This window comes from Betta splendens, chromosome 1 (genome assembly GCF_900634795.4).
Source record: "Betta splendens chromosome 1, fBetSpl5.4, whole genome shotgun sequence".
Classification (NCBI taxonomy): domain Eukaryota; kingdom Metazoa; phylum Chordata; class Actinopteri; order Anabantiformes; family Osphronemidae; genus Betta; species Betta splendens.
Window position 1 is genome coordinate 12,234,890 of NC_040881.3, and position 71,423 is coordinate 12,306,312.

At 48.0% G+C, this 71,423-nt stretch overlaps 2 protein-coding genes across 10 annotated transcripts in view; one reads left to right on the plus strand and one right to left on the minus strand.

Moving 5' to 3' along the window:
• The window catches only part of cusr (Copper-only SOD repeat protein), a 7,213-nt gene extending 5,113 nt beyond the window's left edge, over positions 1-2,100 (minus strand). The window contains exons 1-2 of the mRNA XM_029147413.3: positions 1,859-2,100; positions 1-1,103 (exon numbers count right to left, since the gene is read on the minus strand). The exon at positions 1-1,103 is cut by the window's left edge and continues 968 nt beyond it. Coding sequence (XP_029003246.1) covers positions 1-1,103; positions 1,859-1,898 — 1,143 coding nt within the window. The 5' untranslated portion in view covers positions 1,899-2,100. The remainder of the gene's footprint in view (positions 1,104-1,858) is intronic.
• Positions 2,101-3,906: 1,806 nt separating this feature from the next.
• On the plus strand, positions 3,907-58,121 carry add3a (adducin 3 (gamma) a). Of its 9 annotated transcripts, XM_029147464.3 has the most exons (17): positions 34,636-35,085; positions 37,581-37,783; positions 38,604-38,845; positions 45,295-45,433; positions 45,832-45,983; positions 46,121-46,201; positions 49,018-49,167; positions 49,310-49,453; positions 49,896-49,994; positions 50,537-50,713; positions 51,225-51,482; positions 51,752-51,856; positions 52,111-52,197; positions 52,675-52,692; positions 53,444-53,567; positions 54,723-54,815; positions 55,611-58,121. In XM_029147464.3, exons 3-17 carry the CDS (start codon positions 38,651-38,653, stop codon positions 55,853-55,855), a joined length of 2,067 nt encoding a protein of 688 aa, XP_029003297.1. In that variant the 5' UTR covers positions 34,636-35,085; positions 37,581-37,783; positions 38,604-38,650; the 3' UTR covers positions 55,856-58,121. The 9 variants fall into 9 exon arrangements, with proteins under 9 accessions (XP_029003306.1, XP_029003335.2, XP_029003344.2 ...); XM_029147473.3 differs by lacking the exons at positions 34,636-35,085; positions 37,581-37,783 and adding an exon at positions 3,907-4,067; XM_041073706.2 differs by lacking the exons at positions 34,636-35,085; positions 37,581-37,783 and adding an exon at positions 7,440-8,341.
• The last annotated feature ends 13,302 nt before the right edge of the window (positions 58,122-71,423 follow it).

Consider the following 71,423-nt stretch of genomic DNA (forward strand, 5'->3'; position numbering starts at 1 on the left):
AGAGCGGCCTACGATGCTGTTCGCCCCAAACAGAGGAAGGTTGAAGTCTTCAAACACCATGTTAGAATTATTTTTACCCGCAAGGGACATGTGCTTGGCACTTAGGTCACCGAGCTCATACTTGTCGTGTGTTGAGCCAGGCACTTTTGGATAAGATGGGTTGCTTGCGTTGATACCAAAGGGATTCCAGTGACCGCCCACATTATTGTTTGAGCACATGCTAGGTATTGGTGACCGGACAGAGGGCACGGGGAAGTTGTGGACGTGGTAGGGGCCAACGATGCCCTGCAGATTAGACAGGCTCACTGTCATCACTGTGACATCAAATGGGGAAGCTTGATAAAAGCCGAGGTGTCCTCTGATTCCTCTCATGTTCACAACAGCCCTGACCCCTTTTTCTGGAACATCATAAAGCTGAGCACACCTTAAACCTGAGCCCACGGATAAAAGAAGAAAGCCATTGTTAATGTTGAAACTGGTGAGGTCCAGATAGGATTTCATGGGCTGTGAAGGGGTTCCCACCTTTACCACACCCAGAATGGCCAAACTGGACTCATTTAGGTTTTCAAGAAGAGTGTCACAACTTGTTGCCTGACTCACATGTCCAAAGAGAGTGACGTTGGTTTGTGAGGTATTTACTTGTCCGGTTGCTATAAGGTCTGCAAGAAGTCTGGGTTTTGTCTGCTCCTGGTTATGGCGGATGTACACATTACCTGCAACTGGTTCATAGAACCTGGCCTGACGGGTCAAGAATGTTTGACCTTGGTGTACAGCCGTGCAAACTAAGGTGCCCTTACACGTCCGCAAAGTTAAGGAGAAGTCATCCAGGCCCGACCTCTGTTTGAACACGTGGGACACATTGACCTTGGATACGGACGCAGCTCTGAAGGTAAAGACACTGGCGCCGATGTTCGCTTCTGAGCACGGTTGTGCAAAATGGCCGAACATCACAGGAAAGCCGGTGAGGGAAAAGTTAAGTGAGCCGCAGGATCCGGCACCAGATACGTTGACAGTGGCTGTGTGATAGATGTTGTCAAACTGCACCTGTCCTGTGACTCCCCCCATGTTGAAAGAAGCCAGAAACCGAAGACAAGATACAGAATCTGAAAAAGGTGACAAAGAGGAGATGATAGTAATCGTGGTTACTTCACTTGTTAGTGATACTGGATGATCCTGCAAGGATGCCTTCTAAAGTTTAGTATTGTTTAAAGTAATCTGTGCCTTTAATTGAATGATTGGTGGAATAGATAGAATCTACTGTGAAACGGGACTCCAGCGCAGTTAAACACACTCTGTTGTGTAGGTTGTAGGTCTTCAAGCACATTACTGGCGCCAACCCAAGCAGTTCATTTCAGCCTCGGTTTGCATTGAAACAGACCTGGATTCTTTTGTCCCATTTTTTTTGGTGGGGGGTCTGCATTTAGAATGTAACAGATCCCATCAGCTGGGTAATGCCTTTCACTTGGATACTAGCCCGTTGGATTCCAGTCCAGCCAGTTGCAGATAATCACTGAGAACAAGCAAGCACTGGACCGCTGCTGTTAGTTGGTTATAGTTAGACTGTACTTTTATATTTTACCTATTTAACAATTTTACTTTTTTTTTCCCACAGCAGTCGGTATCAGTCACACTGGTTCATGCAGTTTATGCTAACAAGCTGAAATACAACAGTCTTTACTCCAACGGTATTGAGTAACAGAGTCTACAGAGCAAAGAGCAACTGATGTAATGTATAAAGGCAACAATAACAGTGCGAAATTAAATAAAAAACCTCCATGGTTCAGCAATTAATGCGAGACAGAGAAACCTTCAGTACAGCACACACAGAAAGGCCAATGTCAAATATTCAAATACTCACCAAGTAAATAGAAGAGCAGAGCAGTTGTCAGAAGGCACATGTTGGCAGATGTGTGCGAGACGAAGCGAGGAGGAAAAGCAGCGTGTCACAGTATGAAACGCTCGGCAACAGCAACGTGGAGTGTGTGAGTGTGTGTCCCAGTGCGTTCTCCAAGAATGTGTCATACGTGACTGCTCTCGGATGGGCTGCCTCTCTTACGCTTCTGTTTTTCAGCTTCAGCCTGTGATTGGACAACAGGGAGACAGCCTCATGCGTGGAGGTGGAGGAGGGTGGGGTGAGGTGGAGTGGGGTGGGGGAGGCGACTGGATCGGCCCATCCCTGCTGCGGTCGAGGCTTGAAATAAACCCAAGCAGAAAGAACTTGTTGATTATAGTGGTCAAAGTAAAGTTTCTCAGAGGACTGAGTGGAAACTGAGTCTATTCAGTTCAGTCCGTGGATTAATATTATGAAGGATAAGACTGCAAATACACATTTTTTAGATCATCTGCCGGCAGTTTGCTGTGACACTCCCGTGTCGTGTGCTCCCACGCTTCACTCAGCTCCACCCTCAGAAGTGCACTCCTCCTGCAAATGTTTTCTCCTGCTGTGTCTATTTATCACATTATTATGCATATGAAATATATATGAATGTTAATATGTGGTGAGTTGGAGAGATTTTTACCAGTTCACAGCATTAGTTATCTTCTTATCTTCTAACATTATGGGTTTATGTGCATAATGAGGCCTCTTGTTCTTGTGATCCAAAATGACCTGCAACAGAAGCAGACTCATGGTGTCAATGTCTCATTGTTTTAACTCGCCGCCGAGGTTTCACCTCAAGCACCAGAGACAAGACAAGTTTTACATCATATAATTTGTTTACACATTGGTTTGGATTTTATTTAAAAGCAGGTAGAAACTTTTTTCTTTTCACTAACTACATTGAAAGCTGCTTTACAGCGAGCAGCTGTTTTGCTCCACACCTGTTCTGTTAAAGCATAAAATTCAAGAGTGTTCAAAACAAAACACACTGTTTTGTTGAGTCCAGTCAGAACTGAGTGTCTACTTACTGTAGTTCCTCAACATGAGGACAGAACGTGAAGTGGTTCTTCACATTCACTTTCACTTCTTCACACTTCGTGCACCTACTTGTGACCTCATCCCTCCGCATTTCACTGGGTTGCTTATGAGCTGTGTCTCACCACATGGCTGCTTCTGCTCCGTCAACTGAACTGGTGTCAACTGGTGGACTTGTGTCATGACTTAAGTCACTATAGAACACTGCGTTCAGTTTTTATTTACAAAAGAGCTTCTCTCATGCCAGACTCTTTAATTCATCTCTGATTAAAGTTGTATTATTGGGGCAGCTGTCCACATCCATATCTCATGAAATAACATCACTCACTCACTCACTCACTCACTCACTCACTCACTCACTCACTCACTCACTCACTCACTCACTCACTCATTTCATAAAAGCTTGGATCCTATCTCAGCTGTCAATCAACCGCCATTAAAATAACAGTGAAATATTTAAACTCTTCGCTAAACACCAGTCGATCTGCACTGGCAGACTATGACCAGCAGAACCACTAGATGGCGTCAGTGCGTCATTTACCAAGCACTTTGCTCCTCTTGCAAAGATATGTAGCATAACTCTAAACATAACATTGTGAGATGATAATGATAAAGGCAACAACTGAAAAAATAACTATATTTACAACTCTAAAATGTATATTTACACATGGGGCTTTACATGACTGAGCGGAAAGGGACCGCTACAATCACCATGCAAGAGGTTATTCGACATTGTGTAGTTTGTGTCGTTTTGGTTCGATTAAAATCAAATACGACCAGGTGACTGTGTTAAAGCAGACATCAGAAAGGCCATGTCTAAACTGGGACAACCATGAATAAAACACGATCAGCTGTCGTCTGGGTCACGTGGGCTTCCGAGCGAGGGTTTTGCGAAATAATGCGTCGCTTTCAGTGGATGAGTGTGTACTTCCTGCCACATTGTGGGCGAGCGCTTCCGTCGCAGCCGGCACACTAGATCTCCACAACATGCGTGGATCCCGCGCCGTCCGCGGGGAGCGGCCTGACGTCATCACACCGCTTGGACGTCGGCGAAAGTGAGCGAGCGCCTCGTGTTTGAACGGAACCACCGGATTCAAACGAGTTCGAGTTCTGCGTGCGTATCATCCACTGAGCCAGGACCTTCTCCCAGCAGGTAAACCGACGCTTCTGTGGCTCCTAGTGCTTTTTATGAAGGCGTTTAGTGCAGCAGCATGTGATCACGCAGAGCTGTGCGGGGCATTGAACAGAGCCACGCATTGTTTACTTTCAGCAGCAACACTGATGCCGAGTCCTGTTATGAAACAGCAGCGGCGCGTGTGTTTTAATTAATCTAATTCAAAGAATCTTTGCTGAAATCTAAAATCAATCATATTTTGGCTTAGTGATTTATTCACTTACAGTGTAAAATCTCCTGTAATGAGTTTTCATTTATTCACCACGACACGTGAAATGCAGGTACATTTATTGTCTATATTTACTGTACATTTTTTATAATTCATTTTTATTTTATTATTATAATAATAAAATAAAAAAGTAAACGTGTGGTTCTGTGACGCCACCACTATGAGACGCCAGAGTGGGAGATCCTATTATTTTTGTAAGGCACATGTCGCGCTCTCAGTCCTCTTATTTTTCAGTCTTTTCATTTTTTTCCTTTCCTGATTCCTCTCGTCTGGCCGTAGGCTTGTGCAGGTCCCTCTTCCCTTTCTCCCTCCCACCACCTCTGGGTATTTCTCTGCGTGTAACGCGTCTCCGTTTTTCTTTCTCCCCTCTTTGTTTATCTTCACCTGCACTGGCCTCCAACACATTGGGACTGTGCAACGGCTAAATTGGCGTTCAGTTCGTGTAACTGAAATGTGAAATTCCAAATCTGTCCCACATGTAAAAATACCTCATTCGTATGTTTGGGTCCACCTCGTGTCTCCTCCACTTTCTCCCTAAAGTGTTTTCTACGTTCTCATAAATATTGCACTTGCTTGCGTCTGTAAGGAGGCCAGACACGGAGGGTTTAGGCTCCTGCTGTCTGTGAGGAAGAGACACCTTTCTCATAGGAAGCTGCTGCTCTCCGTAATCTCAGCCCTTCGCCGCTACTAAACACTCATTACAGGTTGATCGAGTTTTAAAGAGCAGTCTCTGCTCTTTAACTGACTGATTGCGTTTAAAGCACCAAGCTCCGCTCTCTCACACACTTCATTTAAAGCCAGTCTCCAACTCAAACGGAGACAAATGCTTCACTGTCATGAAGTTTTACTGCCAACGTTGAGCCTGAATCACTTTAGGCCCATGTGGAGACACCGGACAACTGACGGCCTCTTAGATTGAGTGAGTCTAATAACAGCGGCTGAGGGCTTGAGTGGGTCGAGTCTGCAGAGGCTCTTGATGAGGCGTGACCGTAGTAACACCGGATTGCTTGGGAATGTTTTGGGCAAACATTCACTGAGCATCAGGAGCGAAATCAAAGCAGACTATATCAGCTGGATTGTTTTGTGCCCAGAAGAGGAGCTTGCTGATCGTCATGCGAGAAGAAGAGCTGCTGCCTGCTGATTCGTTATCCAGTCTTATCACCTACAACTGTGTGTGTGTGTGTGTGTGTGTGTGTGTGTGTGTGTGTGTGTGTGTGTGTGTGTGTGTGTGTGTGTGTGTGTGTGTGTGTGTGTGTGTGTGTGTGTGTGTGTGTGTGTGTGTGTGTGTGTGTGTGGCAGCTCAGAGTGCACACGGGCCAGTGAATTTGAACCTGTCCAGAGGACAGAGATGACTTCATCATTACCTCACCAGGCTCTGCTAGAGGACTTATCAAAAACATGTGGCTCCACTCTCTGCACACGGCAAATTGGAGACTTGGACTCCAGTGTTTTTCTTTGTTGGATGATGTGTGTGTTTTGCGCATAAGCAGGCTTCGTTTTATTATGTTGCATTTTTTTGACTCCCTCTGGGTTTTGACTTCATCTGTCATTTGTTTGGCGCGTTCCGCCTGTAGCTCAGGGCTGGGACAGAGAGGGATGAGGCCTTTGGAGCTGGACGGGTGGTGCTCCTTGTGCTAAGTCAATTTATAATGTAACTTTTTTCCCCTCCTACCTGTTACACTGTTCACCTTCCAGCTGATTGATGGATGAGAAGTCTGACATCACTCTGACTGACATTGAAAGGTCCTGTCTGCATCAGGATTTGTCAGACACCACCTTTCCTTTAGCTGAGTTGCCTAAAAACAGCTGATGGAGAGTCACATTAGTATCTTTTTAAAGGATTGGCATCCAGTCATTATGACTGGATGCATTATTGAAATGTTTTCACATTTTCTAATCTTTGTTATTTGGCTTTTGATTCTTCCACCGGAGCAGTTTAACGTCTGACTAAGATGATGCAGCACAATTTGTTAAATGCTCCGACTCCTCTCGTTTCATGCTGTCGTGCATCCCGTCTGATCTAACGCGTGTGGGCTAAGTGTTTGGATTCCACAGTTTGTTTGGAGGGGCGGACGTCCCAGCGGGGTGGGGTTAGAATAACCTTATTATACACGTGTGGGTGGATGAATTGCTGCAGAGAACAGCTGACTTCTGTCCACCAACGTGCATCCGTGCCATCACTCTGAATGTGTTTGCATGTGTGTCTGTTTTGCATTAGGGTGTGTGTGTGTGTGTGTGTGTGTGTGTGTGTGTGTGTGTGTGTGTTTACACAGGCTTCTCTGTGTGTGTGTGTGAGAGGGCAGCCTCCTGGCACCGCCTCAGCATGGCTCTTCCCATGCGCTGAGAAGAATTTTTTCGCAGATATTGGAGTGAAGTAACCGTGGCAACGAGGTCAGCCTCCTGCCACGGGAGGAGGAGAGGTGCCAAGTTTGTGGCGAAATGAGCTTTTGAGGCAGACAGCGCTCCTTTTGATCACCGTGGTCATCGCCCCTCCAAACTGTGTCAGTGAGGGTCAGCCGGTCGTGGTCGTGGCTTTTCAGACAGAGCAGACCGTCGGCCTCAGCAGACAATTTTAATCTAGGCTTTCAATCACTTTGCGAGCTCATGAGTTATGAGGCTGAATGCGCTGTCGTTAGCCAGTGGGTTTGTGAACTTGGGCAGATCTGAATCAACAGCTCTGTCATCTCATGAAATACAATCATCTGCTTAAGATTACACTACCAGTCGAAATTTGTTTTCTGTATTGTCATTAATTTAATTGGCCGTTTTCCTGACGACGGAACACATGGAATCATGTAGGAAGGTTGCACCACCCAGCGTGTGATTTATGCTTTCGATTCTTCGCAGCAGCCCTTGATGGCAGCCTTGCACACTCAGCCTCATGAATGCGTCGCTGCAAAGTGCAGCAGAATCCCTTAGTGCCCTGGTGGTATGAACCAGCGAGACGCAGCGTCTGCGTGTGATGTAACAGACTTGGACGGGAACGCGCCTGTGATAGAGGCTTGGATCAGTTTCACGATCGCAGCTCCACAGTGGTAACGAGATTTGGATTCATGACGGCAAAGGACAGTAATTCAAAGATTTAATGGTTATTCCTTAAAGCGCTTCTCTCCTGTTTGTTGTTCTTACAGGGCTTTAATCAGAGGCTGTGATTCTAACAAACCTGTCCTCAGCGACAGTTCATCATACTGTTTACACAGGAACACGTTCCGGTGAACTTGGCCGGCGTGAGCAGAGATTTGCGGTTTACTGGTAATGAGTGTGGGTACGCAGCCGCTGCTTTGTTGAAGTAGGAGGGGCCCCGTCTTTGTTTCCTGGAGGGTGGGCATTAGTATGTAGATTAAATTAGAAATCTTCCAGGTCACCAGATCGCCTGATTTAACCCAGTGTCTCAGTGCAGCGATCAGCCACTGGGGACGGCATTCGTCAGCTGATGTTGTTTTTATTACCTGTTAAACAGGGAGAAATGCTAAAAGGACGTTCACGCGTTGTTTAATTAGATGGTTTTCATGATCTGCTGCTGTTTGCAGAGCTGGGCTGAGCTGGCTGCCGGAGCATGGCGTCGGCGTGCTCGTTTCCATCCCCATCAGCTGGAGAAGTGGAAGCTGTGTCAGCACCCGACACTGATTTGTTGTCCTTAGTCACGGTGGCCGGTCATAAGACGTGACTTGGAACTAAAGCGTGCTGACGTTTACACGGCTGCAGTTTTACTGACAGATAAATGTTGGCAGTGGCTGCTTTATATGTGTTTACTCAGCTACATTTGCTAATACAGACACCTCAGCTGTACCTGTTGGAAGAGGTGAAGTCATTATGCTCTGTTTGACTCTGTTTGTCAGAGCTGCCCTCAATCATGACCTGTTTTCAAGTGCATATAGAATCCTGTGTTGTGCTGTGTAATTAATCTGACGCGTATTGTGATTATGGTGAAACTCTGCACTGTTTAACCTCAGAGCCAGTTACAAGCTCCTCTTCTTTGCAGTGATGCCCACAGCTGTGACCTCACCTCCACACATGTATCCAGGTCAGTGTCTCTGCAGGAACAGCGTGGCGTCCCTCAGAGCTGTTGTTAATGACACGTCATTAGTGTCGCATGTTGCGTTCTGTTCACTTTGTCCCGTCAGTGTTTTTATGTCCTTGTCGAGACATTGAAATGTGTAAATACAAATCTAGTTTCTTTGATGCGTTGAAAATGTGATTGTGCAGTAATAACCAACAGTGATCCTGATGCGCTTTTTAGGATCATCACGACTGTGCAGCGTTCATAGCTGCATACGCAGGTGTAGTGTTGCAGCAGCTCCGGCCCTGTTTATCTTCCCGTAAAGCGTTTCATTGTAAAGAAGCACCCGCGAGGCCGAGGCGACACAGATGAGCCGATTGTTGGACGGCACACTGTGTCCTGTCACACCCAGCTTTTCTTGGCGGTTACAAGTTTCACTTGCTTAAGGAGCAATGTTGCATTACATCCTGTGCGTTCAGATGGCAACACAAGCCTAGTGTTGAAGGAGCGACCCACCCTAAACGCATTCAGCACCATGAGAACAACGGTATAAAAGATGCTGTGAATACGATGTGTGGCTTCCAGGAATGCAAACATGCACATGTGACTGTGTTCCAATAGGATGAGTTTCACCTCATTGAGGTTGTGGAATCTGAGCTGCAGTGGCTTTGTTCCTTTTACTTTTTACTTTTGACAGTCATTCTGAATCCTGTAGTAAGTCGATTGTGTCCCCACTGCTAACTGTCGGTAAAATAGGCAAATATCAGTAACTTGATATTATAGATATGAAAATAGAATCTTTGAATTGTTTTTTTTTTTTTTAAAAAGGGTTTTCCAACATCAATCTCAGTATAGACACAAGAAATCCACATTTCGCCTGGTCATTTAACTCCACTGGTGGATGACACACACACACACACACACTGCTCAGACTTTCCATTGAGGATGTATCTGGTCAGAGCCAGGGACAGATACTCTATCAGATGTGTGTGGTGACCTATCGCATGCCTTGTCCTCTTGTTGCAGGATGGAAAACATGTAAAGAGGCCGTGTTTCCTCTACCTCGGCAGAGGAAATCAGTGGATTTGCTCTGACGCTTGGAGTTAAACAAACAGAATGTAGCACAGCGCCATGTGATATTCCCACATAACTGGTTTGTGGGCCCTTTATGGGCCGATGACGCAGGCGAGCGATCGTTTACAGCGCGGATGAGCGATATCGTCCATGTTTTGGATCAGGTGCCGCCCTGGAGGTGATGTCATCAGTTTGAACAGTTTTATGCCCCTGTGGGATGGGACAGTTGGGACAAGAATGACAAATAGGTGCGTGTAGCGTGTCAACCTGGAACCCTCACCTCAGGGACCGGTTGCTGGTTTAGGGTTGTGTAAAATATCTCCAGGAATTAAATGTAAGTAAGTGTGAAGGCATGCCAGCAAACCAGCATGTCTGTTACAAAGAAGCTTGTGTTATTCCTTAAGGAGCTCCTTCTATTTGTGTTTAAACATGGTATTTAATTATTAATGCATCTACACTGGACTTAACTCCAGCGTCGAGTGTGATCAAAACTTTCTTTTTCTGTGCTAGTAATTAGATGGAGAGCTGCTTGGCTATTATAAATAAATATTGCATCCAGTAATAATCTCCTTTTTGCTAAAGTGAAGCGGGAACTTGGCAGGAGAACTTATTCTGACACATTATTCTAGAGGCTTATCTTCAGCAAAGATTTTCATAGCGATCATCTGAATGTGTATCTAGAGGTGCTGATGTGCGGTGGAGCCTGACCTCTGACCTCCGACAACAACCAGTGTTTTCTTGGTGGGATTAGCCTATCAAATTTTCATGTTGTTATTAATAAAAACAAGTGTTTAATGGGACGTCATCCGGGCTCGTTGTGTTTTGCACTGTGCCTGAACTCCGTCTTCAGCGAGCCTGGCTTCCTGTTAATACAGCTGTGTGGGTGATCTCTTCAGAACGGCTTTGTAGAGCGTGGCCGACTGCCAGCACCGAACAAAGATCGACGCCAGGGAAGGAGCAGCAGGAGACAGCAATTAACATGGGATGGCTTTAATGGTCTGCTTGTATTTGAATGTAAAGAAATGCAGGAGATCTTCATTTATCCCTGCATTCCACATTAATGCTAAGTCAGTCACTTGAACAAAGTGCTGACTGTTCACTGCTGATGTTTCCTTAAGACCACTGGCTCATTTGTTGGTGACATTAAAATTTATGATATATGCCTTATACCAAACCGGAGCGATAAAGGTCCTGCTTCTCAGTTTGCACTTTGAACGCTCCTCTTCGCTTTTCCTTGCCCTCGATCCTATTGCTCATCTCATTCTGTTATCCTCAAATGTAAAAACTGTCTGGACGGCAGCTGCAGTGGCCCCGTGTGCCTCCAACCAGCAGGCCATGGGAGACGGCCTGAACACACTGGACACTGTGGCTCTCGGGGCGTCTCCCTAAAGCCATCTGACGGAATCAGATTAATGAGACTGTGGCGTGATTGTGTAACTGAGGCAAAACGAACAAGACGGTGAGCAAAGTCGACTCTCATCTCGTCCGCTCTTAAAAAAGCAGCCCTGTAGAGGCCACAACTAAAGGCTCTGACGGGCTTTGTATGAGCTGAACAGGGCTTCACCTGCTCCAATGTGCCTAAAGCAGTAATTATTCAGAAATAACTTGGACTTGTCTCTAATGAGGCCGCGGGGGTCAGGCTGACTGACATGACAGCCACAACCAACAAATTGCTGAGGTCAGCAGAAATGGTTCTTATGTAACGGTGTTGTTTTCCTTGTCTCTCTGCATGTGGCCTAGATTTAAAATGATTAGTGTATCAAGCGCAGCTCCCAGCGGACCTGACTGTAGACTAGCTGCTCCAGTCGCTGCTCCGATCATGTCCTGACTGTAGGTGAGGCGATACTTCACCGCTGAAAAGCAAGTTGTGTTATAAATATTTTACATTTCATCAGCAAAAACAACATTTAACATTGATGGTTTATGTCCAGAGAAAACAGGGAAGACGGAAGTAATGTGGCTGAAAGTAGTCATATCCTACAACACCCAGAATGCATTACAATCTGACGAATCACCTGAGCTGCAGTGATTGGACGTACCTGTCGTTTAGCTCCGCCCCATCGCAGCCCAGCCGTTGCTGGAGCCGGTTTAGAAAAAAACAGAAGCAGTCGTTGTAGTCTGTGAGCACATGGCAATCAGTCCCCTGAGATAAATGATAACATCTCAGCATAGAAAATATGGAGGAACCTGAGCCTTTATTCTTAAATACTACCAGGGGGGTGTGCTACACTTCAGTAAACATGGTGAGAGATTATCGTCATGAGTTAGACCTAGTCCTGAATGAGTGTGACCAAACTATATTGCTCTTTCCATTGCTCATGGAATAAGCACTTGTATTTTCGTGCATTATTCTAGGCTAGTCCAAAAGTTTCCAGTAGCCGACAATAACATGACAACACACCTCATAAGATACGGGCGTCCCGTGTTGTCTTCCACGGCGAGCGGCGCTTCCTGTTGTTGACGTGGTTGGTGTTTGTGCAGATGACATAGATGGTATCGGTGGCAGAGGCCGCCTGCTGCGCGCTGTCGCTGGGAATCGCTGTGACACAGAGCAGATGATTACGCTAATAACGAAGCGCAATGAAAGCAAATGCTACTTTGTGTGGTTTGTCCCTGCAAAGTCTCCAATCAAATGATTCCTGACCGAGGAAGAACGGTTGAACATTTCCTGCAAAAGGAAACCAGAGCTAGATTCAATTTCTTTCAAATGTAAAAAAAGCATAAATAATATTCCATATCCAATAAAGCTGAGGGAAAAGATATGTTTCAAAAATGTGACTTTTTATATTGGTGTGTGTTGTCTCAAATGGAAAGTGGAAAGTTGAGTCTGTTGCCTTTTGGTTTTCTCAGGGAAACAGGAGGTGAATAGTAGAGTAATAGTCAGGGAGCTTTGGTGTGTGTGATTTTATTTTGGAAATTAATTGGTTCATGTTTTGTTGCCTACTTGTGGTCAGGAAGTCCGACCGCAGCCTTGCTTGACAACCAATAACAGTCACTCTAAATACTGTTTGGCCTATTAGGTCTTATCAACTCTCCATGATAATGGGCCTGTGACAGATTTAAGCACCGCGACCACAATGAGTCAACACTGCGGCTGATGAACTGCCGGTTGGAGGCGATTCACGTCAAAGCGCCTGTGCACGACATCCTGACGGTCACTGTGGTTTCACAAAAGTCCCCCTCAACACCTCCGGCGGCGCATTCCCACATCTCCGGGCCGTCATTGGGCCCGTGTGAAGCCGGCTGTGCCAGCTCCGCGGGGGGCGAGCGCAGCCCTGCAGGATTCCACTGTTTAATAGCTGTTGCTGCACTCGGCTGTGCAGGTAAAAAAAATAAACAGTGCTATTTAACTATTATAACTATTTTGATCATTGATAATTTAATCACACTGAATGATGTCAGCTGTGTTTTAGAGGAATCCTGTGTGTCTGTGGCAGTTTTTCTTTCATTCAAGGCTGTTCGGGTTTATGTCGCAACATTTTAGAATGGTTGGCTTTTTGCATAAAAATTCAATGAGAAAAACGTAAATTCAGATGTGTTATTATTGTGTATTGTGCTTAATTTCTTCAATAGGCCAATAGGGATCTTGACCTTTTTAATGGGAGCTTTGTCCCATGTTAGAAACAAGACAGGAACAACATTATCTGGTCCTGGTCCCGTGTTTCTGCCTGCCGTGTCTCGTCTCCTCATCTTATCTTCCTCTCCCACTTTGTCCGTCGGCTGGATTTAGTCTCTCAGGTCCGGGGCCCGTGGGGTCAGAGGCAGAAACGCTGCCCCGCTCGCCGACGTGTCTCGTACCGTCTGATACCTTGGAGCACAGCTATGCGTCGGACCTCTGCCTCCACACAGATTGTTTGTGTTCCCACAGATTTAGCTGCTGAGAGCCGCATGTATTTAGATCCGTTTTCGAATGGCGTCGGAGCTGATAGAGACATTTAGCTGCATGCGTGTCCTTCTCCTTCTTCCGTGCAGAGCAGTAGACTGCACATGTACATGTAGTAGCAGCTGTAGGAGTTGTTTCCTCTGACTTTCTAACTTTTGGTTTAAACCTTGTTTTTTCTGCCCTCCTCACTTGACGCCTTTGAAGCAGTTGCTGTTCACAGTCTCCATATTCTGACTGAGCTGCTGTTATTCCATTTAGAAATTACTGCACAATAGAAAGTGGATTAACATCTGTCGGTGTAATCCCTTAATGGGGTTTTGTGCTTGGTGATTCGGGTTGTTGTGCACTGAATATGATGCACTGAAGTTTTATTTGCGTTATGCTTTGCTGTGTTTACTGTGTTTTACCTGAGTTCAAACGTATTTACTAGCTACTAAATGATCTGCAAATCCTTCTTTTTCCTTCTGTCACTCTCTCCCTGACTATTAGTGCCATGACTCAAGTTTGTGAGTAAGAGTGAAAGTGAAACGGCACCATAGGATCAGGCTGAAGGTTGTCCAGACAAGCTGAGAACCACAACACACATTAAACCCTTTATTAGACGTAGGGAGCTAAAATTAAACCTTTATTCCCGTTACCATCTGCTTTCTATGCGTCCTCTGCTTTTATTTTGAAGCAACCATGCGTCTCCTGGACTCATTAAATCGATCAAGTGGCCGGCGGATCGCTTTTCCAGAATCCCCACATGCCACAGTCTGAGCTGGCAGCTCTTCAGACCTCCGTGCTGCCGTCTTCACATGTCTGCGTATCTATTGCCTGGTGCTGCTGATGGGCTCTGACCCGAGACAGCGGCTCAGCTTGGCACCGGCTCCTCTCCACTCATCTGGACGGCATCTCGGCTGCTCTTATCTGCGTCGGTGCAAACCGCACATGCCAGCTCTCCGCATAATTGCCTCTGTATTCATCAGGGATCAAAACCATTAAAATATTTGTTCTTGATTATCGTTGGCTGTGCGGTTTCTACCTGTTCAGAGGACTTTCTCCTACTTTGTGCTTCATGTAGAAGCAGAATCCTCTGCATGTGTGATCGTCTTTACGGGTTTACAGGAACAACCACAGTTCGCTGTGATAAATGTGTGTAGCTCTTAAATTGGTGTAAATCATTAAATGTCGTCTAACATAGTATAATGTAGTATAATGACATTCCAACTTAGCCCTCCAGCACAACAGAGGCTGAGCATGCTATTTACCTGCGTGGTAGATTGTATTGAGAAATTCTACATTATTTATTTTAAGTAAAGCAGTTCCCAGAGTCAATGGTGAGATTTGTTTTGTTTTAAAATGTTTGATTGACTCAGTCGATACAAAGAAACAAACTTTATCTGTAGAACACACACACACACACACACACACACACACACACACACACACACACACACACACACACACACACACACACACACACACACACACAGTTTGACTGTGCATACTAATGATTAACCAAAACAGGTCTTTCCAAGCGTTGAGACACACACACACACACACACACACACACACACACACACACACACACCACTGTGTTGTTAGCAACTGTTTTAAACTATAATGGGTGTTCACTTGATAAATAACATCTGTCTGTCCTGTGAGTCATCCATCAGCAGCCAAAGGAGTTTGAATTGTGCGCATTCATGTGCAGTTCAGATAGAGCAGCTCTGGTCGTGTTGCAGCGCTCATGTGTTTTACAGCTCTCTGATTGTCTGCCATCGGCTTGTGGGTTAGTTTGTGTGTTTTGCGTCACATGGTTTGCACTCGTTACGCACAAACCAGTAGAATGGGCGTGTGCAGTCTGAGCACATATTCAAAGGCCCACACACAAATGAAGACATACTGGACGCTAGTGGCCACTTCGTTTCAACACGGACACCTGCTCGCTGGGGCGCAGCAGTCGGATCGGCTCGTACAGGTGTAATAATAAACGGTGAGTGGAGCAGCGGTACGTGTGCAGCCGAAGGCGCTCAGACGTCCACTCAGCTCCGGTGGCCTGTGGCGCTTTTGGAGCTGTCAGAGGCCACAAATGACAGCTTTGTGTCTCGACAGGCTGGGAAACTGACCGCAACACACACACACACACACACACACACACACACACACACACACACACACACACACACACACACACACACACACACACACACACACACTTTGGCAGTGTCAAAGCCTGTGCACAGATCTGCTTTTCTCAATAGGCTGATTCATTAGAGGCTCCTCCTGACATTAAAAGAGAAAATGGACTTGCTTTAAAGGGAGGACGAGGAGGGAGGAGTGTTACAGCTCAGGCCTCTGCAGCTGGAGGCTGACATGACCTGACAGCGATCTGGTCAGTCTCTAGAATGCAAGGAAAGAATGATTGTAATCGTCCTAAATATGGATTTTGTTCTCGACTCTAATGTCCCACACAGGGAAAGGCAAACACTGTGGCCCAGTTGAAGTTTGACTTAATTTCTGCTGTGTCATTATATAGCTGCGCTGAATGTGCACTAGTTCTACTTCACCCTGTTGTGTTTGATTTTCTTTTTGTTTATTTTTTTTACTTGGATGGTTCATCTAAAACCACAACTTTCACATGGTACTGACCAACACCATTAAGCCTTAATATTCCCAGTGGAGCCACTCGTGCTCTCTCTCTCTCTCTCTCTCGACCATCCCAAATTAATTTAGTTTGCTCTGCTGGAGAGTTGCTTTTAATCTAACCTCATCATTTCTGCGTTTGGCAGCCAGCGGTGGAAACGCGCCGTGGAGTGGGCTGAGTAACGGCGCTTGGCAGCGAGCCGTGTTTGTCTGGATCTCTCGTCCGCCGCCTCCGCTGGAGGCGAGTGGACTCCGAGCCCCGGCCTCCTGTCAGCGAGCGCTCCTCACGGCCCAGCAACTGTCTCACATTCACCCCGTGGCTTAACTGCTCCCCCCGGGCCGATCCGCAACATTAGGCCGAATTCTCCCATTTTCACGGCCTGTTGTGTGAAGATGACGTTTATGTTCTTTCTAAAACCCACTCCAAGTGATGTAAACAGGACCCAGTAAAAAGTCCAGGTCTCTACATGCTTCTTGACCCTAACGGGCTCCTCCTGACCCGGTGTGGGACGCAGGCCCATTAGCTGCAGCGCCATGTTTGTCTCCGTCACATGTTATTACCGTCAACATGCAGCATTTAGACCCCCCCCCCCCCCCCCCGAGCCTCCACGCCCCTCACTGTGAGCAGAATGGGCCCCAGGGCACGAGGCCACTGGATTCATAAATAAACAGGGGAAAACTAAACGTGGGTGATTAATAAGCCCGAGTGCCCGAGTGCTGGAGGACAAATTGTCGGCTTTAATTATCAGCAAATATGTCCAGCATTTGGCCTGTGCATAAATTATTCATTCAACAAACTCAACTGCTATGAAATATGAAACCAGAGGAGTTCGATAAACATCATCTGCTTGTAGTCGCACTGTTTTAGTAGAACAGTTCATTTTGTGTTGTAAGATCTTTCAAAGTCAGAACCACTGTGTCTGCGATTATTATTTACCTCAACACTGTCTTCATTCTCCTCCCAGTGTCCTCATCTGAGGACACAGCTTTGCCTCGTGTAATGTGCATATTCCATCTGCACCGCTCCGTCTTCCTCTCTCAAAGGGAATATCGCAGCACGTTACATCTGGCTCATGAACGCTGAGCACGTGCCTCCCCATCGATGTGTTAGTCATTCGGCTTCAGCCGCGGACCGGCAGGGACCCGGTCTGGTCCGAGCCAGGCGTTCGCCGACAGGGAGAGCCAGAGTTGATATCCCGTTGAATAAGTGATGCGTGAGGCCCAGTGAGGTCTCTGCAGGTGTGCAATGCAGGTTAACAGTGACCGTGTCCCGCGTTCTAGTTCACCTTTCAACCGCAGACGAGCAGAGAAAGCAGGGAATCTCTTCTCCTTAGAGACAGACAGTTGTAAACAGAAGCCAGGCTGGAGCGTCTCTCCCCATAATCCCACTCTCTTGGCTCCAGTTATTGATTCTGATGGATTCAGGCTCAGCTGCTTGACGTGTTTGGACACTAACATGTATTCTTGCCGTGGGCCTCGCTGAATTTGCTAGTCAGCAATAATCCCAGAATTTTCAAGGAAACAGACATTAACAATTAATTCAAGCTTCGTTTGTCACTTTGAGTAACCATAAATTGCACACAAGGAAAGTTATGTGGCAGCTGATGCCCTTTGTAATTCTTCTGAGCGGTTCCTAGAGATCTGAGGCCTCTCCCTGTTGAAAACGCATTAATGCAATGATGTCCATAAAAGTCTTTTATTGTGCCGCACTGGCTTTGTTGGGCTAAAGTGAAAGCACACACGCTTATAGCAAAAAGTATTATTAGCAGCATGGATGGAGGGAGACTGGGTAATTTTTGTGCGGTGCCAATCTGTCCCGCGCCAGAATTATGGTAACATATACATCATGTTTCCAAAGATGCAGTCGGTGGTTGTTTAGATTTTGATGATTCCAACAGACTGAACTGCCAGGTTAGTAAATGACAGCATAAATTCAGCAACTCAATGCTCAATGCGGACTCCACATTTTTGAAATCCCGGCTCCTCCCTGCGTCTTTGTTTGGCTCCACTAAACACTCTTTTGTGTGGAGGAGATTCCACACATGAAGAGGTTGTTAAGCTGCTATCAGGGGAGAGTGCTGCGTGTTTGTTGGAGAAGTAATGGGGTGGGAGAAACTCTGGAGTGGAGGGGAAAGTAAGAAAGGGCTCTCGACAGACACTGTTGAAAGGCACTGTGGCATTCTTGTCCTCTGTTAAGTACTTTGGAACGTTTGCAACAATAGTAGAGCGAAGGGGAGAGATTTAAATTAAAGGTTCAGCCCGTAGCGACGGTGGTGGCGATTAGGGAAGATAATCTCTAGAATGGGAAAACTCTAAACCTTCCCAGTTTAGGAAGAATTAGAAGGTTGGTTTTTTTTGTACCCCGTCATCCCTCTGCTCCGTGTGTGCATTTACCCCTCCCCACCCTCTGAATCCACCCCCCCTCCCACTCCCTGCATGCCGCCGAGTCCTCCGCAGCAGATAAGTAGTTTTCTATCTCCGCTCGGGAGCAGATAAAGGCCGGCAGCTCCTGCTGCGGTGAGGACAGAGGCCACGCCGTAGGAGGAGCGTGATGGAGGGGGGGCAGCGGCTGTTTTAGGTGGAGGCTGACGACTTGCTGCAGTGCAGGTGGACCCCGGCGGACGGACGGCTCCGACTGCGGTTTTGGCTCCGATTGGAGGTGCAGCAGGTTTGCTCTGCAGTTTCTTTGCGGGACCGTCTGATTGTTGCCTGGTTTTGTGCCTCAGTGAGGGCATATAATGGCTGCAGTGTCCTCCACTGTCTCACTGCCCTCTACTCGCGTTGCCCCGGATTGTTCTGATTGGGTTTCGACTTACGCCGAGATCGTGGGCACAAAAGTTCCGTGTGCATGTGAAAACTTTGAAGACTGGAGGATTTTCTGCTTTGGCTGCTTCATGTTAAGTGGAATAACTGCAGCCTTCTTCCCTCCTTTCACATCAAGGGTCCTTTTACGGCGGAGAAGAATAGAGCCGGTAGCCGTGAATAGGCCTCCGATGGCTTTCAAGGGTCGGTGGCAGGGGGTGAGCTCAGCTGCAGCTTGCATCGGGGGCTGGGGTTTCACATCTGGGCCTCAATGAGAAGAAGAAGGCGACCTCTTCTAAAATGTCTCCTTGCTCCTCATTGTCCTGTTGCTCTGCTTTCCCCCAGAGGGGAAGGTGGAGCGGTCCAGTCCTTGCCATAGGTGTCTGCTTACTATTGACTGAGCCACGATGAGGAGCCATTAGAAGCAGCTTCCTTCTATTTCTGACTGTTGCTTTCTTCCTGTGAAACCCTCCCTTTTGATGAATTGCTAGATAACTGGCTGTGGTTTGTGCTGCTCCTACCTGTTAGCTCCCTCTGAATTTGCATCTTGCGGTGGCTGGAATCATTGTTCATGTAGCTGGAGGTGTTCCGGGCCTCAGCATTATTAAGCACAGCCACTCGCTTTCCTTTTTTATTTCATCCCTCAGGACAAGATCACACACAGAACCACAGAACTCCTCTCCTGTTAGTTTGAGGGCGGCAGGTTTGTGGCAGTGTTTGTTGCCTGTTAGGTTGGATCAGAGACTGAAGGAGGTTTGATGTGAATGCAGTTTTCTTTGAGGCGGAAAAAAGTTTCTACCGATCGCTTCAACGTCCACAACTCTCTGTTAATCTCCTTCCAACGAGTGCAGCTGAAGTAGAGTCCTAGCGATGCCTTCAGGTTCATCATCTTATTGCTGATTATGAAGTCTGCTGGTCACATCAGTGACACAGACTCTAAAGTTGCTGCTTTTTGAAGTCACTAACTTTAACATTTTTTGAATTTCTTTGGTTTCACTAATATGTAAAAGTAACAACTGTTATGTTTAGACTTTGAATGAGCAGTTTAATACTAAGCTACTACAACAAATGTTGGGTAATACGCTTCTGAAAACCTCACCACTAATTATTATTAATTATATTAGGACCGTGTTCCTTGCCGCCTGCTGTGCAGCTTTAACTGAAGTGCTCAGCTCTGTATGCACAGGGTCATTGTAACATGCGTACTCATGCTGCTTCCATGGCGCCCGTTGCCGTGGTAATGGCCTTGGCCCACAAACGAATCCTGAAACGTCTAATCAAACATTTGCCCAGAGTTCTCTCACAGAGCTGCAATAAAACCGCATCCTCGTAACAGACGCTGGGCTTTTCTTATTGTTTCCGCAATGACTTTGTCTGCTGGGCCCTTGAAGAAAATATTGCTGCCTCAGGCCGAATGATTTGCAGTTGTGCTGGCCTTGATTTCCCAGCCTGAAGCTCTGCTGTTTCTGTCTGCCTTCGACACCACACGCCTGCTCTGGGCTTAAGCATTTAAGATTTACGTTTGTAGCAAATAAAGATAGATTTCTCTGCGGTTCATGTGACTCGCAGCACTTAAACCTTGGACATGTGCTTGGATGAGAACTTAAAACTAACCAGCAGAGGTTAGTTCCGTCCACGCTGCGTCTGTGGAGGTGAAGTACTGTCTCTTTTGTCTCAATCAACCTCAGCGACCCGAGCACCTCTACAGTTCCTCTCCTTATGTTTCCACTTTAGCAGGAATGGTGTGTGTGTGTGTGTGTGTGTGTGTGTGTGTGTGTGTGTGTGTGTGTGTGTGTGTGTGTGTGTGTGTGTGTGTGTGTGTGTGTGTGTGTGTGTGTGTGTGTGTGTGTGTGTGTGTGTGTGTGTGTGTGTGTGTGTGTGTGTGTGTGTGTGTGTGTGTGTGTGAGTAAATAATTGAATCTAAAAAAATGAAAAGACAGGAAGGGGGAGTCTTGTGGTCCAAGAAATGGGTGTTACTCTTTATAACTTATGTAGTAAATCACAGGTTTATGTAATGGAGCTGTCTCTCTCGCGTGTGTGCGTGCGTGCGTGCGTGCGTGTGTGTGTGTGTGTGTGTGTGTGTGTGTGTGTAATATCTTGGCTGGTCTCCGTCAGATTATGTCATGCAGCATGGTTTCCAGCTGTTTCACTCAGCTGCTTTTAATTTAGCTGTTAAGAAGTTGTCCTCCAGCCACAGTCTGCGTGTCATTGGTGACATGTAGTGTGCGAATTTATGTATGTAGTAGTATTTACTCTCAGTATTTGTAACATTTGCATTTAACGTCATCTTGATCATTTTCTCACCAAGGTGGCTAATAGAAGCTCTGGACCTGATGATTGTGGTTTGGGTCAGGTTGAACATGAGCTCCAGCTCACCGTCAGACCTGTTGTGTTTGGGTTTCTTCCCACAGCCGAGCTTCATTTTTCAGCTTGAACGCAGGTGCACTCACACTGACACAAGCTCGACGTAATCAGGTGGGAGAACATCTTAGGGAAAAAAACAGAATCAGTCAGGATTATTTTGTTCTGCCGCCACTAAGGCCTTTAAAGATGTTATGTACCATGGTTAAAGCAAACTGATCTCCAATTTCCTTTTGACTTCAATTTAAATCGGAGACTTGTTGACACAGGCTGATTGAGTCATTGTTGTTCTCTCCCACAGATGGTTTAATCGTGTTACAGTCATGCTACCTAATCAGGTTCCTGGAAGAACCTCTGAAAAGAGGAACTGTTGCTCTGCATTCGACTTGATGAGAATCAGGCCTCCTCCTGCAGATAGTGCCCGGTTCGTGTGTGAAGTCTCCCTCCAGCACAGAATCTGTTTACTGTATCTGTTCGTGCAGATGACTGGATGAGCTGAAAGGCTAAATGCCACTGTGAGGCCTGGGCCTGCTGTGGTCAGAGCCATGCAGCCTCCAGCTCTGTTGGCTTTGAGGTTTTTATAGACAGTAAACACCAGTTCAGGGTTCATGGGAACACTTTGCTCAATCTGTCTGATAGGTTTCATTCCTCGCTCTAAAACCTTCTCACCGTTCTGAGTACAAGAATAGGAGAATCCGTGTCCATGCTAAACCAGTGCTCAATAAACTGTTAATGTGCAACTAGTAGTTTACAGTAGTTTCACATTTTATACTTTCTTGCGATCAAAGTGCAAATGAAAGTAACCATATTAAACAGACTGTGTGGACAGACTGAACGAGGACGTTTTTGGAGATCAGTCGCTTGCTTCTATAAAGAGACTTTTTTACAGAGTTGTACATGACTTAATCAGTAAACACATTTAACAAATAGACAACAGATCTACAACTGGATGATGCTAGAACAGTGCATGTAACGAGCTGAACTTGGTGGTGAGACCTGCTGCGGTACCATCCTTGACCTGCGATGTCAAAACATTTCTTTGTCTGCAAATTGCAAAATGTTGTTTGTATCTGATAAGTTCAGCTTCTGTTCAGTCCCCTCTTTGTTATCGTTGGTGTGTGTGGCACTGATAGCGGACTGGTGCTGGGTCACAGGGTTATCATATGGCCTAACCCAGATCAGCTGTTTAAAGGGGGCATGTGGTGGGTTTGTTTATGTAAAACTGGTGTCTGACTGTGATTGTTGTTAGTGAAGCCTGTGAAAGCTTGACGCACCAGCGCCAAGCCTTTGTTTGGCTTTGGGAAGAAATAGTTAGAAATGTTTACGGCTGCTTTTTATTACAGTGGTTAATGCCCAGTTAACTTGTGCAATTGCAGGTAAAACCTCTTAATGTCTTACTCTGGACCCATCCAGATGTGTTATACCTGCTCTGTGCAAAGGAAACATGGGCAGGTTGAGAATGCTGCTAAACTTATATCGGACCTGTCGCTTCGTAAGTAAGAACAATACCAAACGGACACGTACAAACCGAGAATATCCCCTATTTTCACTACAAAGCCCCACAAAGCTTTGTTGTTAAAGCCTGCAAACAATGACTTTATCTTTCAGCGCAATGGTAAATATTGACTTTGGTGGTGAGGGACACAGCTTTCCAAATGTCCCTGTAAATCTCCCACTTTCTTTTTTCCTTCTGTGATTTCTTTCCTCCGCTTCTCCCCGACTAAAACCTGGAACTAATTTATGAAGCCAGGATGGGATTTCTATCCATCCAGAGTCTTGCGAGTAGAGCTCAGTGAGGAGGGACGTCCCACACCTCCCATCAAGGGAATTGCATCAGGATGGGGAACCAGCTGTAGTTTGATGTTTGGCGATGACCAAACCTAGTTACTAAAGCATAAACTGTGTTTAGTAGTTTCACAACCATTCAGTGGAAACTTGCAATAAAAATAAGAGTTTTATAGACTTTAATCCACATCAGCTGTCATCTCGCCACAGCTAACGTCCTTGATTCTGTTGTGTTGGTTTCCGCCCTCTTTGAGTTCTGCCATTTGTTGAACAGCTCAAATCAGAGATAGACATGACCTTGTGTTCACCTTTGTGGTCACATTTACCGTTAAAGATTCTTGTCTTTTGTAAGTGGTCAAACTGAATCATTTTAATTAGATAGATTGATAGATTAGATGCATAAGCTTTACTCATCCAACAGCAGGGACGGCAGGAAATTGTGAAGGACTACAAGAAAACATAAAAGCATAAGACTTTTGATTGAAGACTTTTATAGCTCAGCCCCAAGGGATCCACAACTCTCACATACAGCACATTATAGAACAGTATATCTCCCACAAATTACATTCACACAAGTAAAATGCCCTCATTTCAGAATTTTTGGGGAAATTCTGTGGGTCCACACCCTAAAACCTTCTGATCACTGTGGGCTTGAAGGTGGAGAACGCAGGCCAGATTTCTCAAGCATGACTTGGGGTGGAGTCCCAACAGGGAAAGGAGAAATGCAAAATACATGAGCTTCCTTACTGAGTCAGAGTAACATATCGCTTTTGTGGGTCAAGGGTGTTAAGCCTAATGAAACAGTTAAACGTCTGGGTGGTGAGAGTCTGGGCAGAAAGTAAGATCAGTGTGGGGTGCATGAAGCGAGAAAGCAGGGGGTGTGGGTCAGTGGGAGGAGATGTTATTAATCTCTGTTGTTTTCCCCTTATATTGTCATTTCCTCCACAGCTGGTCCCAAGTTTAGAGGGAAAGAATAACATAACAGAGAAGATCAGAAGTGTAAACAGTGGTGCAGCCAGTGGGCTGGGTTTTCCCCACCACTTTCACTTCTGTAACGAAGCACGTTGACTGATTTCGTAATGTGACGCTAATGAAGGTGAAGAGAAATGTGATGAATAACCCAAATCACATCACATGATCTGGAGTTACCATAGTTACGGTTGTTTTGTTTTCTCGGTCTTGTTCTAGCAATTTTGTTTTTCTTCAGCCTCAACAACAGATTGTCAATTAGTCTGACAGGGGTAATTCCACAGATGTATTGCCTTGCCGTGGCCCGGAGCAAGCGGCTCCATTAACCCCTGGTTTCCTGCAAGTCAACCCTGAGCCTCATGGGCCCATTAACACATAGGAGAGTTCTCCCCCTGGACTCTTGGTGTTTGGTTGGGGTTTTCTCACCCCCCAGCTGCTTCAGCAAATAGAGCAACAGAAGAACCCGAATGTAAGGAATCGCTTTAAACCACAGAGCTACCAGGACGTGCAGTGTCCTGACTGAGCATAGACGTCTGGCCAGTTTAGCTCAGTGGCTCCGCTAAGGACTGAGCAGCTTATCTAATCCATCAATCTGACGACACCTCTACACATGGCTGATAGGGTTGGTCCAAGCAAACTAAAGGAGGCACTCAAGGTGTCATTATTGGTGGAGGTCACAGCCCTAACAAGCACTTTTATGTTCATACAAAAAAGCAGGGATATGTGTTTGTTTCTTCCTGCTGAGGAAATCTCTGGTCTCTCAGTGCTTCGACTCTTGGCTCACGCTCCCCATGTTCGTCATCAATGCTGCCGAAATGACTCGTCCAGAGTCCACCATCAGCTAAAGACCCCAGGGTTATGGAAGTCATTAAAATTCCTTGGGAACATGTGGACGCTTGTTTATTTTTCCGCCCGGGCTGTGAGGGTGGAGAGCTGCCAGGACAGTGGATACGGGGCCAAGTGTGAGCGAGAAGAACGGGCCGATGGCGGACGATCGGGATGACAGACAGATGAGGAGAGAGCGGAGAAGTGAGTGAAGTAGAGGGGGATCAATGGAGGGACCGATGGATGCTGAAGGAGCGGAAGTGGGTGGCGGGGGTGGAAGGATGAATGGGGAGAGGAGGGAGGCAGACGGGGCAACCTTTACGGGACGCTCAACAAAAAGTCACACAAATGAATGCTGAGGTTTCAGTGAGCCGTACAGGAAGAGGATTAGAGACGGATGGATTCACAAAGGCTGGAGGCGAGAGAGGGAGGAAGGCAGCGATACAACAGCAACGTCTTTATACACAGAGTCCTGATGGCCTCATACTGCCTTCGGTTACACTGTGACAAACACAACCTAAAAGACAAGAGGTGATATCATTTTTATTCTAAACCTGACAACTCGTCCACCTCCTGAGGCACAGCTGCTATTCACCAAGAGCTCATCATAATGCAAAACCACCCACATCACGTCCCGCCGCTGGTCCTGGATCAGTCATTCCGCCCACCTCAGCGTCCTCTGTTAAATCCATCCAGCGCTGCCTCGGACGACGCCTCCTTTTCTGTGACGAGCCGGTTCCTCCGCGTGCGACGCGCGCTCCTGCTTTGCTTTGTCACCATCAAGCCATAAATCTGCCTGGACCTGGGTTTTAAATATGGAAAGATCCTTTCATAATGGCCTTTAAAGACCAGGCCTGCAGTGACGGTGGGCGTTTTCGTGTGAGCGCTTAAACAGAAGGAAGACTTGAAAGGCATACTGGAGTGTTACCCAGGGGGAAGCGATACTGTAATAATAATACGCTGCTGTGTGAGGAAGACAAACGTCTGTGTGTTTCATCAGGCTCCTTGTAAATGGACTCGGGCCTTTTTTTTACTTTTTGCTGGGTTAGTGACATTTTTCCATCCTGAGCGTTAGACAAACTTCCAGTCACCACTTACTCTTTGTGCTGCTTCATTTAATATGGATGCTAATGGACGGGGCGATTGTAGGGGACACAGGAGAGACGGGGGTTGAGGGGTGAGGATGGTGCTTGTCTGCATGTGAGGTCGAAGAGAGCGTTGGGAGTCATTGAATTCCTCTGTCCATATCTGCAGTGTTACTGTGCACAGCTGAGAAATGTATCTGCCTGTCTGCTGATACTCCCCTTTTTGTACACTGGGAGACAGATATTGCAGCACCAGGTCTTCAGTGAGGTCACTTCCATCTCTATTTCTCTTTTTCTTCCTTCTTTCCTCCCTGTGTTTGATCATTTCTAATTGAAGCTGACATTGCAATGTGGACCCTGAGGGTGATCCTGGCTCTTACCTGACTCACTGACAAATCGGTGGCTAATTGAGGTGTAAAGCGAGAACCTGCATTTCCCCCCTGCCTGAATATTCCCTCCCAGAACGCCGTGTCCCTCGACGTGGGTCCGAGTGTCGGTTTACATGCATGTGATGCTAATTTAAATGCTTATGTGGCGTATCTGTAAAAGTGACATTAGTACCTTGGGTCAGCTGCATTCCATTCAACCCAGGAGTGGACAACTCTGAGATTGCATTTGAACCCATTTTAATGAGCTGAATAGATCCGTCGTGCCCACTTTGCGATTATATTATGTGAAATCCCAGACGAGGGAGCTGAGGCAGTCCGAGTTGATGCAGACGCACAGTGACTAGCTGTAGTTCCGTTAGCCTGCAGGTCTCTCCTTTAATCAACGCCACTGTAAGCTTTACCCCAGTACAGAGAAATGTGCTGTATGGTCCGTCTTCACTTGTGTAAGCTCCACGCAAACTCGGGTTCTTTGCTACAATAAATGTGTGTCGTTGTGGCTCAGAGATGCTGATCGTTTGCCTTTATCTACTGTAAATCACACTGAACCTCCACTTGAGCTAATGAATAAAGTGCCACTACACTCTGTCAACAAATGGTTGCTGCTTAATAAAGTATTCACACTCGGTTGCGGGGCAATCGGCGTCGGGACCGTTACTCATGCACTCACTTGGTTCCAGAGGAGAGTCGAGTCCTGGCTGTGAGCCACTGTCGCCCCGCTGGACCCGCATCCTGACAGGAAGCTTGTCCTTCCTTCACGCGCACATGTGCACGTGTTACTGACTGACATGGAGAAAAAGATGGCGAAGCACCGAAAAGAAAGTATCCGAGAATGAGATAGAGATGATTTCCCATGACAAACATGATGAGGTCAGTGAGTGAAACCTCCACAAGGTGACCACCACACAGATGCCTGACCTCGAGTAAGTCCGGGGCATCGCCTACTGACACGTTACTTTCTGTGATGGATCCCTGAGGCCCGAGTCTGACAGAGCCGGAAACACGCAGGAACACACACACACGCACTCGGTCTTTCCCGGAGTTCTGACAGTGTGTCATTGAGCAGTCAGATGAGCCAAAGAGAAGAGCTCTGCTGCTTCCTGTCCTTTTTGTCGTAGAGTCGTGCTGTGATTGCCTTTCACATGAAACAAGAACTCATCTAAACGGCTGCATTCATTTGATCTTTTTTGATTTGATCGTCTTGTTCAATGGCACCGTCTGAGATGAAGTATAAAAGTAGAAACATTTCAGGGGACAACGATGGTCTAGGTTTCCATTCATCCATTTCCCTTTTTGCTCACCATGCTCCGGTGCAGGATGGGCTCCACAAAGGGGTAAATGCCAAAAGTCAAAGTGGTCAAAGGCTTCTATCGCCCACAAAAGCCCAAATGCCAGCGTGTCTTTAATGTCTGGATGTGGGCGTCTTTAACCTTGACTGAGCCACAAAAGGCGACTGTTGTCGGGAGGTTCTCTACGGTGGATTTAAAGGCCTCTTTGGTTGTCGTGTGTCGAGGCTCTGACATACGACATGCAAGGTTCATGGGATACTGGTGGGCTGAGACTCTTTCACAACTCCACGGCCTTCTTGTGAAATTCAATCTGCCAAAATGAGTCACGCAACAGAGTTCTGGAGAAGTCCTTTTTTAGAACTGTAGCTGAACTTCTGGACTCGTGGCTGAGATTATGGTTCAGCGGTTGAGCGTACAGGTAAACACTTGCATGAGGTGACGAGTGTGTGAAGAGCAGGCAGGTCCCCAAACGCTGCACAACCCGCCCCCACTCCCACCCCGTATATCATTTTGATGTGCGTTTCATTCGGTTTCTTCCCGTTTCCTCGTCTGGGGTCAGGTCGCCACATGTATGGACTGTTTGTTTGGAGTTGCTATAGGAACTCAGACAGTGTGTGACTGTCCTGCGTTGGGCTTCCAGCACGGTGACCTCATCCAGACACAGAGCTCGACGTATCCACAGTGTCTGCTTCCTCTGGTTGTGTAATGATCAGTCACCAGCTCTCTGGCCGCCGCCCACTCAGTGTTGCTCGACCACAGACCAGTCACTGGATTCCTTTGCCCAGACTCTCGACAACAGGCACAAAGCCTGTCGAATTGGGGTCATATCGGCGTTTATGCTGTACTAGACTGGAGGGGAAGAGTTTGTGAACTGGCGATGAACTTTACTGCGCCTGTGCCGCTCTTTCAATGTTTTATGCCATTGCACAACACCTTATCGCCCAGGTTGAAACACTTGGCGTTCCTCAGCCGCTAATCTGGGAGAGTGTGAGGAACGTGGAACGCAGCCCAACGTTTGACGTGCCTTTAATTTAACTGAGAGCAGAGTCGTGCTTAGAAATCTTTTCCATGTGGGAATGAGAGCCGCATTGTCTTAGACGAGCACTTCTGCTTCATTGCTCAAAGGTTTCATGAAGGCAGATCCCCCCTAAAGCATAAATGTACTGAGTTATTGAGGACTTTATTACTGATCTGCCATGTGACTGTGGTCTTCTGGGGATAGATAGTCACAGTAAACAAGAGTATAATCACAAGTTTGCCTCAGTGTTAGAGATGCTGGATCATTGCTGCTGCATTCAGTGCTGCTAGTTCTGCTTTCTAACCATTGTTATCAGCTGGTAGTCAGGGACTGTGCTGGAACTCAGCAAGGTAAACGCTAAATGACTTATTTGCCCACAGTATCGGTTCCCACACCCACGCTCACCTGGTGCACACACGGCGTCGTACTGATGAATCGATATCCTGAAATTTTACTGTGATACTAACGAAGAGCAAGAGGATCCGATTTTAATGCATCCCACCTATGGAATTATTCAGGATAAAACACCATTCCAATAGAAAATATCTAGTTTCAGTGCTCAGCTAACACTCAATTAGCTGCTCAAATCCAGGAAAACAGCATATTCCTGTCCTCCACTATGCAGATGATTGTAGCTGAAGTCTCTCGGGTTTTTATTTTACAGCTTCCCTCTGCACGGGCTCTGTTGTCAAACAACAGTAGATCTTTTGCTTTACAGTATGTAAAGCTCTTTTTTTTTCGACATGTTTGCGACAATTTGATGTTTGAGCCATATGAATTTTAAGTCTTAACGCAATAATTTTTGCCGCCTATTGCCTAAGCGTGTGCAGTCAACACTCATTGTCCTCCAGGGGACAGTGACTGTGGAGCTCAGACCGGTCTCAGGTGTGTGATGGGAATCCTAAACAGGACTACTAAAACCTTCTGTGAAGGCCTTTAGTTTGTAGTAACCATCATGGTGTAATTGAAAAGGAAAACATTTGAGTCGACCTAAAACAAGCCAGACGGTTTTCTTAGCCTCCTTCAGGCGACCATTGAGGGAAAGTAGATGTAAATCACTCCAGAGCTAATTCAGGACGCGGCTCTCTTGTAAAACTGTATTGTGTCGTGTAGCCATGGAGCAGCTCAAAGTGCTATGCTGTTTAGTCTGTGCCCGACTGAGGACATGAGGTAGCAGTTAGCAACTGCAACGCTCGGCATTGGTTTGTTGTTCTGTTGTGCGTCTGCAGCTCTGTCATTACCAGCAGTAATTGCCTTGGGCCACTCTGTTCAAAGGTTTAAAACCATCATACCTGACAATAGCATCATCTGACTAAACAGAGCCAGACTGTTACACAGGCGGGTCTATAGTTTAAGTGCACCATGTTGTTGCTCTTTGTGACATGGCTGTAAAACCCTTTAACAAACTATATAAGATCAAAACATGTGCACATTCCTGTGTGTTTATGTCACAACATATACAGGACCCACCTCCTGCTTTATACCGAGTCACTGATTATGTTTAAGTACTCACATTCCTCATGTCCGATGGTTCCTGTCATGGTGGATACACAGGAACATGAAGGCGGGCGATTCCGTGCTCTGATGTGAATGTGCTACAGAGCTGTGTGTGTGTGTGTGTGTGTGTGTGTGTGTGTGTGTGTGTGTGTGTGTGTGTGTGTGTGTGTGTGTGTGTGTGTGTGTGTGTGTGTGTGTGTGTGTGTGTGTGTGTGTGTGTGTGTTGGACTCGCTGTGCTGCTTTAGTGCTCCATTGCCCAGCGACCGCCCCACACTCACTGGCACCATCTCTACTTTTAGTCTCCGCTTCATGTGCATCGGACCATTTTACACTTCCTGTTTAGCTCTGGATGAACTCCTGCAGTGATCCGTCACTTGACTCTGTACTGACGCCTAATTAACATGCTGGATGTTTGTGCCTGTCATGTTATTTACACAATGGAGATTTGAACTACAGTATTAAGTTGTGCAATCACTTGACTGTAGGAGGACAGTAACATTACTGCAATCTTCTGTGCTGTCGTGTTGACTCAGGGTGTGTATGGTTAAGTGGAGGTAAAGGTGTGTTAATGCACCTCTAGGTAATAGGCTGATACGCTATGGGAGATGAAGCACTGTTGGTCCTGAGCAGTCTGTGGCCACAGCATTTTCCCTGGGACTGACCTGGAGGAGCCCGTTTGACCGATGTGACAACTGGGCGGTGACTTCCCCTTGTTGTTTGTCAGGCCTCGTTTCATCTCCTTCGGCCGAGGAAATAAAAGGCCAATTCTTCCAAAATAGCCACACAGACACGAAGATGCGGGCGCTGTCGTTTCCCTGCTCTCCGTCCCTTCTTTCCTTTCCCCCGTCTGTTATCGCTCCGCCCGGACCTTGAGGCAGAGACGGACTTCCCTCCACCGTGCGCGTGTGTTTGCTCGTCACTCGGACAGTGACGGCATTGTTCCCTGCTGGTGTTCCAGGAAGCTGACCTGTGCGTTAAACATTAGCTGGGCTCCAGATGCCCTTTACCCGTCAAACACGGAGCAGCGTCTACTTAAGATCCGTCCCACACAGGTGTAAATCTAGACAGACATAACAACAGGGCGGCAGCTTCACTGTGCGAGTGTGCACCTCAGTGTTGCATGTGCACATCAGGTGACAAGAGGACCAAATGATAAGAACACAAGACACAAGCAAACCTGCTTTGTTCATTATTCATTATTATCTACTCTAATATGTTTTTTTTAAACCTCAACAGTTTAGATCTTCACACTGTGCTGTGCTGCTCTTTCCAGTGTGTGTGTGTGCGTGTGTGTGAATGCCTTGAGGTGCAGTTGACGGATGTAAATGTCTGAAGCCTTCCTGTCGCATATGAACCAACAAGCTCCCACTGTAAGAAGAACTATTTGGAGGGCGTCATGTGGTGCAGCCTGTCCTTCAGGAATCAATTACTTCATCATGTGGGCAAATGTGATTTTAAGTTTAGTTCACAAAAACCTTAAAACCTTTACTTAGGGGCTGTTGTTTTCTGTTGAGCATTTTGTACGTTCCTAACAAGTTGGCATCAGCGAACACTCCCTTATCCAGATAGCACTAAATATATACAAGCGTGCATTCGGCTCCGTGTGGTGGTGTTCTCTCCAGCTTATCAGAGGTCGGGGAGTTCACTACAGCAGAAAGACACAGTGCTCATTTATCAACAGGCTCCAGAACAGAACGGACAGGATCAAACACACTTTCGTCTCGTTGTCTATGGTTGTTTGGAGACAGGCCTGCAGGTATCAACCAGAGGGACGTGGATGCTCCAACATCAGCCCGTCCTAGTGTGGATGGGTCGTTTTGTTTGGCTGCATTTCAACTTGTTTTTGGTCTAATTAACTTCTGATAGTTGTCTAAATTCAAAAGTGTAGAAAGGAGGGTTTCGTGTTTTCAAATCCAACAAGATTTCTCATCCAGATGTTGTGTTTTACTGTCGCGGTTAGTGGAGTGTGATGATTTGTCACTTGAAGGCTTTGGTCTGGGTTTTAACCACAAACTAATCCTTTTCTCATTTACCCGTACATGAAAAGCAGATGCTGAGAGACATTCTCAGTCCATAATACAGCACAGCAACCTGTGTTTGTACAGGGAAGGTCTGCGGAGTTCGGTTTCCTCGAGTCGATCCTGAAAGTGGCATTGTGTGTGTGTGTGTGTGTGTGTGTGTGTGTGTGTGTGTGTGTGTGTGTGTGTGTGTGTGTGTGTGTGTGTGTGTGTGTGTGTGTGTGTGTGTGTGTGTGTGTGTGTGTGTCAAGGGGACCTGGGGGTAAAGTGCTGACTGATGCACCAGCGCTCACAAGGAGGGGCTGGGTACTTGGCATATTCGCTGCACTGCAGATGGGTGCAGAGAGAAACAAAAAAAAAAAGAACCCTGCACTGTACAGTACCAATCATCAGCAATGAGCTTCAGGCAGTCAGGAAAATCAGGTATTGTGCAAGCAAACATAAACAAAAACATGACACCGCGCTCCATGTGGTGTTGCGTGATGCCACCGGGACTCGGTCATTCACGCTTCACATGATCAGGGTGTCTGCACTTGGAGGAAGTCGATCAGTGACAGCTCTGTCCGCCTGCAGCCGATCATCTGCTGATGGCTCTGCAGTGGGTTTATTACAGTTAAAGCCTTTGCGTTCCACACTGTAGCCTTTGCTTGTTAGGTGCTTCCCGTCAGTACGTTGTCGCTGTTGTTATTTGTGCGCGGGACGAGCCAGCAAGTCATGTGGCGACTGAACCACGGCGGCTCTTGTTTGTTGACGCAAGCTGCAGCCCTCGGCACAAACACTTCTCCGCACACACATGTGATACTGTTTAGAGGAATCGGACTGCTTCGCATCGCCAGCGGCGCCCAGGCCAAGTGCGTGGAATGCATAACTCCGCGTGCGTGCGTTTCACCCCCATGTCAGCGCTGACGATGCGTTCGCCAGGTGAAAGCTTCCTCCTTCCACTGGAAAGATAAGCGGAGGATAGTTGGTTCATTTTACGAAAAAACCTTCCCACATATGAAAACACAATAATGCAGTAAATCAGCAACTGTACTTCTAAAGTGATGGGTACCAGTTTGTTCACATGTACGTGTTCACCTGAGGTGTTAACGGCCTCCTGTGTCAAACTGTCAATTACAGTGTCTCTGGTTTAAAGCGTTGGCTCGGAGCAGCATGCTGCACATACCTCAGCACGAGCAGGGATCCCACATGTGGGGCATTCATCTCCACCAGCTCACGCTCCCCCTCTACGTGTGTCATCTATTATCATGACATTTCTTTGGCGTATTTACTTGTACGTCTTGCGCGGACATGCGCTGCACTTTGCTTGATGCTGATCAGGATCAGGAAACTCCCGATTCCAGATTTCAGTAACCGCTTTGGTTTTTGGTACTGTAGCTTCAACTGTTGCCTTTTTTAGAGCCTGGAACAAACATCAGGTAATCCACCTCTGTTTAAACACACATTCATGAATGTGGCGAAGCCTGGACAGAAGGCAAATTTGCCTTGTTGTCTGGATGAACTGCATCATTAGTGGCTTGCTGTCAAGTTGTTGACATGGAATCAGCCACGTATGACCATGAATTGGACCCAGTCCAAGTATTACATCAGTGTCAGTGTTGTATGTGTTTTCTTAGAGTACACACCTACTTAGTTATATATAAAAAAATTTGTTAGGCATATTTACGCATTAAAAGTGTTGAAGTAATAACAGTCACTGTAATGACTATGTAATAATCTGTTATTATTACTGTTATGCATTATAAGATTCCAATGATGTGTTTGTTCCACGAGGTGCAAATCATAGCCTGGTTCACCTGCGCAGCTGCCAGTGAGTGTGGATGGGAGTTTAAGGAATTAATAGAAAGGTCAGGACCGCCGTGGGGAGTTCCAGCTTAGTTTATTCATGTCAGTCAAGATGAAATATGACTAAACCGTAGGTGGAAACTAGATGAGTCTATTATTTACTCACATGCTTGTTGCAGTGGAGAGCCAGTAAAACATTTTACTGCATGGTTTGAGGAATGCAGCAAAGCAAGATAGGACAGTTAGTAGCAGCCTGGATGAGATGCAATCAACACGACAAATATCAGGAAAAAAAAACTTAAAATGTAGGTTTCCCTTCAGGCCAAACCCCAAATGACAAACGGCTGTTAGTTTGCCTGAACCTGACCTCTGACCTGGGACATGACCCAAAGTCACGTCCTAGTTGGGACATGTGTGTGTGCAGCAGTTCACCACAGGGCCAGGCTGCGTTCGCTGGGCGTGAGTGAAGGGGCTGCAACGGCCAGGCAGCGTGTGCTGCGGCAGGTTGTGTGGCTGCAGCTACTCCGCTGCCAGCGCAACTCGTAAATGCTGACCTTTAGTACAGTCGCTCGGAGGGGGGGCATCAGCAGAGGGTGTGAATAGGAGACGGGGGGGGTGGTCAGTGGAATGTGGGAGAAAGACCAGAAAATGAATGGATCAAAGAAGAAAAAAACAGACTAGACTAGAGAGAGAGAGAGAGCGAGAGAGCGAGGGAGGGAGGAGTGATTAGTGCGAGTCTGAGCTCTGATTGGTTGTGTGTGTGTGTGTGTGTGTGTGTGTGTGTGTGTGTGTGTGTGTGTGTGTGTGTGTGTGTGTGTGTGTGTGTGTGTGTGTGTGTGTGTGTGTGTGTGTGTGTGTGTGTGTGCGCGCGCGCTCGCTGGCCCGTCGCCAGTGGGCGGAGGATTAAGCCCGCATCACGTGGTCCCTTTAGCTTCTTTTCCACACAAACACATTCCCTCATTTGCCGAGGGCACACAGACACACGCGCACAGATAGATCCTCTTACAGACGCGCTCACAGCTGTTGATACTCCTCTCTCGCTCTCTCTCTCTCTCTCTCTGATAAACGCCGAGGCTGCATCGCCGGCAGGACTCTGGGAGACAATCTGCTGTCTGCTGGCAGCTCCGCCAGAGAGCATCTTTATGGAAGATCTGCACGGACAAGTGGACTTTTCTCTGCGATCGCCGCCTCGCTCTTCGTCACTCTCACGTCCCGCTCTTTCTCTCTGCGTCGTCTCTCTGGGACTCGGGGCTGGAGTTTTGAGCTACAGAGTAAAATAGAAGACATGTGCTTTGCCTCAGCCGCCTGCTGCTACCGCTTGTTGTCGTCCATTCATTGACCAAAGAGAGAAAGAAATTTAAGGTTGGTCGGATTTGGCTTAAGGGTTTTTATTAGAACGGTTGGATGTTTGGTAAAATAGAACCATTCCACTTGCTGTGTGTGTGTGTGTGTGTGTGTGTGTGTGTGTGTGTGTGTGTGTGTGTGTGTGTGTGTGTGTGTGTGTGTGTGTGTGTGTGTGTGTGTGTGTGTGTGTGTGTGTGTGTGTGTGTGTGTGTTGGTGCAGCCTTTGCAGCGCGTCCCTCTCTCTGTCCCATTCTGTCCTTGTTTCCACATGTGTGAGAGCAGAACTTTTAACCGTTTTTGGAGCAGATGTGTAGTTTTAGGGGAATTCCCACCTCCGTATGCCCGTGTGAGCAAACACACATGCAGAGAAACACTCCCGCACTATAAACACACTTGGCAGTAACATTGCAGCGAGTGTGAGCACCAGAGAAGATTAGCTCGGGCTCTTATCTCTAATGTGTCCAACACCGGGGGGGGGGGGGGTTTATGTAAAGACACAAGTCAGTGGCTCAGGACGACTGCAGCCGTTGCACAACTCGCTGCTTCACAAACCACTGTGAACTAATACTGTGCAAATACACGCAGACGCCGCCGCGTGCTGACGAGACGCCGAGGTCTGGCGCGTCGGTGGGCTCGGCACAAAGCGCTTCCTCCCCGTCCCACGGAGCTCGGCTCCGGTTTCAGTAGGAGATCCGTCATGCGGGCGTGTTTAGACAGGGCGCACACCTACTCCCATGTTTGTGTGCGGATGAGCCGCTCTCGCGGGGCTCGCGGGTCACGCTGTGCAGAGCGGTGTGTGCAGGCTCGCGCTGCCCTTTACAGCGTGTGTGGATATAATTAGCCAAAGTACAGATTCTTTCCTGGTATTGTTGCAGTTGCGACTGTAACACAACCCAAAGGGGTGCGCGTCTATTTTTAGGGTGGTGGCAACATCTCTTTGAAGCCCCCCCCCCCCCAAAAAAAAGTCAGATACAGAGTGTGTGTGAGTGTGAGTGGCTGCATGTTGGCTGGAGCCTTGTGTTTACCTTTGTATTACCAGGCCTTACGTCGACTAGTGCGATGATGGCTTTGTGTGTGTTTGCACTGGGATGTATTTAAGCCAAAATAAAGGTCGAACGGGAGAATGTCTGAGATACAGCGGCGGACACGCGGGTACAGAGATGTCGGTTTCCAGATTAGCGCCCTGTCATCAGATAGAGAGAACCGCTGGCTCCTCTCCCGCTCCAAATGTCAGAGAGCCACTGAGGCATTGTGGGTGAGCTCCCATGATAGAGATAAAGTCGCGGGAGCAATGTGTCCCAGAGACATAAAGACAACAGGGAGGCATCAGTGTCGCTGGACTTGGCTCGCGACCTTTCAGCCTCATGATATGCAGCTCGCTCCCTCACTCGCATGGTTTAAGTCCTCGATGCAGAGCTGGGAATATTAGATTTAAAGTTGTGAGTAGCCTCGGGGGGGTTGTCACTGAAGGCCATGGGGTCAGAGGTCACAGTCCCCTTGCCTCAGGCTGTCATCGAGGTCTAGTTCCCTTCGGTAAACACATCCTGCCTCTATCGGCCACATAACAGCAGGTCCTGAATCGATCACGCCACAGCTCCGTGTCCAACATTTCATTCGCTAAACCCAGTGGAGCTCAGTCCAGACTCCAGCGAGGCCGTGTTTAAATGAAGCATGAACATAGAATCATAACTGGTGCTGCGATGCAGAGGACCATGGTTACCTGCACACATTAACTGACCCCTCACACAAACACCACCGCGCCCCCCACCGGTCGAAGCCCAACCGTCGATCTCTCTGGATGTGACCAGACCCAGAGGGTTCAGGTCCGGGCACAATGATCTATTGACAGAGGCCGTGGGCCCGGGCAGGAAGGGAGGGAGGGAGGGAGGGAGGGGTGGGTGGGTGGGAGCTCACGCCGGGTGGCTGCGAGGGTGTGTGTCTTGTGACAGAGTAGGGAGAGGATAGTGGAGGAGGAGGAGGGGAGTAGTTCAGGGACAGGAGAGGGGGGACGTTATTTCTGTGAGGCTACAGCTGTTGCATTTGGCCGCTTTGAATTCCGCTCATTCAGCAATAATATAGTCGTGCTCCTTTTAGATGCATGATTAATTTATCGCTTGTTTTACCTATGAAAAAGTAGAGAGGAACCAATGAAAGCAGTTGCTCCACAGCCTTTTAATCATCCACTCAAGCTAAACCTCCAATTTACACTACTTACCGTTACTAATCCACCATTATAGGACTTGCTGTACACCACCAGTAGAATAGCGAGAGGATGAATTCAATATCAGGTTACGTAACCATGCGCTGCCCAGCTGCCTTCAATTAAGGAGGATTTTTTGGGGGGCGGCTTTTATTTGTTTCCAGAGCAGAAATCACAGCTTTAGTGGTGGCTTTGTGTGGAGGATGAGACGTTTCCTGCCCCGTGGATTTGTCAGATTTAAAGATAACGTCATGCGCCCAAGATTCTTTGACTTGAAAGCGTGGCTTCGATTTGTTATTTTCTTTTCTCAAAGCAAAGCCAAACTAATCGCTGTCACATGTGGAGGCGTCGCGGCGCCGCAATGCTGTCCCGAACCGAGCAAAGACTCCAAAGTTCCACGCGGTATTGAACAGAACGGAACCCGAATCCACCTGTGAATGGAGCGGGATGCACTGGAACGAAAGAGGAGGAACGTCTGACGCCAAAGCTCAAGTAGTTCACGACAACTATGAACAGGTGCTACATTGGAAAATGACCTGTTACTTTACATTCGATCAATGATGTAAAACATGTTCATGTTGCTGGTGTCTCTCCACCAATCACCAGCTCCTATTTAAGTCAGGTGACTGGTAGGATTTTGACGGTACCGCTGCCGTCATTCTTCTGCTCCTCAAGTCAAAGCTCCATCTGGTGGGACGCCTGTAAGCTCCACTCTAATGCACCACCAGCTTATCGGCTGCCCTGACGTTGTTTGCGTTTGACCGCTCCGTCTCATCCTGGGCAGATTTTACCTCGAGTCAACGCGTTTGCATATGTTTTCAGCAGAACTGGAATGTTTTCAAATTGATTTCCTGGTGCTTGCGTTGGCCGTGTGTGTGTTGATTTCACTATAACAATCCCCGAGCCTTGTAAAAGGGTTTGTTGTGGTGCCAGCTGACCCGAGTTTGTACAGTGGGAGTGACCCGCCTTCAGTCAGGGCCTGCATGGTCAAACAAACCTGCCTGTGACCTCCTACACGCCACCGCTCCGTGTGTCACCATGACCCAGCTGAGGCCAACGTGTGGTTGAGTCCATGACCAGCCTCCACTACAGGCTGGAGCCTAGATTATATCTATCTATTATAAGAACCACGCCCGTCCATCTGCAGATGATCAACTGGGAACAAGGGAATAATCTTATTTGTCAGTTCAGCTCGGTTCCATAAAATCACTGCCGACCTCCATATATGAACACTCTCATTAAACCGGCGCTGTGATAAACAAGGGTGGGAGCTTCATGTGTTCGTTATATGTGCGTTGGGGAGCTGTGATCTAAACACTGGTTTCCTCCTCCTCAGGTGACAGTCGGTGCCGTAGAGCGAGCGAGCGAGGAGGTGACGCAGGGATGAGTGCGGACGGCCGTCAGGAGGTGGTGACCACCCCTCCTCCGCCCAGCGGAGGGACCAAGGAGCGCTACTTTGACCGGGTCGACACCAGCGATCCGGACTACATCCGGTCCAGGAACATGTCTCCCGATCTTCGGCAGGACTTCAACGTCCTGGAGCAGAAGAAGCGCGTCACGCAGATACTACAGAGCCCCGTAAGTTTGCGCCGCCAAGAGAACCGTGTTGGAGGTGATGTTGAATATACAGAAGTTCAAATGTTACAGACTCAGCAGCTGCAGCCGGATCAGTAAAAGTCTCTACAGGCTCGTCCATCCTACGTTGGCATAGATGCAAAACGAGCAAATGCTTGTTGGTGGTGGAGCCGTGGGCGGTGTTGATGGACCCACGGCGTCCTTTGTGTAATATGAAAGTCAAAGCTGGCAGCTTTTTCAGGGTGGTTCCCAGCTTCAAAAGAAGGAGCAAGTAGATGTAGAGTAGGGAGAGAAAGTGAAGGGGATGATGCTTGTATAAAAGAACTCCTCACCTCACTGACTCATACTTGCGAAATCAGTTCCCAGATCACTTTTGTCAGTTATTATTCCCCAATCGAGCGATTTCCACAGAGGCCACAACGTGCGCTTCTGTGTTTGTACTCGTGCCGACGTTGTGACACTGACCACACTCATTCTGCTGGAACCCTGACGTACCCTCCGGGCCGCTCGCGCTCCTGTCGGCTCAGGTTCTGCTGGCGCAAACAAATATGTGAGCGCGGGCGGGGAATTAAAGCAGAAGTAACGCTTTGCCGGGAGCGTTAAATTCTGGAGAACAATTCTCAGAGTAAACTAAGTGAGCTGTTGGGGATGCCAGTTTATTAGCAGCCTGTTCCAGGAACTGAACGCAGCGCAGAGATGTTCTAAGGGGAGAACATCAAAGGAAGCACAGGCTGCAGCTTCATGCAGAGTCCTCAGAGAACCACCGCAGAGTTTTCGGATTGCTGGGGATTTTTCATTTGTCTGGTTGAGTTTGTTTTGACGCGTGCATCTGTTTGCATCTCTGTCAGGAATGCGCTACGGTAGTATTTGATAAGAGCCTGTAAAGACGGCACCGCGTTGTCCTGGATTCCTGCTGCCGTTGTTGCATCATCGCGTGGGGATTTTACAACATCCCCTGTACCTTTTAGATCAGCCAGGAAGGGAGGATTCGCTCTGCGCCGCTGACTGAAGGCTGATCTCTGACAAAGCGTTCCCCGCTGTTTATAGTGGGATCATTCGGCTTTGATTTGTGTTTGTCAGAATTCTTTGACACGTAGAGTCGACGAGAATGACTGAATTGAAGAAGAATCTCCATGAGGTCAAACGCTGCAGAGGCGGTGAACATCATGAATGAATCCTCGTCACAACCAGTGTGTGTGTGTGTGTGCATGAGCTTTGCTTTGGGCAGCGGCTGCTCGGCGGTTTGGCCCGTTCTCCTTTTAGCTTTGAATGTGACTCACATTCTGCACATGCCCGGTGTGGTTTTCCCGGCACGCCGCGCTTCGTGCCAGATGTCTGGGGGGGGGATCACGGTGCTGCTGCTGCAGTTTCCTGCTGGATGCATGGTGTCGTTCTGCATGCGTGACAGTGTGAGATTACATACTGAGCTGCCCCTGAACGCCTCGCCGGCACAGCTGCTGCAGCATCGTCCATTGGGCAGGTTGATCATGTCGGTGGAGCCTGTTTGAGGATGATGTGATAGAAGCTGTCATTGTCTGTGGGCCTGAATCGTCGTCTTCCTTTACGCTGCTCGTTCGGGGCTGGATTACTGCACCAGAACCACCCCCCGTGTGTGAAACCTACCACACCGCTACGTGTGACACATGCGACCAAGCTGACCCTCCTTCCACTTACTTTGGGAGGTAGTGACAAAAATAGAGCGGCTACGCCTCAGTGTATGTAACAGGAGAGCTGGCTTCGAGGCCGCGGACAAAGCAGCGCGGTGTTTTGATAATATTTTACTGTGAGACCAGCTGCCGGGGTTGAATTCAATCCAAGCTAAGCTGCGTTTTATAACAGAACAAACACATTGGTTTAATATTTTACCTCTCCATTACGTGTTTGGGGTTAAATATACTCTAAATGTAAAGTCCTTTCTGGTGCTGAACCACACGGCCCAGACACTGTCGGTAACTGGATGGCTGTGCGGGTCCTGAGAGGACAGTTCACACTGGACTGACATTCTCCAGATGGTCAGTGGACGCTAACGTGTTGCTAACATTAACCGTGTGACGTGTGCGCGGTGAATCCGCGTTGAAGACTTCATGCTAAACAGCTGTGACGCCGGCTTGCTGTTGCCTGTCATAACTGTATCAACATGTAATAACATGTTATAACATAACTGTAATAACATGATCATATCTTGCCCTTGCGCTGTGAGCGCCCGTGCTACGCTCTTGCGGCCGCGCGGCGGCTCTTGATGTGGTTTTGAACGTGTGCCAACCAGCCTCCATGACTAGCACAGCTGACTTACTCATGTACGTCCACAACAACAACAACACCACCACCACCAGCAGCAGCAGCAGCAGCTGGATTTGGACACGTGTCCCCTGTCATCTCCGTTTCCTCCTCTGTCTTTGTGCCTGTTAGCTTCTTTCGCGCCGCGACAACAGGTGTTCCCGTTGCCGAGGGTTTGGCCGCGTGTGCGTGTCTCCGCTCCGTCGTTCCCTCGTCTTCCTTCCCTCTCTGTTTGTTTTGATTCCAGTGTTATGGGACCAGTGGCGTCTCAAGATTACATGTTTCCAGCGCTCGCTTGGCAGGTTGTATTTAACGCCGGCCCAATTTAGCCCAGGCGGGTCTGAATCGGCTGCTCTGACCTCGTATGCCGGCCTCATTCACGCATTGTTTTTACCTTTTACGAGTAAGAATAAAACACTACATGAAAGTAGTTTTTATTAAAGCATAGGACCAATAAACTCTGGGTCCTTTAAAACAAAAAGCTTAAGGTTGAATCCGAGGTAGGTGAATTTGAGTTGCTGCTTGTCTTTGCTCTTCTTGCTGTCAGGCTTTTCCCCTCCTCTCCCACTGCTCCGTCCTTTTCCAGCTTGTGGCACAGTTTGTCCATCGAATCATCGAAGCGATTAAGTGACGCCAAGTGGTGAAAGTAAAGCCTCATTTGCTTTGGTTTTCAAGGGAAGCTCACATTTTCTCGTCTTGCCCCCCGTCAGCTCGCCAGAGAACAAGTGGATAATTTATGGCGCGTTGGCGCGTTGGGGTAGAAACCCCCTCATGTGAGCTAAATGTCATGGCTGCCCTCTATTATGTTTCCCCTTTTGTCTAAAAGTCCTAAACGTTGCCTGTGATGGAGAATTAGCGGTTGAACTGGCCCCAGTGCCTCTTAAAAAACCGCTGCCTCTCCCCTCGGGGCCGTGTCTCAGCAGCTGCGTTTCAGTTTGGCATTTCATGACGTCTCGTCGAGTTGGGCTCCAAACTCAGTGAAACCTCCAGCAGAGAACTGCTCAGGATTAGAGGGGGAAACGACTAGAATGCATTTGACCTGTAAAGGGAGGGTCAAATATCAAAGAAGGCTAATTCAGTTTCAGAGACGGAGGATAATATTCCCACTATGTTGACACTGGCGCATGAACGTTGTGCTGCTGGAGATGGGCCAGGCTCATACGCAGAACAGGTCTCCGTGCCGATCCGGACACGATTAAGCAGCTCGAGTATCGGCCTCTGACTCAGGTTGCGCTCTTCAGGCGTGTTCATAAAAAAAAAAAAAAAAAGCCCTGCTTTTAATTTTACTTTCTTGCAGCTTTTGTATCGACTCGCACTGTGTGCCACAATAAAAGGTTTTATACAAGTCTAATCACTGGGGTGATCGCTTTCTGCAGAGCAGGGAGACGCGACATCTGGAGCCGGGGACCGATTTCACTGACGCGCACTGTGTGAGAAGATGCAGAAGGGTAAATCAATAGCCCTGGCCGGCTTGCAGACAGGCACTCCCCTAGTTTGTAGCGCGGTCACGTCGGCGGCTTGAATGAGCAGCATTGTGCTGACATCACTGCTCTGTAGCCTAAAAGTCCGGCCGCTCTGTCCCGGTGCGTTTTTTACCCTTTGTGATGTCATGAACCGTCGTGCGGGAGCGAGAGTGGAACCAGCTCTGTAGCAATAAACCACAAACGCTGCGTTCAGGCATATTTTCCTCAGACACGCATTAGTCATAGGTGACTTCTGATACATAACCTCACCTATGACTTCATCAGTGACTCTGAACTGTATCTAGACTAACTCTACTCTGCTACAGTAAATCAAAACCATCTGTATGAATTTATGTGACACGCAGAAGGAAGATCTGAAGTATGCTGACAACAGACGTGCAGGATGAGTCTTGTCTTCCTCTCCCACAGGATGACGTTCTGTACAGCCGACCTGAATCAGTAGCAAAGCCGGGTCGGTAACAACGTAAGGCAAACGTCTCCAATGCGTGATGACTTGAACCCCTAAGACCAGGAAGCTCCAGAGAGAGTTCAAAGAGAAGCCTGTTCGTCCCCCGGAGGCCACGATGGCCTGAAATATGCATGGGAGAACAGAGTTTAGCTCACTGCCAACCAGTGAGGCCCTGGTGAAGTGCACTTTTTAAGGAAGCATCTGCCATGAAGTCATTTCCTTCCATGAGTCCTGAGAGTGGAGCTTTTCTCCAGATCAGCCTCCTCTGGAAGCAATGAACCGACAGAATGAAGTTATCAGCATATGAATCTGAAGCACTTACTGTTGTGAGGCCGTGTTGTGCCTCACATGGACCCGTGTCTGTTGCTGTGCGTTAAGAGTCCCCTCTCCACACGAAGACTGGGATTCCTCTACTGATGAGTCGGCCAAGCTAGTGCACGGTGTTATTTTTATTACTGCAGATGTTGTGGTTATGGTGAAATATTAATGACACTATACACTTCATCCCCAGAATTAATCTGTTTAGATGATGGGAATCAAATCCCTGCTGTCATAATCCTTGGAAACAACACACACACACACACACACACACACACACACACACACACTGTAAAGCAAATGCCTGTTTGTATGTTTGTGCGTGCGTGCGTGTCTGTTTCCCTCTTGCCATTGATAGAAACCTCACTTTTGCCATAGCAACCTTTCAAAAAGACTTACTTTGTCAAACTGTCGTGAATCCTCCCGCACAAAGCAGCGAAGCCTGCGCCGGAGTCTGAGCGTCGAGCATCTGTGAGCTCTGCCTTCAGCGCTCTGTCTCCGATGTCAGTGTGACGGCGCAGCGGGCTCTGCAGCCCAAAAAACCAGAACAACAACAACATTAGCCGCAAAACAAAAGGACCTCCGCTGACCCACCGCTGTCAGATATCCGCAACCGACCCGTTGCCGCGGCAACCGTGCCACCAGGACAGTGGAATGTCTGGCCGGGGTTCAGGGCCCAGCATGCGCGCGTCCTGACACGGGCGGCAGGGGGTGATGGGGGTGAAGTCCAGTTTTGACAGGACGCCACCCCTGGGGCCACAGAACCAAGGGCCCGGACTCTGTTCATGACACCGCCGTTACGGACCGTTCCATGGACGACCCGGCGGGGGACGGACGAGAGGAAGCGGACCGTCAGAGGCGGCTTTTATTTCGCGGGCTCAGCTCTGCTGGGAGTTTGATGACTGTTACATAAGCGGTGAGATGAAGATTGGATGCCGCCCTTACACGGGTCGCGGCCCGGTGGCACTGTCGCACTCTAAGGGCTGATGTGGCCTCAGGTTTACGTAAGTGGGTTTAAAAGTTCACAGGGAAGATGAGACACAGTCGTGCTCACACTGTTGTACAACGGTGATGATGAGTTCATAAAGGTTTGATGGGATTTGTTATTTCAAACCAGTGTACAGTAATTCCTCCAGTGTTTGTAAACCAGATGCTGAAAGCATAATTATAATGATTTGAGTCAACAGCAGGGATGTTTTAAAGTGGGTGCGTGTGTGCTGGTTCGAGATGCCTGATGTTTGTTTTATGATTTCACAAGCTCCTTCTCACTGTAGTCACAGTTAAACCTTAACCATGGCTGCTCATTTGTAGGGTCACTGTTAAAACAGACTCAGCCGCGCATTAACCCGCCTGCTTTAATATTACACAGACTGGATTTATTATAATTATGTTGAAAGATCATGGATACAGTAACAAACTCTACCTGTCTGGGTTTGACTGCACCTGAACGTGTCCACACTAGTTTCTTCATCATATCCTGCATTAATTACTGGTACACTTGACTTCTGAGCAGTTATTTGTATTCTAAATGCTGCACAGCTGCGTGTGTCTGGTTTCACATAAGAGCAGGTCAGGATAGACTGTACTGTTTCCTTTTGGATTCGGCCCGTGACTGTGGTCTTATCACAAGGATTAGCCACACATGTCTTAGTCACACCAAGCAGCCAATCACAACACAGCTGTCCAGCCAGACAGCCAATCCAGGCCCAGCTTGTTGGGTCGCCAGCCTATTGTGATCCAGCTTTATGAAGAAGTTTGAGATTGACTCAAAAGCACAGCTCCCCTCATTCTTCTCTGTCCCCTTGTCTCCAAACAGTCCCACATAGTTTTACCCATTGATGTCCCTGCTCTCCTTTCCCTGTTGTACCTGAAATAAAATAATTTCTTATTTCTCCTCTATTTTCCTTTGCCACATCCCCTCACAGGCCTTCAAGGAGGAGCTGGAGAGTCTGATCAAGGAGCAGCAGCGGAAGGGGAACAACCCCACCGGCCTGCTGGCCCTGAGGCAGATCGCTGACTTCTTCATGGCCAGTTCAGTGGCGGGTTTCAACACCTCCCCTCTCAGTGAGTACCCAGACAGTCCATGGCCCCCGTTCCCAGGGTGCAGCCTCTCTGAGCGGCCTGAAAAACACAGCATCCGTATCCGAAGAGTCCGAATGTGTATTTAAATTGAGCTTTTTTTGTGCTTAAGGGCAAAAATTACGACCCAACCCCAGACTCCGGAAGAGCCGCGCATATTTTGCTGGGTTTTGATCCTTCGTGAGTTCTGTCCAGGAGTCCACATGTGGAGTCTGCTTCCAATCACAGCAATGCAAAAAAAAAAAAAACCCATACCATTGTAGTCTAGATCTACGTTAGCTTTGCTGGAATTGGTAAATTGGGTTTGAGATAAACCCAGAGGTGCCAGGTCCATCATGGGCTCAAATTGTGTTTTTTTTGATTCAGCTCTTCTTCTGTTTCAGGTCTGGGGATGGTGACGCCCATCAACGACATGTACAGCGTGGAACCCGCCACCATGGTGAAAGGCGAGAAGCTGACGCGCTGTAAACTGGCCAGTCTCTACAGGCTGGTGGACCTGTTCAGCTGGGCCTACTTCGCCAACTCCTACATCACAGTAGGTCAACACAGGGTTTAGACACATGGTGTTGACTGATTTTATGACGGGAGGATGCTGATGAGGCAGTGTGGGTCCTGATGCTGTGCTTGAATTGCTCTTCAGCTCATTTAACGTACTTTCTGTTTTTTCATAAGGCTCGAGTCAGTAAGGAGCAGGATCACATCCTCATCATCCCCAGAGGCCTGTCCTTCGCCGAGGCATCGGCATCGAATCTGGTGAGAAACATCAACAGTCAAGCATTTAGCAAATAAAGTGAGGGGAATTTTTTTGAAGGTCACAAGTTTTTGTGATTTTGGTGTGCGTGCGTGCGTGCGTGCGTGCGTGTGTGTGTGTGTGTTCTTGGGTTTTGACCTCGAGTGGATTTAGTTGATTTTACTGAAGCAGCCATTTATTTACTTCCATTTGCTTCCTTTAATTGTATGAAGAGGGAAATGTTAGATGTGTCGTGTTTGAGTCTTTGTTGTGCTGACGACAAGCGGCCACTCCCCGTCTCGAGTTGTCACGTTTGTCGCTGGCTTTTTCTCTCAATGACACTAAAGTCATCTGCTCTGCTGCAGGAAGTAAGCAATGACTGCGGTTCGCTTCTGGTTGTTTGTTGGTTTTAGTTGTAGTTTAGTTGAAAGAGTGACCATGACATCACTGTGTGCAGAAAGACGGAGAATCCTTTTCATTTCCTGCTGTCTTGCGTTTTCCATCATAATACATGTTTTATTCCATGTAACGGCCCGTGTTTCCTGTTTACTCCGGGCCTCTTTCTCTTTTTGTCTGCTCTCCCACTTCCTTTGGTTCGCTTGCTTCTATGTGTTCTAATAAATGAAGTTTAAAACATTTATGAGGGTTTCTCACTGTTCAAACAAAATTGACCAGCCTCATTTATGGTGTTTAAATATTTTCATGGCATAAATGTTTTTATAGTAAATAACTCACCCAGACAATGTGGTTAAATGTTAATGGTGAGGCTAACTTTAAGTATATTGTTTAGATTTGTGCGAGGCATTCAGGAGCCCTAAAGATTGTAAGACAGTTGCATTTCACAGATTATTGGTTATAGTCAATGGTTCACTGTATGCGACTAACAAAGAAAATCCAGCTTTTTCACTTCATCATCAGCACTTTCACCTCATGCTCGCACAAGTTGTACCTTCTACCTTAGCCGGTCTTAACCTGAAAAGCTGGAAATGATTTATGAGTATCTTGTGCTGCGCTATATTACTATGAGCCAAAGTTTGACGAAACCATCTGGAATAAACCTAGTCGAGCAGAGTTCACTCATTACTGTATCTTGGGTTTGATTTTGCTAATGAGTACTTAGATACAGGGAAATGCAGGCGGATTGGAAGCATAATGAAATGTAATCTACACGTGGTTATTTATAGCTGGTGTGTCTGGACCACATCTATCTCTGCTGTGGTTGACCACAGTGCTGCAACGGCAAATAGGGGAAGCAGTCTGCCACTTCCAGCGTGTGTGTGTTCTGTGTCTGTCCCTATATTTCCCTCCTCTCACCCAGCCAGTTTTAATGCGTTTCTACAGTACGTCCACTGTTTGAAGAGACTGTCGTGTACAGATTAGGCCTAAGTTGTGTAGAATGGGGAGTGTGGGGCTGTGTTGAGGTCAGCTGCACGGAGGCTGGAGAGCGTTGTCTTTGGTCAGTTTCCAACTGCCGCTGGAATTCTTTTCAAAGAATTCAAGTTGCTGTTGAAGGGCTTCTCTGTGTCTGTTAGGACTCACTCATCAGCTGCAGCGCCTGCGATGGGAAGTACATGATGGTGTGTGTGTGTGTGTGTGTGTGTGTGTGTGTGTGTGTGTGTGTGTGTGTGTGTGTGTGTGTGTGTGTGTGTGTGTGTGTGTGTGTGTGTGTGTGTGTGTGTGTGTGTGTGTGTGTGATTAAGGATCGATACACGGTCATCCATGCAGACGGCTGTTGGACGACACCTCCCAGCACACGCTGAGGATTTTCAGCCTCACTGAACCTGCCTGCTCTTTCAGTGAGATTTATCATCAGTGCCAATTCATGGAAACGTCCTGATTTCACGATTCAGTGAAAGATAGCTTTTTCTAATAATTTTTAACCTGCAGAAATGAATTAATGCCAAACGGACACTGCGGACACACACTTGTATAAATATGACTCCTGGGAGACATTTATCCCAGAAAGGTTTCTTTTACATGATTTAGATTTTCAGGTTTTCTGTTGTATATATTCCTCTCCTGTGTAATAGAGGACTCCAAGTACAGCTGAAGTACAGCAGGTTAATAAAGACTCACTTCACATCATTAAGGCTCCAACTTCCCAACCTCCCTGTTGTGATGCACACACTTGGACTTGAGCTTTTAGGCTTCGGTTAGTATCACAGAGCAACATGTGGTTTTGGTGATGACAGCTTTCACAGGGTCTGCAGGCGGATTTTAATTGGGTTTACTGTGAGAGCAGAGATCTGTGCTGCCGCTGTTCCCTCTGACTCCGAATCTGACTCCGTCTTCCCTCCATCGCTTCTCTCCCCAGTCGCGTAACCTAATAACGGCTAACTAGATGCTGATGAAGTTTTCACAGTAACCCGCTCCTCCAGCTACTTGGATTATGTTTCCTGGAAGGAGAGTCTTGCATGATTTCTACATGTGTCCATGTTTTAAGTGTGTGACTGGGGCTCTGGGGCCCCCTGTGCTCTCCTCTCCCCTTGTCTGAGACGATGGTGCTTTCAATAATCACGTACAGACTGTGTTTGACATAGCGTCCTTCCATCCGCTCGCATGCACTAATGGAACCCAGTCACGGTCGCTTTCTGTACTAAGTTGATTTCATACCTGTCACATAAACAGGAAACCTGGTTCCCATAATCAGAGTTGGGGAAACTCAACTTCTCCTGGGGAAGCGCATGCTCAGGGCCAGGTTCTCACAACTGACTCATAAATAGGAGATTGATTTATAAATAATATAACTAAAGCTGAGTAGCATCTCGTGATCACATGCACGTGCAAATCCACCCACAGTCTCATCCACAGACTGAGACCCGTCTCCTTTCTGCTCCAGGTGAAGGTCAACATCATCGGGGACGTGATCGAACAGGGCTCCACCAACCTGAGGATCGACGCCTCTGGTTTCAGCCCCCACGCCGCCATCTACTCCATGCGTCCGGACATCCGCTGTGTCGTGCATGTGCACACGCCTGCCACGGCCGCTGTAAGTCCACTCCGCCTCAGGCAGCGTTCACACGTCATCCGGCCTGTCTCTCGGGTCCCGAATCACACCTGGACCGGACTGGATCTGTTACCACGTGCTGTTTGTTCTGCACCGTGATGTAACGCTAACGCTTCTTCTTCAGGTGTCTTCGATGAAGTGTGGAATCCTGCCCATTTCCCAGGAGGCACTGCTTCTGGGCGATGTTGCCTACTACAGCTACCAGGGCAGCCTGGATGACCAAGGGGAGCGCAGAGAGCTGCAGAAGGCCCTGGGTCCTACAACAAAGGTGAGAGGAGGGGACCAATCATTACTACATTAAGCACCTGTCTAGAGTATAAATGCATTTAATCACATACTGTTTTTGATCTGGAGGCATAAAATTAAAATTAAGAAATCAGAACTCCTTATTTTTATAACAACCCAGGAGTGGATTTTACACAGCGGCCCTGCACTAGAGGAAGAGAAATGAACCTGTTATCAGGGTGTGGTGGTTTTAAAATAGTAACTGGCAACAAGACATTCAGACCTGAACATCCTGTAGAAACGTCTGCCGGGCTTCGGCCTTGGGATTGTCTTGGACTTGGCTTTTGAAATAAGCAGCAATCAACTGATTTAAGCTTCCACTCCAGCGGCCTTTCACCAGGTTCTGCTGTCTTTAACGGTGCATGCTTGTTAATGTGGGACGTGTGAGGCCGTCCGAGTGTTAATGAGCAGACTCTGCGCCGCAGGTGTTGGTGCTGAGGAATCACGGCGTGGTCGCTCTGGGGGAGACCATCGAAGAGGCCTTTCACTACATCTACAACGCCCACTATGCCTGCGAAATCCAGGTACGGACGAGTCCTGATTCACAGCGTGTCCGTGTGAGCAGACCGTAAAACGCCTCGAGGCCGATTGTGAAACTGGGTTAAATACACAAAAGATGTTTGGATTTGATGTGACCTTTGACCCTGTCGGCCATTCCCCATTGTTCAAATGCTAGGTTGATCAAATTAGATATAAGATTTTTTATAAATGAGGTAGAAATGATGTTTCTTAGTAGAATCCTTGCGTGTCTTCGTGTTGTCTTGTAAATATTGTGGCTTTTAGCGATGATGTTGTTTCCGTTGCTGTAACAGGCCCACAAAATCTTCTTATTGACTCTCTGCTGTCAAGCAAAAGAAAACATTAATCCTCCCTGCAAAGCCCAGCTTATATTTTAAAAAATAAATCCCACAATCATGTTTGTTGAATGCAGCGCCGTACATCCCCGCGTGACGTGATGGGTTTAGGCCGAGGGCTTGGCTCCAGTTTCTACTTCAGGTTTAGGGGTAGAAGGCGACGCTGACGGCCTCCATCTGTGGAACCTGGTGTCTTTGCTCTGCGGCTTTAGGTGAACGCCATCTCGTGCGCCGGCGGCGTGGACAACCTGATAGTGCTGGACCAGGAGAAGTACAAGTCGCGGGTCCACGACGTGGCCACGGCCGGCGACGTGAACATGTGCGGCCAGTACAAGTGGAAAATCGGAGAGCTGGAGTTCGAGTCTCTGATGAGGATGCTGGACAATCTGGTGAGTGGATGTGCACAATGCGACGATAGGCGTGTTCCTGATGACAAAAGACCTATTCAATTCTAAATACCAGTAAAAGTCAAATGGAGTTTTGGGTGTGGGGAAAAATGAGCTACTGTATAGTTACACACAAGCTTCCGGCGACTGAGACACAGAAACGTGCAGGAAATGATCGTGCCAGCTCAGCTCACTGTTTCTTGAGTGACTGCGATGAATAGCAGAAAAGCATAAAAGACCGGAACTTCACTGTCAACCCTGAAAACAATCAACCCATGCAAAAAGGACAGCGACACACAGAGAGGAGGAGGGGGGGGGAAGATGAGGATAAAGAGCTGAAGGGAGAACTGGTCAGACAGGAAGCGGCTGTGACTCTGTCCTCAGGAAGTAAAAACGCTCTTCACCGTACGGCTCAGAGTCAAAATCAAGCGGTGTAATTATGAAGTGATGAACACGAGCTCATAAACTGCCCTCCCGGTGCCACTGTGAACAAAGCGGGTCTTCTCTGCCGCAGGGCTACCGGACGGGCCACGCCTACAGGCACCCCGTCGTCCGGGACAAGCCGCGGCACAAGAGCGACGTGGAGATCCCCGCCACCGTCACGGCGTTCATGTTCGAGGAGGACGCCGACGGCGCCGCCACGCGCCTGCCCTTCAAGTTCCTGCAGCAGCGGCAGCAGCGGGAGAAGACGCGCTGGCTCAACTCGCCCAACAGCTACACCAAGGTCAGCGTGGAGGGCGGCGCCGAGCGCTACAGCAGCCGCACCACCACGGTGAGTGAATCAAGTCCACGCTGTCGGTGTCTGCAAACGGGTTCCCTCCTAATGTCATAGCGGATGCATGTAAACGTGAACCTGGATCTAAATGGGGATGAAACACTTTTGGTGCTAGGGCGCCATCTAGTGGTTGGAGGAGGTTTTGCAGTTCTCGGTGTGAAATGATTTCTTCGTTGACCTTATAAACCACAGAGCTCAGGATGAGGAGCACAAGGGTGCAAATGTTTTGATCTGCTTCACATATTTGACTTTTCTTCCCTCTGCAGTGGATGAAGGCGGAGGAGACAGGAACTCCCATTCGGATCGAGGACCCCAATCAGTTTGTCCCTCTGAACACAGACCCCACAGAGGTGCTGCAGAGGAGGAACAAAGTGAGTTTGGCTTCACTGTCAGCACAAATCTTTAGGTGTAAAGCACCAAGTACTGATTTGTTAGTTCTCAGCTCTGTTTAATAAACATTTGTTAGATATTGATGAGCCGCGTCGTAATGTCTGGAGCGATGGGTGGATGAGCACCCATCAGACACATCTGTCCAAAGTATAACATCCCAGTCCCCAGCGTTTGTTAGCGCTTGTTTCGATTGCTTGTTCCTGAGGTCACAGCCGTGTGTTTGGATCTGCCACAGATCAGGGAGCAGAACCGGTTTGACGTGATGACGTCGGGGCCACGCTCTCAGCACCTCGCAGGCATCCCTGTTGACGAACCGCGGCGGGTGAGAATACGCTGAGTCAGCACAGAGACGATATGGAAGTGTGCCCCTGCTCATTGAGAAAATGGAATAAAATGCTTTGTTTTGATTTCACCGAGACTCCACATCACGCGCACACTTGCTTAAGCATGTGACTGCTTAACCAGCGTCCCTTATCGCAGTCGCTCGAAGATGCTTTCACTTTCGCTGATTCGGCATCGGCCCAGTCAGCGTTAGAGAAGAGCTGTAGCAGAAAAAAGTCACAAAACTCAGCTCAGCACGCACTGGCCAGCAGAGACGCTGGCTGTATCAGCCCACGTCATATATTCAGTATTCTCAGTAGTTCCCAGGTTAGAGGAGCCAGGAACCTGCAGCCGATGACCACTAGGTGGAGCCGTCCCAACACGTTTTGCCTCTAGAGTGATGGTTTTAACAAATCTTATTAAAAAGAAACAAGTATGAGAAATAAGTAAAGCGATTTTTTGATGTTTTGTCCTAAAGGTGCAGATAAAAGTGATGGTAAATAAGTGTTTTCCTATTGTTACTGTTTGCAGTTTTAATTTTGTTTTCATTTTGCTTTGATGTGTTGACACACACTGCATGTGTTTTCATGAATTATGGATTATGGACAATGGATCTTTTAAGTGGTATTTCTACATCGGACACATTTTCGTTCCCACGTGTGCGTCTCCATATTCCTCCAGACTCAGCAGAAGCTTTTTAAAGCTTGTGTTACCCCTGCATGTGTGTGCAGACACGATGGGGCTCACTTTGTGTGTAATTAGTGTCTACGTCGCGTGTTTGCTGTGATTGTGCTCTCGGCCTGCTTTAAAGATGTCAGGGCTTGCAGACAAATTAGATGAGAAATCCAGTGCTGAGTCGGTGATTAGAAGAGCCCTGTGTGATGTGGTTCACGCTTGTTTTATCGTTATGTGAGCAGCTTTAGTTGTGCTGTAATGAACGTATAACTCAGACTCGGTGTGTGTGTGTGTGTGTGTGTGTGTGTGTGTGTGTGTGTGTGTGTGTGTGTGTGTGTGTGTGTGTGTGTGTGTGTGTGTGTGTGTGTGTGTGTGTGTGTGTGTGTGTGTGCGTGCGTGTGTGTGTCTGAGGAAAAAGCAGACGTATTTGTGTGTGTGCATGCAGTTGAGCACCGGCGTCCAAATGTGTGTGTGTTGGTTTCTCACCTTTCAGTTGGTATGTGCATGTGCTTCCTGATCGTGTGTGTGCGTTTGCTCTCCTGTGCTCACCCCTCTCCTTGTGGCCTTCCCAGCCATACGTGCCCACAGAGGAGGAGCAGATGGCTCCGCTGCCTCCCAACCCCTTCAACGAGCTGTCGGAGAAGGAGCTGGAGGAGTATCGCAAAAATGTGGAGCGGCGGCAACTGGGCCTCAGTGGTACGACACACAGAAACACAACCATACACAGCAGTCCAGGGTGTGTGGACCCGAAACGGTCCCAGTCACACAGAGAGACATATGGAACGCACACGCACGCATGCACGCACACACACACACACACACACACACACACACACACACACACACACACACACACACACACACACACTCCTGTATTCCAAGTCAGCCTAAAAGAAAATGATGATCAGTCCTAAAATACACATCTATTACTGCACCTCTCAGCAACTTTGTTGGTGTAAACTATCCACATACTGTAACTTGTGTCCCGTAGGACACTCCAGTACTGTAACACACAGCTCTATACCTTGTCCCCATGGATTCACTGATGCCTTTCTTATTAACACACACACACACACACACACACACACACACACACACACACACACACACACACACACACACACACACACACACTCTGTCCCGCTGCCTTTCAGTGATGCTGGGGAAAAATCGGTTCTGACCAGACAACAGAGGAGGTTGCCCCTCATTAGTACACCAGCGTTAACATGGTCTCATGTACATATGGAACACGGAGCGAGTGTGGCTGTGCTTGTGAGGCCAGTGTGACTAAGAAGGCAGACTGGACAGACAGCAGGTCTTCACGCCCGCCACATGGGCCGGGCCCGTTCCTATGACACCGTTGCCCCCGTAGCCCCATGAATCCCCGGTGACCAATCGGGAGGCAGGCTGCGGCCCGTCTGGAGCGTCTGCACGCGCACCGAGCTGCAGCGTGGCCCGCGCTCACTGGCGACCGCTCCGCTCCGCGTCCGCGCTCATGCGCGCGTTGTGCACGGAGCCAATGCGACCGGAGGCCGCGGCGGCGATGGTGCGGCGTTAACGCGGAGCATCGGCACCATCGGGGCTCGTGCAGCATCACCTGCACTCCAGACTTTGAGCATGTGACCTGTGTGCTGCGTCTCACTCGGCACGTGAGCACCCTAACACTGGAGGAAACGCGTTCCGGAGCGACGGCAGCGGCAGACGGGTGTTCGTCCGTGATGTCTAAATGCAGCTGTGCATGCTCTGATGCTAACGTGTGTGTTACCACTAATCTCTGCATCTGCCCTCCCCCACTTCCTCCCCCTCCTGCTGACCCCCCCCCCCCCCCCCCCCCCCCCCTCCTCCCTGCAGATGGCGAGCACGAGCTAACCTCTGACGACGGCTCCACTCTCTCTCAGTCTCTGTCTCTCACACAGTCCCCGCAAAGCACTCCAGCAAAAGAAGGTACCACTGACACGAAGGGAGCTTCTTTGCCCGTCTGTGTGTCTTTTTGATCAGATGTGTGTGTGTGTGTGTGTGTGTGTGTGTGTGATGATTTGTGCTATAGCCACTAATATTTGAGCCAAAACCCGTCTAAAAAGCTTTCAGATCAGCCTGTATGAAGACTTAAGCTGCGATTTCAACCTTTTATGTGGTCGTTACAACAAGAACCTAGAAGATGACCTCTTCCATGTTTATTATTATATCCCATCCATCACCATCCTGTTAAGGCCTGTAGTGGTGTTGAAATCAATCCCAGCTGACACTGGACCAGAAGTGCAGCACATCCTGTCCACATCTCTGAGCACAGGCATCAGTCCTGCATAACGATACGCCGAGTGTCGTAAATACTGACACGGTGGCGGGAGGTCCCGTCCGCAGAAACGTGGGCCAACCACACACGAGCGCCAGTTCACCCGAACCGGTCCGGTGGCCCAGGAGACCCGCCCGCTGACAGCGCGCTGCGCAGAGCTCCTTAAAGGAGGACGTGCTCTCTGGGCTACCAGGTCACTGGGGTTTTACACGGCGGCGTTATGAAATATGTAGAGCACGGGGACTGTGTGTCTGTGAGCCGGGCTTCAGTGCAATTAATACAGTACGTCGGCCCGTGCAGGCTCACATCAGCAGCGTTCAGTGAAATACTCGCACAGGACGGAACCAGAAACATCAAAACATCTGCACGCTGTGTATTGTAATACGCAAAACTGGTCTTAATGATCATATATATTAATAACACAATGCCCTCCGCCCCCCCCTCAGAGAACCACACCGGCCTGATGAACGGCAAGGGCGCCCACGAGGACGAGGAGCTCTCCAGGCGCGTCAGCCAGCTGACCACCAGCGCCGAGAGCGTGGAGATCAGCGTGCGCGCCGGCGAGAAGATCGAGGAGGCGCTGTCGCCCGAGAGCTCGCCCTCCAAGTCCCCCAACACCAAGAAGAAGAAGAAGTTCCGCACGCCGTCCTTCCTGAAGAAGAACAAAAAGAAAGAGAAGACGGAGGCCTGAGCGCGGAGCCGCGGGCCGGGAAGGAGAGCGAGGCGCAGCCGCCTCCTTTTCCGTTTAACGTCTGTGTTTTTACTTCGTCTCTGTTTTCAGTGTCCTTTTTTTTTTGTTTGTTTTTAATTTTATTTTAACTTTTTTTAACAAATCGATTCGTGTGAAACGACAGAAGGGAGGATCTTAATGTAGGAAATCCCATCAATTAGTTGGCAACAAAATCAGCAAAAATGTGTCCTTCTGCCAGCGAGCGGAGTGTTGGGGAGCTTCTGACGGCGGTTGTGTGAGTGCAGCGGGTCTCTGGCCACAGGCGCGTGGTGGCACCTGCACTGGGCCCCGTCGGACGACGGAACCGCTGAAAGCAGAACCCAAAACCCCTCTCGCGTTAGTTCATCTCAGAGCCACTGACCCACCATGAATATTTATGTAGCATTTTTCATAGCTTCTCCTCTTCATTTCAGTGTTTGTTGATTTGCCAAAACGTAAATAGAAGAATGAAAAAAAAATCTCACTTCAGTAAAGCATCTCTCTTCGTCTACTTCATCTCATGATTTTTTTTCAATGGAGCACAAATTTGGTATTGGTCGATTCCGTTTTGTACTCATTTGTAATCATTTGTAAGCTTTTACAGAGAATACAGATGTCACGCATGTTTTCTCCTTTGGCAAGAACAGAATTTCTACGGCTGACTGTGTTCTGTAGTGATGCCTGATTTGTCAAATTATATTCTAATCTTCAGAGTACACAAATTTACTATATTACAAATATATGAAAACTGGATATGTTGGCTATAGATTTTTAACAATATATTTTTTATTTTACTATGCTGCACTTTTCTTGTGGTAATTAACAGATTTGAGTTGCAGGTGGTTTCACCAGTGAAGGAGATTGTGAAGTATTTGGTAAATGTTGTGCAAGTAGCAAGCGAAGCGCGGAGGCAGGTCAGGATCCAGAAAGTGAGCAGGATGGAGGACGGAAGGAAAAGGTGACGATGAAATCGCTTTCATAGGTGTCACACGCGGGAGAAGAGCCCAATTTTCTGAATGTGAATGAAAACACACACACGGAACGCTAACAGAAGTGTATTCGGTCGAGCTGTCTGACGCGAGAGTCGAGGGTTGTGAAGCGGTGACAGCTTTGTGTGTGTGCGTGTGTGGGTGTGTGTGTGTGTTTTAAAGCCATATTGTAGGTTTTGCTCTATTTTTTTAATAACGAGACAAGGGTTGCTCTTCTCGCCTGCCCGCTCGGGCGTCCAGGACCCTGTCGAGACCTCTCTGGAATCACCCCAGTGACTGCAGCGACACCCCTCTGGCTCCCGGTTGCTTGTTCACAGCGGCTACACTTCCTCGCTTTGGTTTGCTATTTGCATTCTCATAAAACTGGAAAATCATTAGAACTGTTAAGTTGTTTTTTTTTTCTTTCTTCTGTTTTTGAGCTCGGCCGTCGTTTCAGTTTCTCGCATCATCTCTCCAGCAAACGCAGTCGTGTCGTAAACGTGGAGTGACCCATAGTTGAACTCTGCAGAGCCAAAGTGCAATGGGCTGCCACGTATCCCCCTCCCACAGTTGAACCACACGCACCAGTATCCCAGCGAGCAATGTGAACTATTGGATTTGAAGGGAGGGGGGGTCGCGGGACGCGTCTTTAGCTGTGTTAAACGACGGCGTCGGCTCCGGACGACGACAAAGGTCACACTAGTGTGAGATGGAGAAGGGAGGTGTGAGTTTGGAAATGGAAGTGAATACGTGTGTGTGTGTGTGTGTGTGTGTGTGTGTGTGTGTGTGTGTGTGTGTGTGTGTGTGTGTGTGTGTGTGGTAGAGACTGAACAGGCGGTGAGGACAACTTGACACTAACGCACCATGTTTTTATCACTCAGACTGTACTTTCTTTCATGCCATCCCTTCTCTTGGAAGGCTTCTTTTTCTCATGCTTCGTTTGTATTGCAGTACACTTAATTATTTTAGTTTGCTTCTTTTATTTTTTTTTTTATTAAAACCATTTTTTGAGCAGCTTTTGCTCCCAGATGAACTGAATGTGCATTGCATCCTTTTTTATTTTCTCCTCCCCTGTTTGCACCTTGCTTAACTAATGCCTCTCTGTCCACCATTTTTCTGTTAAAAAAAAAAAAAAGAATGAGTTGTGCTTTGGCGTGCCAGAATGAGCCAAGCTACTTTGTGACCTGTGAAAATCCTATATAAATGGTTATCTAATGGAGTTGCTTTTAGATGTATTGCTAATCCGTGTAAATTCACAAATAAAAGTGTATTTTAAGAAACGGGAGCTCATCCTTCATTGTTTGTGCATCACAGCCTTGTTTCGTCCCCTCCAGTTATTTTTTTCCATACACGCTCATTCCGCATCGCACCATTATCGTGAATCAAGCCCTGAGTCCCAGCGTGTAGTGTGGGCGACGCATTCACAGGCTGACGGGCCTCGTGCTGCATTTTTCATGATGCTTTCACTGTACTGTGCTTGACCCGGTACTTCTGTGTGCCTTTTTCTTAATTTATTCATGATGGCAAAAATGAGAAGAATGATGGCGAATATATTGTTTGTGTGAATAGTTCAATCAGGAAGTCGCAGCGTATGCATTAAAATTTGATACACAAAATCAATGTCAAGTTGCAGAGTGAGCACACAGACACTTTCTGAAAAATACATTATGCAAATTGTACAAATGGCCATGAAAAAGTTATTCTCTGCAAAGTGGCTGAAGCCTTATGTGCCAGTGCTGCATATGCATCATAACGTGCAGACGTTTACCCTGAATGAATATGTATAAATACTGTTCGTTTCTATTGCAGCACCTTCACCAGATTTTACACACATTCCCCAAAGACGGCTCCAAAAGAGGAGCCGTTGCCTTTATGAGGTCTTTGCCTGTTTTACTCTCTTTACATTAGCGCGATATTAACCAAATCAACTGGACTGCGAGCCGCCACAGGTCTGTGGTTGGAAACAGTCACCGTCCGTCACACGCGGTGTCTGTGCGGCACAGGGAGCCTGGATTGTTCCGGATCCGGCCACCGGGAGACTCTGTCCATACGAGCAGCCGCTGTGCCTTGACTGAATGTACAGTACATCCTCACATGACAAACTGAGTATGCAAATCCAACACGGCCACAGTGTTTGCCAACGTCAATGTGAAGTGTCTGTCATTTGACTAAAGATTTACATTTTGACAAACATCTAGTTTTGGCTCTTATTTCACTACGTGTTGGCCCTTTTTGGCAGTGACCTTAATTTTGATTCATTTTCCACACACAAAGCAAAGTATAAATTGTACTTCTGTTCATTGGGTTTGTTGTCTTCCTTTAGGCCCGTTAACGTACGCATCAGGAGGATTTGTCTGAATTAAAGAGCTGAGAGCAATCGAACTGCTACAGTTTAACACGTTGCCTGTTCCCACGTTTACAGCGCTGTAATCCTGTCATATCCATACAGAACTTTATTTGGCAGCATTCCTGATATGAACAATAAAAGCGTATGAGCCATGCTGTGACTCAGTGCGTTGCTTTTGTGACTGTGGAGCTACAAAGGCCTCTATTGACTGCTATGTACGTATGATTGTTAGTCATGGACGCACTGAAACGCTGATTCTGAGCCAACGTCATTTGCTTGTTGTTTATTACCAAACTCTGTATAAGGAAACACGAGTAACAATGGAGCAGATAACTATTGATCCACTTGAAGAAATTAGTCTAGGGATCAAAAAAGCTTCGTCCCTAGCAGCAGAAAAGTGAAACATACATCCAATTAGGCCAGTGTGGTGGACAGGGGTCAGGGGTCAGCATGGGCGCCCTGACTAGTCCTCAGCCAAGTCTCCGCATACTCAACGAATGGACGCGCTGTCTGACACATGCATTTTTTTACACAATGACCCCTGTTTGACGATTGAACCCAGCATTAAGGTGGTGCTACTGTACTGGTTCCTTTATATGTAGCACATCTCCCCTCTCCAGACAGCACCACACTGTGATTGTCAAAACAATCAACCTACTTGTGGCCAGATGGATGCTCTGCTAGCTAGGGCAGCGTGGAAACCACGATAGCCCCCCCCCCCACACACACACACACACACACACAAGCCCCCCGGCCCCACCCCTACTCAGCCCTCTGAGCTTAGCAGAGGCTGCAGTGCAGATGCCACTGGGATGAATTAGGGACTGATAAACAACATAAGGTGTCAGTTAGGTCCGAGCCCAAATACATACCCCAAGGGACCACCCACACACAGGCACACAGTCACACGGCAAGCTGGTGGTACATTTTGTCTGTCCAAGCACACGAGGCAACGATGTGTACACAGCCGACAGCGTTAGAGACGAAACGGTGCTTTTATGATGTCTGTTCAACATGCATTTACTACAGAGAAGGTAAAGGTGAAGACTAAACATCCTAATTAGTCTGTGCAACACAAGGCTGCAGCTACAGCAGCAGTATTAGCTTAGCTTAGCACCACAAAAGACCCACATGTTTGTGTTAACAATGATGCATCGCTTTTGTTCCCTCTTTCACTATTGCTTTTAACTCAATGTTAAAGCAAATGTGTCTTTGTGTGAAGTAGACCACAATGATAAAGAACAGCATGCTACAGTTAGATGCTCTCCCTTTGACGTGAAGTGAAAGCTGAGCTTCGGCCGGACACGTCCGTCATCACTGCACCTGGCCGCTACCGAAGCTCAGTGTGTTTGCTGAGATTACCCGGATCTAGTTCCCTCTAACGATTGGACAGATTTGAGCGAAACACATCTTTAATCCTTGTCCTGCAAAAAGCCACCACACACTTGTGTTTGCTGTGTGGTACATGTATATTGTACACAACCAGGAGTTATTGTGTGCGTCTCTCTGCTCTCCCATCGCCTCGTTGTTCTCCATCTGCCACACCCTGATGAAGACAAGGGGGTGGGGGAGGAGGGAGGAGCCCTCACAGCCTGCTGCCATAAAGGGGGTCAATAAGGTCCAACCAGTGTACTACCACTGCTACTGTGACTTGTGTCATGTAGGCTGTGTTCCTATTTTGAGCGGCTATCTCTACAATAGAAAGCTAATGGAAGGATGAGAAGACCCTCAATGATGATGATTAATGGGCGAAAAGGAGAGATGGTGTTTGTAATGGTGCCTGTTGATGGTGTTCACTTTATGGGCTGTCGTCTCAGCCGGTTTCAGCTGCTTTTGCCAGTTGGTTCAGAGAAGGGAGAGCGTGTCTTCTAAACCAAACTAAACCTGGTTGACGAGGCTGTGTAATGGAACGATCAGCCGAGCTCAGAGACGCTGGATCGTCCTTGTTTAATGACCACTAACAGAAAACACAGCTCACAAATACAGGATTATTGCCTAATAAAGAAACGCATTCATAAAAAATTACAAGACAGTGGATTTTCTCTTTTTTCCACTGGGTAAGTGGATAATGTTCTTCATCTGCACCACTTGAGAGGTGTGTTATGTATACACTGACACCATATCGCCCCCCTGGGAGCCGCCAATCGTTGAGTCTGGACTGGATCCCTCTTTTGTCTGCGTTGCTTTTCCTCGCTCTCGCTTCTTATCCACTCCCTTCTCCCAAAACCTGACATTAAAAAGGGATTACTGACAAACAACATGGGTAGTTTTCTGGCGTCCTGAGAACTTTCCTCCTGTGGAGAGGTCTCCCAGGCCTCGCTTCACCCCCTCTCTCTCACTCTCTCTCTCCCTCTCTCTCTCTCTCTCTCTCTCTCTCTCTCTCTCTCGCTGTCTTTTTAAACCTGCCAGCAGAGATTCTGGAGCGGTGACAACTAGATCAGTGGGGAACAGTGAGACGAGGAGGCAGAAGTGTGCTCCATTCTGTTTGCCTGCAGAGATTTGGAGGGCAACAAAAACGGTGGGGGATTTTGAAGAGGGGAGGGAGCAGAGACGCAGGTGTGACTCCCCGGTGACCGTCTCTCTGCCGAGGTGAGAAAGCAAAATCTAAGAGGAAGACGCGGATGAAGGGCACAAGGGAGAGGAAAAGGTGTAGAAGACCGAGCGACGTGAGAAGTGGCTCTCTATATAGAAGACTGACATGACCACATTAAAATGAATACAGACGAGGAGGTGGAGCGTGATGTCAGGGCTGAAACTGAGCAGAATGCATGTCTAAAATGTGTGTTATTTTATCGCGTAACATAGTAAAACTGGATAAGTACATTTGTTAGCAGAAATACACAGTAGATCCGTTGCTGTGATGAGGCCTTTGTCCACACATTGATGAGGGATGATGCACAGGGTTACAGCCCATGACGGCTGTCATTCAGGAGCCACACTGACCTCCATTCACTGGCCGCTAACGAGCCCCCCCCCCCAACGCGCTGTAACGCTACACTCTGACACCCACACGCATGCTGTACTGTACAAGTGCAACACAAAACCTTTGCTTATGCACTTTTGGTCGTATGAGGAACAATCTCTCCTTTATTCCCCTCATTCCGGCGCTTCACGCCTGCGTTGTGCTGCACACGCGTGTATAAATGTTTCATGCGTAGTTGCGTGTCCTCCCGCCGCCTCCGGAGGAACCGGTTTCAGCAGCACGCACGTTCTCAGGAAACGCACAATGCGCTTGACTTTCTTTCTCCGCAGTTCCCACCGGATCACACTTTCAGAGCGGCAAAAGTCCTTCTCTCCCAGCTTATCGGTAATTACTACGCGTTAAAAGCTGCCAACTTTCCTCCCACCAGAAACACTCGCCGTACAGTGGATGGAACAACTGCTGCAGCGCCTACATGCGTCCCACTGGCCATTATAAAGCACACATTGTGGTCAAATCCCCCTGGATCAGGAGTGGGGGGTACAAGCGCCTTACTGTGTCTGAGGTCCCTGCAGATAAGCCATTGTAAACCTTTGCATATCACAACATAGGCTCCCCCTTGTACACGACAGAATATGGGTCAATGGGTCGATGGGAATAAGCGATGTGTATTAGGAATTATGGATGTACCTCCCCTGTCCTGGTCCCGATCTACCGCAGATAATCACCTGCAGATTATCTGTGGATGATGTTATCCCAGTGGACGTGGGGGATCTTCCCAAGCCATGTGCACTGGGTTACAACAGCGTGGCTCAAGTTAAGGATGGTGTCTCTACAGTTTGTAGACCGGGCCCATAACATGTTTTGCAGGAACCTGTGCATTTCATTCTAGAAGGCTCTTATGTCCCACGTGTTACAATAAGATCAAGTTTCTCCTTAAAACTCCGGCTGCCTGTTTGCCTTCGTCCTCCCTCCTCTGCCTCGGCATTCCTCCCACCTTTGTAACTATGCATGTGACCCGGTGAGGAGCAGGGGTCACAGGCCAGTGGTGAGGGGGCGTCGTGGCGTTAAAGGGGAGGGTCGGGTGAGTTCGGGGACTCTAAACCCTTCTTGTTATAAGGAGGGCCCCCCTGTCTGCCGTCTCTTTCAGCGGGGAGCTGAAATGAAGTCCATGGGAGGCCACAGCGCTCTGTTGTAAGCGTCTGCTGGCGACACCCCACCCCAAAGCTGAGGAAGGCCAGCCATCTGCGCCCTTTGTCTGAGGAGGGGGATAACTACCCCAGTTCTTTTCTGCCCCCCCCCCCCTCCTCACACACAGCCACAGACTACAACTTTCTTCAGGGTGGAGGAGATTCCACCCTATGCTACAGTATGTCCATGGAAAGGATAGATGGAAGGAAGGAAGGAAGGAAGTGAGACGGAAAGGAAGGAAGGCAGGCAGGGACTAATGGTCCCTCCCGCCTCCTCCCTCCTCCCTCCCTCCCTCCACTCCCTCGCCTCTCCTCACTCCCTCCTCTCAGAAAGAAAGAAAGAAAGAAAGAAAGGAAGACTTTCCCCTTGTCTCGCTTCTGCCATCACACTGAGCACAGTGAATAGCTGTTTGCCTGGGAGTTACCAATTGACTTGCCAAAATTGTTCACATAGCTTATTGTGTCTGCGCCTGACATCCCCCCAAAAGCTGATGTTTGAATTATTCAACAGAGCAACATTAAAGCTGGGTTGAGTTTTTTACATCTGAATATCAAACGTGATGCACAAAATAGAAAATGTCCGCCTGGTAAAAGACTCATCTGACATGAAACGGGCCATGGAAATGTGACACTGAAGGCCCCTTCAAACTTTTTAATAAACCTTTCCTCAGAGTAGAGTATCATGACCACCGATCTAAACAATGCACATTAACTCACTATTCATGGGCTATAAGAGCAGCAGAGGACTAAGCCCTTTGCTTTTGATACAGCCCAGATGTTAATTACCAACACACGCTTAGACAAAACTCCACACAAGAGCTTCTCCTGTCTGTGGGATGATGAGTGTGTGTTTGTGTGCACAGCTTCTATAAATCCCTCTAAAAAGAAGTAGAGCGCACACGTGCACGCCTTAAACATTTATACATCTGCTTCTGGGAAGCTCCACACGCAACCACGTCGTCGCTCGCCCATTCACTTGCTCGCTCACCCCCATCCAGCCCCATTGTTCGTTGAGCAACTCGCTGAATGGAAGACCCAGTTTTGGCTGGAGAGGTTGGAGGACCCTCTCCACCGCGCTTTCCCTGTGGCTCCCATTGTCTGGCTGGGCCTCCACCTCGCTGGAGGCCCGTCCTGGACCTACTTACCCAGAAACAGCCAACTGCTAAGGTCAGCGTATCTCCGCCGTGGAGCAATAAAAACAAGGGCTTGGCCCGAAAGCAACCATTTAATTTCTCAATAGTTATTTAGATACTGTTCATCTACCTGATACTACATTTTGTTACAATTCTGCACAAGACTTTGACGTTAGACAAGGTTTGTGGTCTGAAAAACACGATGTAGTCACGTCAGACACGAGTTAAAAGCACTAAAACTTCAGTGAACTGACTGACTCACTGTAGATGAATTATGTGCACTCATCACTTCTACAGTCCATCTCTAACCACATTCAAAACGCTCGCTCACATGTACAACACATACACGTGACACTCGTGACAGTCATGCACTTTCTACCTTCTCCGTCCATCTCGACTGCACTGACTCACATGACTCGCTCTTTCGAAAAGATGGAACAAGAACAAAGAGGATGTGAAAAGACACCAGCCAGACCACATTCAGTGACGGTCAGACTCCCATTGTGATTCAGTCTCAGCCAGATGTAAATGCAGTTCAAATACTGTGACCACATCCTGTAGAAGAGACATCCACTCAGTGGTCCGAAAGGCCGCACAACTCCACCTTTTCCTGAGGCTTACAGTTGTTGCCTGTTGCTTACACACGCTTTGCAAAATTTGGCCCATTGTGTCAAAACTCTACACATAAACCAATCAGACATCAGCACTTGGAGATTAACAACTCATATCTCTACCAAAATGAAACTCTGCAATCGAAACTTAACACTCCTCTCTGAAAATCAAATTTTTACAACCAAACCTTACATATATATCATACATCATATCACCAGCAACACACGGATGAACTTTATATAAAACACTCCATTCTTTGTGTTTCCATTTTTAATTCTAATAACTCAGACATAACATTTTTGGAGTAATCGAACAATAGTTTTCAGTAGTATGTAAAGTGACACATAATCATGGCACAGATCCTTCATTCTGACACTGTTCCTCTCAAATGGAACCCTGTACAGCTGCTTCATTCTGAAGTTATGTTTCTGGAGGATGCGACGTAGTTTGGAAAGACGAGGTCGTCCAACTATCCTGTCTAAAATGCCACGACAACATGTCATTGGTCAGGTTCTTTTCCACATGTGTACTTTCAAACTGTACACAACACGGTAACATCACAATGTTCTTCACAACGCTATCCATCTTTGCATGGTGCCTTTACTGTAATACTGTATGATACCGAATCACGTGACACATACAGTAGGTAGAGTATAAACGTGAAGATATTCCCATTCTTCAGTCAGAATGTCCTTATTATTGATGCTACTGTGTACTGACTGAGGTTAGGGTGGACTCTTGGACAGGCCATGATTTATAACATGGTCCACCAGAATAGCTCTGATTTCATCTGATACACGTCTCACACTGGTCCTCGTCCTCTTCCACGCCCAATGATAACAGTTGATTTTGGTTTTGAACAAAGTGTCTAATGTAAGACAACGTTTGTAGAGTTTTGCAATAAATGTGTTACACAATTGAGACCGAAGTGCAAACTAGAGAATGTGTTTAATCTATGGTTACACTGTGTTTAACATTGTGCTACATGACGTTTAAGGGTTAAGTATTAAGGCCTTGGTCCAAGCATTTGCTTTTAGTGTGTAATCAATAGGCAAAAACTGTAAGAAAGTGAAAGTGATACAAAGAGAAGAAGACGGTGACTCATACATTTTCTTGTTCGCTTACTAGTAGTTGAGTGAACAGTTTGCACAAGTAATCGATGAGTGCAGCTTTATAGAAAAGGTGAAAAAAAAAGTTAACTTGGGCCACTGTTATCACTGAGCGTCGATCTGCATGAAGCCCCTCCGCTCTCAGCGCTGCGTGGATGTTTTCCTCCCAAAACATGAGATTGGAGTGTAAGCAGCACAGCAAACACACAACACGCTTCCTCTGCCTCTCTCACATGAGCCGGGCATCCTGTTCTACCACATTCTCGGCGAGGATGTCATTTATGTTGCTAACTGCGCCACAGAAGCTGCAGCGATGGGTGTAGGGCGCTGCTGGTTATCCTGGAAGCCATTATGGAACTGGATAGACGTTCATATGGATCTATGAATCTATCTTTATCCCAGATCCCTGAGTCATTCCCCTCCTCCTGCTCTCCTCCTACACTCTCACACACCCACGCAGACGTCCCACCGACGGGCCACTAAATGGGGCATTTAAGCTGTCAGGGTGAAAAGCGCAGGGCGGGAGTCTGGCTCCAGATGATGACGTTGTAAGGAGGTTGGTGAGGCTCACACCCCCTCACTTTCACGATGATTCATTGACTATTATGCTCTTTAGCGCTGACTGAGCCTCATCCGCGATGCAACTAAGCTGTCAGATGTGGCGGTGAATTATAGCGAAGCGAGTAATTAGCATTGTTTGTTTGGATATGGTGAGAAACACGGCTTCTATAGTCAGTGGGAGCGGTGCAGCGTTTGCGCACATTCGGCGTCGCGACGCCTTTCTCACCCGGGCTCTCAGGACGGCAGACAACAAAGCATGTGCACATTATTGTAACAGGTGAAAACACATTTGTGTTAACTGGATTAGACTTAAACCTGGACACATTCATTCAGAGCAGTCATATCCAGTTAACCTAAATACCTTTGACCTTGAGCCATATAAGTACAACTAAATGGCCTGTGTCCCATTTCCTCCCCTCAAACCTTTTTGCATGTCTGTAACAGGTTGGACTTTTGGTTATTGAGAGTACTTGGGTTTTGTTGTAGCAGCCTTTTGTATAAGCATTTGCAACCAAGCAGTGTGCGTCATCCTTAAACTGCCACTTCCTGTTGCCTCCGTGATGCGTTTATTTGCTTCCAGCTGTTGATTTGTTATATTTGCTCATGGGACAAAACATAATTTATGCATTGTATTGCTGTGTGATAGCAGTTTAGTTTGATGGATTGTTCCTAAGTAGCACATGCAGCTGAGCTCAGTAACATTAAGTTCTGAGATATTCAGGTTGCTCAAGTCGACCAGGCCAGTGTTCAGCTGAGACCCCCTGGCACGTTAGGTATATCCAGCCATGCTTAGGTTTAGTCTCTTATCCTGCGGGACGTCTGCACCATAAACTCACGTACAAATACATACTCTACGCCCCCCGGTAGAGAGCCCCCTCCCGCTGGGCCCCGTCTTATCCTAATTGGATTGCCACGGTGGAAGTCTCCCAATAATGAAACTAATGAAATCAGCAAAGACCCACAGAAAGGGTTACTGCTCCCGAAGCGGGCCGCATCCTCAGCCAGACTGCACCCCCAACACCCGCCCCAGACCCATGCTTTGGAAAACAGACAGAAAAACCACAGACGGGGGGAGGGGGGGGGGGGGGGGGGGGGGGGTACAGGGGGAGGGAGGGAGGGGTGGCTGGGTCGCTGGGGAGCCCTGCAGACGGGCCCTTAAGGGAGAGGACGGTGAATGCTAAAGGAAGAGGTTTCTGATAAACAGGAGAGGGAGGAGAGGAAGATAAGAAGGGGGATGTCGGATCAGTCACCTGCTCCTGCGTAGCCAGTGGATTAGTAAACAACAGGAGTTTAACTAGAGAAAGGTCAGATTTAACATGTGCATCCAGGGACCTGGTGGTCAATACAGTCTCATGACAAAGAACCCGCGAATCGTCTATTTTTACACCAGAATTCAGACAAAAATATCGAGTACTCGCACGTCCCGCGATGAAAAAATAGTGTTTAGCAGATGAGGAAAAAAGTAAACGCGAGGAGGAAAAGTGTGGGACGTGTGAGCTGAGGAATAGATTAGTTCCTCTGGGACAGGAAACGGGAGCAGCGACAACAGGAAGCCACTGTGAGGAATCCCACAGCCGCTTTCTTCCTCTTCTCACCTCCCCGTCAATTTATCGGAGTGCTCACAATCATCGCGCCGCGACGTCCCCAGGGGTCGGAGGCTACGAGGCAGATGAGAACAGCAGCAAAAGCTTTCATCTGAAGATTACAATCTAATAAACATAATTGGTAGTTTCTTTAGAGCGGAGAAGAAGAAAAATGGGATCGTGATGCTATTTCCAGGCCTGGCTCATTATAAAGCCTGTCCACCAAAGTAAAACACACAGAACTTTCACATCTGGTGAAGTCTGATATTCACAAGCGTAGTGTTGACAATTTTCTCCTCACCCGCTGGGAGAAACAGAGGATACAAAATGGAGGAAGGTGCGATATTGGCTCTGTCACATCATCCAGCTGTGCGTTGCGTGTGTTTACAGAGATGATCAGAGGGTTTTCCAACAGCGTCTATCATGTGCGCTCAGGACGGGCCGGTCGGGTCCGAGCTGGCTGAAGGGTGAGCCGGGATGAGGTCATGTCTCTCTCTCGCCCCTTCCTCCCTCCTCGCGGCTCCCGTTACTGCTCCCCTCCTATGCAGGTCAGCAGCTCTTTGAACCTGCAGTCTCTCTCTCTCTCTCCCTTTCTAGTTTTTCTCCCCTCTAATTTGCAGGAGAGGGGGAGACACGCTGGCTAAAGCCCCCCCCCCCCTGTTAATTTGGCAGCGGCCCACATCAGAGACACGGGGAGGAGGTGGGTCGCCGGAGGCAGCGTTTGTTTTAATGTTCTGGGAGAGCGCGGCTGGTTTCACCTCCAGCAGAGCAGCACGGACGCAGAGACAGCAGTCTGACGCCATCGTGGATGAATGACAGGTTAACGCCGGACCTGGAGCAAACGATGCTCTAAGTGAGAGGAGAGCACACGCTGGCCGCACGGGTCCAGAACGAACAGCCCCGCGTTCCTTCGACTGATTTCCTGTGATGCCCTAAACTCCCCCCGCCTCGGTTCTGTTTGCACACAACCGCGCTTGTTTTTGCGTGCGTTTGCGCAAGTGTGCGCCTGCTTTCCTCTCTCCCGCCGCGTCCGCCGTCGCCAGATGTCGGTGCCTGGGAACCGAGGGGAACAATGGTCACCCGGAGCCAAGGGGCAGCGGCTCGGGGAGGGGGTGACGGCGCTCTGTCACCGGCCAGGTTTCTGTTTCACGCGCCGCCCCGCTTCCGCAGCGCGGCTCTGAGCGGGTCAGGCGCCCCCTCGCATCGCGGGGCGGCGGAGGCCGCGTCCAGAAGTAGTAGAGAGAGGGATACGCGACAGTGATGGGAGAGGAAGTGAGAGCTGTCACAGAGCGGTTCAGCGGCAGTCAGCAGTGCTGATTGGAGGAACCAGGGTGCAGCTCTGTAATGCCTTGTTTTGATACTGTATCAGAAGGAAGGGCCTGAGAATATCCTGGAGTGGAGATAACGGCCAGGAAGCCTTCCCCCGGCGGCTGCACAGCTCGAGGCACACAAAGAAAAGCCTGACGGGCCGCGATCTTGATGGAAGACAGATTAGTATCTCCACACGAAGGCCCCGACAAAGCACCGGGACACACAGCTCCGGACCCTTGGGAAAATAAGCGCACTGACAGTAGCGTCGCCTGCGGTGTCAACACAGAAAAGCGCTTTGTCACTGTCCCTGGCTGCCTGTGAACAGGGGTCCCGCTATCTGATGGACGCGCCGGCACCTGTGCACAGAGCGCTGCGTGTGTGTGTGTGCACGAGTCAGGAAGATCAACATGTGTTTGTGTGTGTCCAAATGTAAAGAAGCTTAATTCATGAGCAATCAGAGTAAGTGATGTGTGTGTGTGTGTGTGTGTGTGTGTGTGTGTGTGTGTGTGTGTGTGTGTGTGTGTGTGTGTGTGTGTGTGTGTATTGTGGTTTTGGTGTGGGGGGGGGGGGTTATTCACTGCCTGTGTGATCAGGTTTGACCTCCCATGCAGGACAAACACCTATTGTGGCTGAATAGAACAGGACATGAGGGTAAAGGATGAGGGTCCTGTTACCCAGATACGACGTACATTGTTTTGGATTTCAGCCGACTTGGTGATGGTGAAGAGGAGGCGGTGATTGTGGTGTTTTGGAGGCTAGGCAGCGATGCAGGGCTCTAAAAAGGTCACCAGTGTGTATCTTTCCCCTTCAGGTCTCCACAAGCCGCTACCAGGACAAATAACCCACACTGTGGGTTTACATTACAGACCCTCAGCTTTTCCAAACACATCCGTGGCTGTTCATCACTCGGACCCTCTTCGCTTTGACGCCTCTCCCTTCGCTCTACTAGCGTCAGAGCGCCGCACGCGGCCGATGTTATCTAATTACCCGCGAACATCACCAGCCCGAGTGCTCCTTTGAGAATGATGTAAATTGGTGACATTTTATGAAAATGCCAGTGAGTTTTCAGAGGAAGCAAGAACAGGCGAGCGAGGCCCATTACAGCGAAGCGTTTTTATTGTGTCAGATTGTCTCCGTGTTAATGTCTTCACACCATTTGGGACTTTCATTTTCCAGGCTGCTCTGATCTGGTCTGCAGAAACTCAGAGGTGATGCTCCAGACCAAAGTCTGCGATGCATCTGCAGAAAATGAGTTGTATTGAACACTGAAAACATATTAACTCATCCCTAACATGGCCATATATTACGCTGTACATAGATATAATACATTATTACTTCGCTATTGAATACAATATTACTTCATACATACTTCTGCTAACGCTTTTGGAACAGTTAGTTGAACTGGTCAGATGAAAAATCAGTTAGAGAACACGCAAATAATTCTATTCTGTGTGTACAAACCTATGCTGCAGTCCTGACCAGACGCTACCAGAATAAACTGCAAACCATAATGTTAAATCACATCATAAATAATAAATCCAAACATGATGAATTGATTAAACAGCCAATAGCCTACTGATCAAAGGGCCTCACAGTTAATGGACGCTCCCTGGGGAAGGCCACCATTTCATTTCCATTTTGCAGACATTAGCATTCATTTTGCCATTTAGCCACTTCCCCCCTTTAACTAACTGGAGCTGGAGGCTGTGGTTTGTCGTCCTCCAGGCTCAGACCAATGAGCTTGTCTTCTTAGAAATATTTGACCTCTGTGGCTGTCTCTCCTCTGGAAGCCCAAGCGCCGAGGTTTTATGGCCGA

Coding starts and splice junctions, on each gene's coding strand:
- add3a (XM_041073706.2), top strand. CDS start 8,302: ATGCCCACAGCTGTGACCTCACCTCCACACATGTATCCAG. Junction 49,168..49,309: donor ACACGCCTGCCACGGCCGCT/GTAAGTCCACTC, acceptor CTTCTTCTTCAG/GTGTCTTCGATGAAGTGTGG. Junction 51,857..52,110: donor TGCTGCAGAGGAGGAACAAA/GTGAGTTTGGCT, acceptor GATCTGCCACAG/ATCAGGGAGCAGAACCGGTT.